This window comes from Sturnira hondurensis, unplaced genomic scaffold, assembly GCF_014824575.4.
Source record: "Sturnira hondurensis isolate 20B ecotype Veracruz unplaced genomic scaffold, ASM1482457v3 Scaffold0013515, whole genome shotgun sequence".
Lineage (NCBI taxonomy): Eukaryota > Metazoa > Chordata > Mammalia > Chiroptera > Phyllostomidae > Sturnira > Sturnira hondurensis.
Window position 1 is genome coordinate 6,332,279 of NW_028086146.1, and position 72,089 is coordinate 6,404,367.

Sequence of the window (72,089 nt, forward strand, 5' to 3'; positions counted from 1 at the left end):
TGCAATTTAGGACCTTCCCCTAAGAAAAAAATTAAATTGTGAATAAAATACTAGGTAGCAATATTAGGCAGCAAGCTTTGGAAAGCCCAGCAAGGGGCCCTGATGCTTAAAACTTAAAAGTCTTTGGCTTCCAAGGAAATTTGCTTCCAGCCTAATGCTTCCAGGCCTGTCAGTGTTTACTGTTTGCTGATCGTGGCACTGAACACATGCAGGTGATTGCAATCAGACACTCACAGAAGAGACACAGGAGATGGTGTTGAAGAGCAGATTTCTAACTTTTTAACAGCAGAACCCTGTTACGAAAGAAAATCTTACTCAAAGTCTGCTCGTGTTAAACACATGTAAGTGGGGCTTGCTCCGAATAGTGTCCCAGGCAGTTCGTCAAGTCCCATCCACTCTGTTCCTGCCTCCCACCACATCACAGCCCCCCACGGCAACTCAGGGCACGCTGGATCTTCCAGGATCCCATAGAAAAACACCTGATCTAGTTCAAGCCCATTTTCTTATAGAAGACAGAACTAAGACCCAAGAAAATTAAATAGCTCAGCCTATCTCACACACCTGGCTACTGGCACACAGGTCTTTTCACTCTACCATAGAAATCCTTCAATTCCCAGGACAGCCCTCAAATGCCTACTGCCAAACTGTCTCTCTCACTTACCCCAAATGCAGTGCTTGTTACATTGGGTTGGCCAAAAGGTTTAGTTTTTTGTTTGTTTTTTTTTTTTGGTATGATAGCTGTAGTAATACTTAGTTGTTTTTAACTTCATTCAAAAAAAACACATCAAAACTGATGAATTATTGTGCAGCTATTTTATTACTGAAGATGGAAGAAAATATGCAACACTCTAGGCTCATTATGCTCTATTATTTCATGCAAGGTGAAAATGCAACCGAAATGCAAGAAAAGATTTGTGCAGCGTATGGAGAAGGTGGTGGGACTGATCAAACATGTCAAAAGTGGTTTGCGAAGTTTCGTGCTGGAGCTGTCTTGCTGGACGATGCTCCATGGTCGGGTAGACCAGTTGCAGTTGACAGCGATCAAATCAAGGCATGAATTGAGAACAATCAACGCTGTATTACGTGTGAGATAGCCGATATACTCCAAATATCCAAATCAATAAAGTTACTGGTGAAAACGAACAATGTGTCTTTTATTTTATGGAAGAAACCATACAGACTTTTTGATCAACCCAGTACTACAGAATCGAAGCACAGGCATTACCTGCTTCTGTGGCCACTTAGAACAACCCTTCCCACCTCAGCCCTGGTGCAATGGCTGGGTACTCCTCCCACTGAATCCACTGGAGGTTATTCCCCTTGAACCGCTGGTCCTTTCTCCCTTTGGTTCACCCTGCATCTCTGGCCAAGTCCCTGGGCAAGGCGAGAGGCGGGGAATGGAACAGGTGGGCAGTGTTTGTACCTCTGAGAGGGAAAGACTGGGAGCCCCTGGAGTTATGGGGTCACGAAGTATGTTTAAAAACAGAGCATACATAGAAGCTGTCTTAATAGTATGCAAAAGAAAACACAGCCATTTAAAGACATATCACATGGAGGCACCACAGATACCTTCTTTTCCATCTTAGAACAGTAAAGTTCTTTATTCCTCTAATACACACACACACACACACACACACACATATTCCATGACAGACTACTAAAACAAGATTGCAAGTTTAGACCAAGATTGGTTAACGTTCTACAAGGCAACAGAACTGTAACCTTTGGAGATGTCTCTACTTTAGACAGAAATAGTTTGCAATTTATCGATATTCTACATATTACGACCCACCATTCCAGAGTATGGGCCCTAATTAATAGACAATGTGTCAAACAAAGTTATAGCCCCCAGAAAAGTCAAAGAGCCTGCAGCTTTGCAGATAATGCTCTAGGGTGTCTCTGAATGGAGGAAATTTTTTGCCTTAGTTCTAGGCTTTGAGTAATTTTACTTAACAGTATTTTTAAAATTTTTATCTGTGCACTGCAACCCTGTGATGTGGGAATCAGAGCACGAAATATCTGATCTGGGAAATTGCAAACGCTGGCAAAGTTTGCAAGGCTCATTCTCGTACACAATCTCACTGCTTCTAACCCCAATCCTGAGACTTTCAGGTATTATCTCTATTTTTACAGGTTGAAAAAACCAGAAGTCCAGAAAGATTGTGACTTACCTACATTCTTGGTCAGAGCCAGGGTCAAACCTCAAATCTGATCTTCTGGAAACAAATTCCAAGCACTTTTCACTGAGGTACTGCTCCGCACAGTTGTAGAGAATCTTACTGTGTAAAGTCTTTGTAAATTGAGGGAACAGGAACGAGAGAAGGCGGCTTGTTTCAGATGAAAAAACTGAGAACATAACCTGCCCAGCAAGTAGCCGAGTTCACCCAAGATCCAAGATTCCCAAACAACTCTAAGGCTCTTTCCTCTGCCGAACTATCACCTGGAGTTAGCCCAGTGTCTCCTGGGGCTGACCCATAGTCTCCCTCTGGGTGCCAAGACCACTACATAAGGTGAAACCCCCACATCTCTTAAGTACCTAAACCTACTGGCCCAGAAGAAATGACCTCAAATGACCCCTTACTTCTTCCCCAAGGACACAAACTCCCTTTTCAACTTGCCCAGCCCCCAGCATTCTACTTGAACAAGTTGATAGACTTCAAAGGAAGATGTTAATCACAGGTAACAACAGCTCAAGGTGCTGTTCCTACATGGATTGCTTGCATTTTTAAAAAGTCAATTTGGACTCAAGTCTCTTTACCCTTGTAACCTGCAGTTAGAAATTATGCAAGGAGCCTGCAAACCCTATCCTCACCCAGGTACCAGCTGCAAATAGAATGAGAGCCCGTGGGTTAAGTACTATGCAAATGGGCACAGCTGTTTCAAATTGTGAACTACGTATCTGAACGTGGTAATGAATCCACCAGTTTCTATGTGATTTCTTGGCCACTAGTATGTTCAAAAGTACAAGTGTCATTTTACATTTGGGGGCAAGAGTTCCTGAAATTTCGTTTGACGTTAAAAATCTCAAACATGGGGATTTTATTTGACTTCCAAGTCACACACAGCTTTCAAGGTTGTTCCAGAGGCCTTTTCAGTAGTCCCCCAATCTGCCGTGATTCCACCTACACGAGTGTGAGCCTGGCCCTGAGCGGGTCCCGTCTGTCCTTTATATACATAAGCTCACTTCATACAGCGACCCAGTGAAATGCGCATCATCTGCTTTGTATAAATGAGAAAACAGAAGCAGAGGGGTTGTGTATCTTGCTCAAAAATCACAACGTGGTTCTGAGCCAGTGTTCCAAGTCACTATCCTACACTGCCCCTAATTTTATCCGATTTTTAATTTCCAAAGCGGTATGACTTATATGCAAATATATAGCAGGAGACACGTAGGGATCTAGCAATGAAGAAAAGTTGTGAGGAGTAAAATCTACTACAGAAGAGCAAGCAGGCTGTGTAGGAAGGATAGGATACTGCATTCCATCAGCTATAACACGACCCGACTGTAAGACCCATTATTTCATGTCACTAAGAAGAAAAACTGCCTGTCATAAATGGCCATGCTGACGCCAACCACTGTAAGATGCATCTTTTCAGGTTTGTTAAAATATGACCAAAAGTACACTTGTGCAACTGATGGAATACCGTGATACCCGGCAGGCAGCACCAGGGAGCAGGCGAAGGGGAGCATCTTTCATGATTGACTTTGCAGAAGCCCCAGAACTCCCCATGCCCTGGGGTGTGGTCCCACGCCAGAATCGGCTTTGATGCTACTTACTAATAAGAATATACTTCACCCATAAAGTAACCCTTGTGCCAAGGAACAGTGCGGATTTGGGAGACCAGGTCACGTGCACCCCAGCGGAAGCAGGTCGTGATGGCTTCACCTCACCCAAACAGGATGACGGCAGAATGTGGGAGACAGACCACAACGTATGTCCCCCAGCTTATTACAAGTCCAACAGATCTGTATTTAGAACTAGGCTTAAATATTAAGCAAGAGAGATGGGGCAGGATAGTTGCTTTGGCAAGAAAAATAGAATCCAAGGCTTATCCATTTCCTCAAAGGCACTTCTGCTCGTACGCAGGCCTAAAAGAATCATCTGTATTTCCTCCAGCACTGCCCACTGTTGAATGCAATAGCAGCGAGTCAATGTCTTTACTGGTAGGCAAGTCAGTGAGTTTTTGTTTGTTTGTTTGTTTTTTTTTTAAATATAATTTTTATTTAATTCTTGTTCAAGTACAGGTTTCTGTCTTATATTCCCAGCCCTGCCTGCCCCCCGTCCAGTGAGTTTTAAAAATGCGAGAGAATTCTATTTAAAAGGAAAGTCTGTTTTCAAGCATCTGGAAGTCATTTAAAATATCTAAATTATTCATTTTAAATGCTTATTTATAGTCACCAAGAGCACAGAGCAAAATGATTCCCATAACCCTACCAGATTCCTATCACCTTGCACTTGAATAGTCATCACACGGCAGGCAGAACTGAGAGCTAATCACTGCTCCCCAGCACACAATGCCCCTAAGAACGGGCCGGCGTAGACCAGCGTTTCTCCCCACCATGTTTTCACAGCTTGCTCTGTCCACTCAACTGGGGCATGAGTCCATAATTAAAACTGGATAGGACATTTTGATGGTTTCCAAACACCATTCCTTCACAGGGATGGGAAGCGAAATATGGGTACCATCTTCCAAGGCCCCGTTTGGGGTACAAACATGTATACAACAGTTAGTGTCTGTCTGTACACTTTGGAATGCAGGGCAGAGTAGCCATGCACTGTTCATAAAAGATATGCCAAGGAAAGAACAAAACATATCCCCTAGTTAAGAATGTTCATTCTGGATATCAAAAAACCAAAAAAACAAAAAACCTGTTCATCTAGGGATTCAGTGTTGGTGCCGGTGTCTTTAAGTTTAGAAAGGGAAAGATGGAGAAGTTCGCTAGGACTGCCTTACAAACACCACGGACCAGTGGCTTCAACAACAGAAACTTTTCTCCTGTTTCTGGAGGCCGGAGGTCCAAGACGGAGGTGCTGGCAGGGTTGACTTCATTCGGAGGCCTCGTTCCTTGGCTTGTACCTGGTCACCTTCTGTCTCCACATGGTCTGAATCTCTTATAAGGACACCAGTCATATCGGATGAGGGCCAACCCATGAGTTCATCTTACCTTAGTTACTTTAAAGCCCTCTCTCCAAATATACTCCCATTCTGAGGTTCTGAGGGGAGAGGATTTCAACACGCAAATTTGAGGGGGACGTGATTCAGCCCATAGCAGCTGGAGGTGATTAGAAACTTGGTTTCCTTGGTGAGAAAAGAGCATGCAAGGCAGATCTTTATTTAGTTCTTCAGTTTTGGTATAGAAATAGTTTATGATTAGTAACTCAGAATTAACTGCTCCACTTTTTTAGTTCCTGTGCTCTTGTAACCATTATTCTAAATATACGTATGTCTTGTGAGTGATTAACTGCTATAATTAAGATGTAACCTTTTCAAATTTTCACTGAAAACAGACCGAAGTGCCATCTCACATATTAAAGAGCTCTGCGTTGGGGCCTGCAGGAAGCCAATCCCTTAAGAGGCCCTCATTTGGTTGGAAAACTAACATTACCCCAGGCTTACAGGGGAAAAAGGAGTTCTTCCTTCTGCAATTCGATCCCTGGGGAAAGCACAGGGCTGATGCAATCCGAAAAATACAAAAACCTCTATTTTAAAATGTGAAGACAATCCCAAACCCAGCAAGCTCTTAGGGGAAAAATAAAACCTCCATTCAGCCAGGTGTGTTGTTTTCAGTTTGGTTCAAACCATTTGCATGTAGATTTCTGCTTAGAATGGGATAAACTCCCAGGAACAAAGTGACCTGGGTGAGCCCACAGCAACCAAGGAAGCTGTGCAGAAAGTAGCAGGGCTGAGAAAGCCGACCACCCAGTCAGTGCGTGCGGAAGGGAAGGTTAACTCTGCCCAGGATGCATATAGCAAATCCCAGCAATTAGAGGTGCCAGACGCTGGGAAAAACTGGGTTAGGCCTGTAATGGAAACAGGGGCAGTGGCTAAAACTGGTAACTACCACTCCACATCTTGGCAGGAAGCCAAGGGTTTATTTTGTGGACTTAGGTTGGTTTAGTTTCTCCAGACTAGGGGGCTTTAGGTACAAAGGAGCATGAAGGAGGCACTATACTGAGAGGAGGTGGGTTCATCAAAATCTGTACACACTGAGTGTTGAGCAAACAGAACAGGGGCTGCCAGGCAGGCTTCTGCCCAGCAGCGAGGAAGGGTCCCGGGGAAAAGGCTCATGGAGCCCCACATCTGGAAGGCTCCGGCGAACCAGCGGCACCCATACCTGGTCACCTGGGCAATGAACAAGTCAACCACAAAGAACCGGATGGGCTGGCCCCCTTTCTGTCAAATTTTAGATATTAGGAGAGTCAAAGATCTCCAAGAAAGGCTCAAATGTAAAAAAAAGACCAAAATAAACAAAAAGCAGACAACAGAAAAGAGACAAAGCAAACTTAAACAAAACAAACAAACACAAAATGTAACATCCTGAGACAGAGACATTTCAACCCAGAAATGAACAAAACACTTTCGGTGGACAGACTGGCCGTGTGCGTGGAGGGAGCATCTCACCAGGAAAGCCCAACGGAAAGCCAAAGGCCTGGGAAAGAAAGCTAGAGGACCGAACCAGCATTCAGAATCTCCGCTACAGGAGTTCCAAAGAGAAAGAATCAAGAAGACGGGGGTGGGGGAGTGATCAGAGAAACAACACACACGCAGCTCCTGGAACGAATAGGCTTTGTTGTCCTGGAACAGTTCACCAAGGGCCAGCATGACGAATGACAGACACACACCAGTTCACATGCCCCTGAAATCCAGGGACCTTTCAGAAGCCTCCCGACCCCAGGGCCACAAACCAGAGACTCGGGATTAGGATGGCACTGGACTTAGACGGCAATTCTGCAAGCCAAAGTACTGAGCAATGCCTTCAAAGTTTTGAGGCCGAGTTAATTTCAAACTAGAATTCTGTACGGAGCTAAATGGGGTACCCAGGTATGAAAGGGGAGAGTAAAGACATTCTGACTTCCAAGGTCTTAATATAACTTTCTACCTCACATGCATTCTTTCTCAGGAAGCTACTAGATTGAAAAGAGGTGTTAATCTAACTAAACAACTGATCCATTCAACGACAGCGCCAACAAAAGGTGCTCAGCAAGAAAAAGAAACGTCAGGGTCCTAGCATGGGCTGTCCATAGCAGAAATGAGGGGAAGGCCCAGGATGACCTGGTGGCTGAGCAAACACTTCAGGAGCTGCTTTGTTCAGTGGTTCAACATCACCCAGTTCCAGATTCTTCCCACCTGTCGTTGCTCGGCCGTGCTCTGCATGCTTTTCACCTTCTCATGGCTCCAAGATACTGCATGCCACACCTCTAAGCACCTGCTCTGCACATGCCCAAGTTGGCCACAGGAGAGGGACCCTCTTCTTCTTCATGGCCTATAACTAAGACACCTGCCCTAGGAATACCACTTCTAAGGCTCACGGGCCAGACTCCTTCCCAATCTGTCACTGCCTGAAGGGGTGGGCCCCCGGGGTTAGTTCACATCCGTGCTCTCTTCCACTAGACATACACGGGAAATTTGTACAGCCTGACAAAATAACAGAGGCAGCGGTGAAAATCTCAGCACACACAACTGAGTGTGACATCAGAATGACATGGGAGCCTCACAGGCTGGGGGTAAAAAAGAAGAAAATGTTATCCACCAGAGAAGAATTTAAGCAATTCTGATAAAATGTTTGGGAAAGCCCTGGCCATTGTGGCTTGGTTGGTTGGAGCATTGTTGTGTGGCCAAGAGGTTGTGGGTTCAACTCCCAGTCCAAGAGTGTGCAGGGGGCAACTGGTGGATGCTTCTCTCTTGCATCAATGTTTCTCTCCCTTCCTCTCTCTCTAAAAACAATGAAGGAAAAATGTCCTCAGGGGAGGGATAACAAAAACGGTGAGGAAAAATTTATAAGAATGTAAAAAAGCAAATGAAAATAAATGACGGAATTATTCATTCCAGAGAAATTAAAATGATTTAAGAACTATGACAGTTTGCTATTTCAGTATTTAACAATTTATGTGGGTATAACCGTATAAACTCCAAACACTGGTTTATCAAAAGTGATGCAGTTCTACTGGAAACACAGAGAGAAACAAAGTGGGGGAACAGTGATGGCAAAGTCGTAATCTGTATTTTCCCATAATGGGAAGTCAAACAAAAACTCCTAACCTGCTCGATTCAGTTTTTTAAAAAACCCAAAAACTTTATCTTTAACAAATTAGCAGAGCTAAAAGAAGTGGAAGTAGTTGCTTCTGGAGAGGGGCCACGCAGGAGTGTGGGGGGGACTTTTGTTATATGTTTCACAGAACTCTAACTTTTAAAATTCTGTATACTACTTTATTATTTTCGTCTCGGGTGGAACAAACAGGAGGATCCCTCGCCACCCACCTTCTGAAGGGGCCGTTTATATGGAAAACACAAACTGACAACGTATGGCTTTCATGTTGCCCTCTCTTCAGTCACCTGGCCCCATGCTGTCCCCCAGGCACCCTGCCCCCACCTAGACCCGTTTGGTTGGCAGGGGTGGGTGACGGTGCCAACGCTCTTTTACTCTTCGGGCAGGGTTCAATGTTCCGGGCAGAAGCAGGTGGTAGCTTGTATGCTGGGAGCAGCCCTGGACCCTGCAGTCTGGTCAGGAAAGACACAGCAAGTCTCCAGCCTCCGGCAAATGTAATTACAGTGACAGAGCTCAGAGGGGGCCATGTTACAGCAGGCGAGTCAGAGAAAGCACGGAGACCTGAGGTCTGAAGTCGCCCGGGGAAGGGTTACATGAGTCTGCACGATCCACCAAACTACCCTAAGCCTTGCTACTAAAAACCAAGAGTAGTTACAAAATTCAAACATCCTACCTGGATTTAAATTCAGACTTCTGTACTGTTAACAAGTTAGCATCTCCTTCCAAACTCAAACCCTATAGGCTCCAACCACTTTAGGGACAGAGTCCCGATGAAGAAAATCTCATCCAAAGGAACTGTTTACTTGGAGGCCCTGATCCAAAGATAGGCAGATTTTCCTGGTGACCCTGACCCTAACACTGCTACCCATGCAGCCCCCTAGTTCATCTGGCACATTTCTCCCTTTTAGCCTTAATTCACTCCAGTAGCTTTCCAATAGAGCCTAACGCAGAACCCAGTCCACAAAGCAGCTAGGAACGTGGCTGCCCTGGGTGCCAGGTACAGTCCCCTCACTGCACCCGTCCAGAACCTAAGGCCTTCGGAAGTTCAGTTCAAAACCATTAAGTTCCGCTTCACTGCCCCCAACAAACACTCCCATCAGCTCTTTCCACATCCCGCTTTCCTCTGAGGTTCTCTCAAGCCCCACCGCCTCCATGAAGCCTTCTCAGACTACTGCTCACAAAGGATGTCTTCCCCTGAATCAACTCACCCACACACTTTATATGCATTTGGTTGGTCCCGCCATATGACTATTAAACCTTTTACATTGCTGTCTCACACCGTGATTTACTCACTACTCAAGATGATAAGGAAGACAGTTGAAAATTTTTTAAAAGAGCATTTTTAGAAAGCATTTTATAAATAAGTTCTTGTACAAAAAAGAAACACAAATTACAGTCAGGTGGACCCCCAGCCCTTCTTTTCCACAATGGGGAAACAGATCAGAAGAGAAAAAATAAATCCGTCTTGAAAACTGCTTCCATCTACACTGACAATTTTTCAAGTAGCATTTCTACTCCTTTGCTGGTGTTCCTCTTTTTTTCCAGTGCGGGAATCAGGCCTTTCAGTCCAGCTTTGACTTTGTCTGCAACTTCTTGATTGGGACTCTGGACAAGGCTGAAGAGAGAAAACGAAAACCAGGTTTCATAGAAATCTAGATCATTTGCAAGTGCTACCTCCATCCACATTACACACAATTTACTGACTTATGAAACAAGTCTTGTAACTAGAAATACATTTCGTTCTTCAGATAAATGATAAGGGCCAGTAGCCTAAATTCTAAAAACCACAAATAAAAACATTTCATAATCTTGCCGGTAGAGTCACTCACAAATGCAGGAGCAACTCTGTTCCATACAGAATGGGTCCTACCTTCACTCTTAGGACCACCACCCTGCCTTAAAGTGATTTACTGCAGCATTCCCTTCCCCACCTAAAACTATGGGCAGAAACTAGTGTTTTTCTCCACAGCACCACATGTACAGAACAGATGGCCAAGAAATCTCACTGAGCGTCTGAATTAACATGAACAGGTGCACAGAGAGGAGAGGTGGGGCCGTGAAAGGGAGGCAGTTACTGGCCTTCTTACTGAAAGCCAGGAGATTCAGTGAAACGGGTGCAGAGCGTCACCTCCGAGCTTCACAGCCTGTGTCTGAAACCTGCCTGGGCCACTCGGTAACTACACAACCAAGAAGAAGCCATTTAAATTTTCTAACACCCTTGATCTGTTAAGTGGGATCAACAACAGCATCCACCTTCTCCCTCACAGGGCTGTGTGTGGCTCGAATGACCACGCATGTAAGGCACCCAGCCAGAGCCTGGCTCTCAGTGAGTACTCAACTAGTGGGAGCCATTAAACAGAAAAACGTCGGGTCCGCTTTCTGAGGCCTGGCTGGAGTGCCACGCTCAGTGACGGGAGCCTGGGACGCTCAGTAAGAGGAGCCCTGGACGCCGGCTACCAGCAGGCCCTTTCTCTTCACACAGGGGCTGCAACGCAGGCACTTGACCGGAGGACACCAGGACAGAATTTCCTGTTCTTCCCCCATGTCTTCAGGACATTTAAAGGTGGACTTCTAAAACATACCCGTGGCAATTTTTTAACTGCCCGATCTGAATACCTTTCATCACACCCAGAAGGAAGAAAGTAAGCCAGCAGCCCCAGGCAGCACTACCCCACTCACAGGACACAAGCAACAAGTTCTGCTTACCACCTACACAGTCGAAAAGTTGGGTACCCTTTTAACAGATCGGTGACTCACTCGGCATTTTCATTTTATATACCTTAGCTAAGCAGTCACATGATACATAATAGCAATAAAAGTTGGTATTTATTGCATATGCATATTAGACATATACTAAGTAATTTTTATACTAAGTAATTTATATGTGTCATCTCATTTAGGTTTTTCATAACAAAATTATTATTTATTTCATTTTACAATTAAGAAAATTAAGACTCAGAAAAGCTGAATAATTTACCCAAGGCTACACAGTGAGCTGGGACTGGAGCCCAGGCAGTTTGTTCAGAGCCTGTGCTTGTAAAAGTCAGACAATTCTGCTTCCCTGAGCTGTCTATCACTCAGGCTGCTCACAAGGCGGAATTTTTTCACCCAGAATGCCTTCTCACTTACTGTAAAGAAGATAAAAAATATTGCAAGGGTTTGAAGTAAAAATGAACAAACAGAGAATTTTACTAAACAAGTCAAACAGATGGCAATATTCTAAGAACCAAACAAATATTACTGTATTCATCAACTATTAGGTTATCTATAGTTCACTTCCCTTCAGAACTCCAAATACTTCACGTGCTCCTGTTCCAATTCTAAGTAGTGATCCATAATAAACCCAGTGTCCTTCTGTTTGAAATCCACCCAAGGGCAGCTCTGATTGATGAGCAATCTCTATAAATTAATTTTTGACAATGGAACAATTTTTAGTTAATTATTAAGTGTAATGAAAGAATGTGTTAGTGGGTGCTAACATTCCAAATGCCTGGTCAAGAAATTTGTATCAAAGGAGTTCATGTTTCGGCTAATGGATTCTGAGTGTTAAACATCAACTGGAAAATTAACAAATTGTAATGGGAAAGGAACAAAATGATCTGCATTCCCTATTTTTGGAGATACTGATATTCCCGAAAAAAAAAAAAAATGAGTGTTCATATGAATGGGATGTTTCTAAGGATATGTGTACCAAACCAAGTTATATATTAAACAAACACAACATTTACAAACAATACTAATTAAACTGCACAGCATTTGCATGGGAAACAATGAGGGAAATTCAGACTAAGACTGGTATCTGTTTTCCAGTAACCAGTAAGGAAACCTCGGTAACACAGCAAGGAAAAGATCAACAGTAACTGCTTCAAAGCAACTCACAAACCTATTTTTAAATGTTCTTAAAGTTTCATCTGGGAATAGAAAGCACTGAAATTATGATAAGCTATAAGCTATAAACTCAGCATACTTTGTCCAGAGAATACTATGCAAGTTAAGTATATGCCTCAATTCAGAAATCATCAGTTTCCTATCAATTTTAATTAGAAATACACAATTCATGTGCAGAGTTCAGAAGCAAATGTTCTCAAATCCTTTTAGAATAGTTGAAAATAATAAATGAAAATTACATGTAAAGTCACAATTTAAAAAATAACTGTCATCCTGACTCGTGTAGCTCAGTGGACTGAGTGCTGGCCTGAGAACTGAAAGGTCGCCAACTGAGCCCCAGCCAGCGCACTTGCCTGAGTTGCCGGCCAGGCTCTCAGCTGGGATTGAGCGAGAGGCACACGTGCTCAATGCGCTTCTCACATGTTGTTTTTCTCCCTCTCTTTCTCCCAACCTTTTCCTCTCTAAAAATAAATAAAATCTTTAAAAAAAATTAAAAAGTAACTGTCACAGTTTTCATAGGGACAAGACTAATTCATTAAAAAGAATATACTCCAAAATACAAAAAGAACTCACACCACTCCACGTAGACAAGCAACCCAATTAAAAATGGGCAAAGGACTTAAACAGACGCTTCTCCAAGGAGGACGTACAGAGGGCCCAGAGACACATGAAAGGATGCTCAGCACCACCACCATCAGAGAGACGCAAACTAAACTTACAGTGAGACACCACTTCACACCAGTCAGAATGGCTATCAAAAACAAATCAACAAACGACAAGGGCTGGTGAGGATGCGGAGAAAAGGGAACCCTAGTGCACTGTTGGTGGGAATGCAGACTGGTGCAGCAACTCTGGAAAATAGTATGGAGTTTCCCCCCCAAAAAAACTAAAAAATGGAATCGCCTTTTGACCCAGCAATTCCACTGCTAGGAGTATATCCTAAGAACCCTGAAACACCAATCCAAAAGAACTCATGCACCCCAATGTTCACAGCAGCACAATTTACAATAGCCAAATGCTGAAAGCAACCTAAGTACCCATCAGCAAATGAGTAGATCAAAAAACTATATGGTACATGTATGCAATGCAATTATTACACAACAGGAAGAAAGAAGGAGCTCCTACCCTTCGCAACAGCATGGATGGAACTGGACAGCATTAAACTAAGGAAAATAAGCCAAGCAGTGAAAGACACATACCATATGATCTAACCTATAAGTGGAACCTAATCAAGAAAACAAACAAGCAAGCAAAACATAACCAGAGACATAGAAATTAAGAGCAAACTGACAGCAACTGGAGGGGAGGTGGGATAATTGAGGGAAACCAGGGAAGGGTTTCCAGGAGCATCTATAAAGGACACATGGACAAAACCAAAGAGGGGAAGGATCAAGGGTGGGAAGTGGGGATGGCTGGGGTTGGGGGAAAATGGAGACAAATAGAATATAAATACATTTTATTAAAACCATAATGTGGTGAGACAATCAAATGATTCCTTTTAATGGCATGATTTTATGATCCTTGACCCACAAAAGAGGGCAGATGAAAAAAACTGTAAGAACTGATTGAAAGAGTCACATTTGCTTTCTAGTATTTGGTACATCTGTCTAGACAATGAGTGACTGAGAGTGACACTGGGCTACAGGGAACGAACATCAGAGCAGAGACACAGATGTGAGAAATGAATGAGCAAGCGTTCCGCACGGGGACGCTGCACAGGGAAAGGAACACTTCGTACACACCTGGAAAGAATAATGGCGCCTCGGTTCACACTCGCCCAGGACTTCAGGTTCTTCACACCAACATGCTCTACGAGTGTTTTTGCAAAACAACCTGTAAAGTATACTGAGACTTAGTGCATATGATGTGCCAAGATTTAAACTCCCCAGCTCCCTCTCTAAGGCTCTTAAATCTGTGAATGTTTTAATAAAAAAGCTAATAACATTTCTCACCCAAACTCCCGTACCAGTAAACATTCCAGTTCAGATTTACATGGTGCATTTTTAGTATAGCCATTTCTTTCCAATCTGATCCAAACCCTAAGCTATGTTCAGCAGTAATCACTCAAGGGAAACAATGAATTCTTATAAACCGCTCACTTGGTCATGTTTGCATTTCTTTGTACTACGGAGTGATTCCACCCTGATGTGAAAGGTATTCAGGGAGTAAACGTTTGAGAGCAGCACTTTGGGTTTGATCGAAATGAAGTTTTCCCTCAAGGAACATCCTCACTCGGAAGGCTCCATGGACACGGCTAGTAGTGCTTACACCCAGCAATCACTCTCCACATTATTAGCTGTTCACCCATCAAAAATACCATCCTCGTTTTGTTATAGTACATTATCTTATTCAGTGTGCCATCTAAGTGTAGCCAATTCTTGGATAAAGGAGAAATCCTGAAGGCCAGGATTTAGGGCAAATGGAGAGAGAGCCGACCTATCTTGAAAGCAAACATCTCAGGGAGCATGTATCATTCTTTGAAACACACTCAAATGTAAGGAGTCTTTTAAAAGCCAAGAGGCATATATGTCTATACATAGTTTTTCGTGGCATATGTAAGGACCCAGAGACAAGCTAGTGAGACAGTTGATGTTTTCCAAAGGTGAACACAGTACCTCCTGTGTGCTCTCCTAGAATACTCCCCCAGCCCCCAATCTAGCAATAGAATCAAAGCCTTCTATTTTTGTATCTTGGTGGGTCTTTACGACTCACTTAACCAAGGGAGTATGATAAAAGTGATGTTAAATAATTCTGAGGCTAAATCATGAAAGAACCACACACCTACCTTCTTCTCTTAAAACTGAACCCACCACGTTGTAAGGAGGCCCCAGCAGCCCCGGGGGAGAAGCTGTGGCTGTCGGCCTCAGCCACTGCCAGCCACTGTGACGGGGGATGCTCCGAACCCGGGCTGAGCAGCACCCTGAGCAGGAAGAAACAAGCTCCACCCAACCCTGACCAAATGATCCCTGTTTTAAAAGCTAGTGTTTTGAGGTGACTTGTTATACAGCAATAGCTAGCCACACTCATTTGGGGCTACATGAAAATGACAAACACCTGAGGCCCCAGCAGGCATGTCTGAGGACCGCTGGTGCATTTTAAGAGGAAGAAAAATCACTAGAAAATTCCTGGACTTTATAAGTCAAACAACTTTTCTGATATAAACAGCTCAAATGTGCACCAAGTTTTTTAACAGTGAAAAAACAGTTCAGTACATTGTTTTTTTCCTTCAAAAATTATAAGAAGCTTTCTCTTCTACACGAAGTTTAGTGAGAGAGAGCCCCAGGTGTCTACTCTAAAGGCAGAGCGAGAAGTGACAGCTCAGCCACTATACTTACTGTCCTACTTGCCACCACCAGAACTGCGACGGGCCCAAAGACACAAATTCATGACCTGTCACTTTTTTTTCAGATACAGTAATAGTAAACCCACACTACTCGGGGGGCAGAAAATCTCTATTGTGGCTGAGATACCAGATGAAAGTGAATTTAGTGAGAGAAGGTCTGGTCAAATACCGGACTGAGAGGGGAACGGCACGCACCTTTGCAGTTGGATGAAAGATGCTGTCCCTCTCCTGAGAGCTGAGTTTCTACAGAGCAGCCATGGAGTTCAGGAAAAGCCAACAAAGGCCAAGGACTGGCTTGCCCTTTGGTCACACGTATGTCAGTGTCAAATAGGCACCAGTTCAAAATTCTCTGGTGGCAGTTTTCTTCTACTTATCCCTTCCCCAACACTAGTGATACGTATCATGTGACCACACTCACCAATGGGCCTCGCATAGTGCACTGCTCTTACCACAGTCAAGGAATAGAATGGCGTTTTAGAAAACCGGCCAAACCCAGCCAGAATTCTGAAGTAGCAGTGAAAAGAAGAGTAAGAGTGAGGGTGGGTAGGAAAGAGAAGAAATTACAGGATTCTAGGACACCAATTTCTAGCATTTACTAAAGTAATATTTGCAGCCACTAAATCATTTCTTATTCAGAGACTTTTCTGAACACTCAACAAACTAATCTGAACTTGCATGGCTGACGTAAAGTTCAGGGACGCCAGGAATGACTGAAATTCCACATAGGCTACAACCAAGGGACAACTTTAACAACCTACCTTCTCTTCCATTTTCTTTCCTCTTTTTATCTTGCTCTATCAGCCACTTCAGAACGAGGTGTCCTGCAGGATGTTCTGCAATGTGAAGCTATGAGGGGTCAAGAACACATTAATTTACAAGCTGTTTCCACCCCTGCCCCGGCCTACGATCCACTCTGTACCACCACACAGAGACAAGGCCTCGGTCAAGCTGAAGGTTCCATGAGGCTTACGAGATCTTTATCTGGAATGACCCGTACACCTGGAGGGACCAAAGGTCTGTTCTAGTCTAAAGCAAAGACAGTTATTCAAGACAGCACAGCCACTGAGGACTAGTTCAGGCCCAGCCTCATGAGTTCCAGTTCAAAAGCACCACCACGATGTCCGTCTTAAGGTCATGCTCACCACGTTTCAGATTGCCAACATGCAGTTCTGCCATACAAATACACCCGTGGGACAGAACGCTCGCTACAGCAGAAACATTAAAACCTAATGCTGAATAGTTCAGTACATGTGACTATGTATGGGTACTCTTTGATAGGAAGGCCAAGAAAGTGTCTTTTCAGCTCAATCTTACTCCTCTTTAAAGGCCATATAATTGTTCCCATTGAACCTAGGATCTGTCCTTATCAAGTGTGAAGACTAGGGGCACAATTTCTTTAAAAAGAAACTTTCATTATGCATGCATCTCCCCAAGCTGCTAATGCAGTTGGCTTTGAGGGCAGAGACCAGAGCTTCTAGGATCCACAGCCCATTTCTCTCCCCTTATCTTGTAGGTCAAAAAATAGTAGGCTCCGCATACATATCTGTTCGCCAGGAAGGCTTTCTACATAGAAAGTGAAGGGACACAGAGATGTAGAAAACACCTGAGAATGAGGGAAGATGCGTGTACAAAACAGAACTGAACAGAATATACTACAAAGACAGCTTGGGGCCAACCATGGACAACAGAAAGGCACATGAAGAGGATTTTATTTTTACTCATGGAGTCACTGCAAGCCATTTTTGCAATAGCACTGTGTTTTCAATTCTATTTTCAAATATGCTATTGGTATGTGGTGAGTTAAGATAATTATCACTGAAATCCTCTTTATGGCAATGTTCTCAATGACTGGAGTGTTTGTGGCCACTGCGGCTCTCCTGCCTGTCACATGGCAGCATGTTACCTCTCCGTCTCTGCCACCAGGATGCAGTTCTGCTGTTGCCAAGCTGGCGATGGCATTCATGGCAGGCTGAACGTCTCCAANGAGTCACTGCAAGCCATTTTTGCAATAGCACTGTGTTTTCAATTCTATTTTCAAATATGCTATTGGTGTGTGGTGAGTTCAGATAATTATCACTGAAATCCTCTTTATGGCGATGTTCTCAATGACTGGAGTGTTTGTGGCCACCGCGGCTCTCCTGCCTGTCACATGGCAGCATGTTACCTCTCCGTCTCTGCCACCAGGATGCAGTTCTGCTGTTGCCAAGCTGGCGATGGCATTCATGGCAGGCTGAACGTCTCCAACAGCAGCTCCCAGAATGTCAGACACCAACACACAAGCAGACTTATCCAGCACCACTTCTTGGGCGTGACCTTGCAGGTAGCTTAACAAGGCTGGAGAGATGGATTCTAGGAGCTCTCGACGCCGGATCTCTGGATCTTTCTTACTGTTGGAATGGGTTGAATGAGTATTAAGGTAAGATAAATGGCAAAGGAAATATGGTGATTGTATTTTCAAAAAAGCTCTAAGGTTTATAACAGTCTGTCATGTGCTACTGTTAACTGCCTATATCTTTGTTATGCATGTGCATAGTGATTTGAAGGTGGGATATGTCTTTAATGTTTGTGTCCCCAAGATGTGACTAGTGCTTGGCACAGAACAAGCACTCAATAAGTGAAGCTTGTGTTATGTAACAAAAAACCACAAACCAATCCTAAGCAAAACAACAACAAAATATCTTATAAGACAACATGTTTTCACTATTGTGGGGTCAAAAGGACATGGCCCGAATCCCCTCCCATGACTGAGAGCTGGTCTAAGGAACACCGGCCAGAAGCAATGTGTATTGTTTTGGAAATGGAGTGTAACTCCCTCCTTATCTCCTTTTGGGAGTGGCTTCTTGTCCTGTGACTGCTTCTTGCCGCACATACACATTGAGGTCATGTAGTTCAGAGTCACAGGCAGGACACGTGCCCCCTTTGTCTGGGTCCCCTCATAACAAACCTCAGACTGGAGGAGGCGCAGTCTCTCTCACACACTCCCCTGCAATGTAAGAATAAACGGCAGGTCCCCATCAGCTAACCCACCAGGTAGTTTTTTCCGGAGTATCATGAACACTTAAGCAGCTCCCTGGTGTGGGGCTCCCACACTACAACTATTTTATGGACTCTACTCTCCAGAGTACTTAATTATGTAGTACCAGTAGCTTTAAAAACAAAGCAAAACCAAAACAAACCACACACCTAAGTGCCTACTATGTGCAAAGTACTCATAGGTATTCTTTTCAAGATAAGAACAACTACAGGTTTAAAAATGGAATTCCCTTGTTGAGTTTACAGAGAGAGGGAGTGTGAGAATGGGTGTGCATGTGTGAGTGAGTTTCTGGAAGCATAAACTACTGAAAGTTAACAAATCACAGGATAAAGGGCACACACCGCTCTACCTGTTCGTACCTGTGTGCGTTTCCATCTCCTTTCTGCAGAACCTCAATGATTCCTCGCACTGTATGTGCAGGATCTCTCGGGCTTAGTAGGTACAATAAGACCTTCCTTCCATATTTGTCATTTACTATGTTATGCAAGGAACTAATAATTTCCTGTAAAATTATAAAAACATAAAATGAATGTGTAAAGGACACTTGGTGTCTGAATGGCAAAGAAGAATACATACTTAACTATTTTACCCAACATACTTAATGGAAAATGTGGAGTGAGTTGTGAAATTAAAGTACATTAAAGTACAAAGAGATCTACATTCAGAACACAACAGATTCTCTATTATAACCAGCATTACTGAAAAATGCACTTATATAACTGACAAAGCTCAAGGAGACTTTAAAAATATTTAAAGCAGTTACCTTTATCACTATGTAACTGATATTTCATAGGCCACATTACTAGGGACATGGCTTACTAGGGTTATTGAGCACAGATCAGTTAATTTGCAGCTGCACTTAAATGCAGCATCAGCATCGATGAAGAACATTCTTATCACAATTTCCTCATTGAGATGTATGTGAAGGAAGATAAAGAAACTCTGTTAAACATAACAGGTGGATAAAGGCTTTTAAAGTTAGGCTGCTTATTCACGGCAAATGAAGGCTATTTAAGTATTCCACTGAAAACAAAAAGAGGGAGAAGGGAAACAAATGTAGAAAGATTCCACAAAGCAGTTAAAAATACCTACACTCTGACAATTTCAATTAACCAAGTCCAGTACCCTCCATTTTTAGTTGTATGAATTTAGGGAACAAAGCCAACACCCCTACCCCAACTAAGCTCCTGTGTAAATTGGCTGATGTTTCCATAGGAAATTCACTGTTGAAAAATTCCTTTAATCTTTTTAATCATTCATTTTTATTGTATTTGCATTCCATTACTATTTATCCCTCCATACCCTCTCCACCCCTACCTACTTAACACTTAAGTGTTAGCTGCTGTTGTTAATTACAGGAAGCACAATATATTTTTGTGCAGAAAATGTCTATCATCATAAACATTCCACATCATGACGACGAGGGTTCTATAGCTAACTGTCATTTTACAGGTAAGAAGCCCAAGGAAAATGACTTAAAATAGATAAATAAATGTCACTCATCCAGGACATGATCACTTCTTTCCATGACTCTAAACTCCACTGTGCTCTCCTACTTTTGAAGAAGTTTAAGGCCATGTATAAAGATTTCCCCATATACAACATAAAGCTTTCCAGAGATTAAGTGCAATAAATCTAACCACCTCAAAATGGATACAAATTGCAACCATCCAAGAAAAATAAACTTAAAATTTCAGTAAAAAAGTCAAGACAAAACAAAAACAGACATATCACAGAAGAGTAACCCCTTCTGCAATTTCAAGGAAAACATGTCCCAAAGTGGACTCAACAAGTGCACACTTGATAACACAGTATTCAGTGCCAATGAAGGCTATTTAAGTATATATATAATATATATATAATATAAGGGCTAATTAAGTATATATAATATATGGGCTACCTTTATTACAGCTTTTCCTCTTTAAGCTTTTACCAACTTGTAAAGGAAGACAGGTGCTTTAATTTGTGGAAAGAAGACAGTAAGAAAAGTACATAGCTTAGGCCAATTTCTATATCATTGAAAAAAAAAACCCACAACTTTGCTGTCATTAAAATACCACTCTTGGCTATAATGCCTTTAAAACAGTTGCTTAAAAGAAAATAAATAAACAGGCCCTGATTGAATCGTTCACTTGGTTAGAGCATCATTACAATATGCCAAGGTTATGGGTTCAATCCCTGGTCGGGGCACATACAAGAATCAACCAGTGAATGCATAAATCAGTGGAATAACAGGTCAATGTTTCTCTCTCTCTCTCAAATCAGTAATTTAAAAAATAAATAAGTAAAATTCAACAACAACAACAACAAAACTCAAAACACGGGCAGTATTCAGTGAAGAAATACAAAGGCTACTATGTTTAACTCTTTTTTCTTGCTGTAAGGAGGAAAAGGGGCGGCATGCAGCCAGTCCTTAGTCCTCAATGCACTCACTTCTTCTGTGGGTTCCACACTGAAGGGCTGGGGCAGCCCACACATGACTCGGGCAGGAAAGGTTTCACCTTCACATGAGAAGCGTAATTCCATATACAAATACTACTAAATGATTAGTGCCCAAATTCATTGAATTTGACTGCCTTTAGTTCATAATTAAGGAATTGAGAATCTAAAGTTACATTTGTTTGAGTGTAAAATCACTTAATTCTCCCCATGTCACCCTTACTCCAGCTTCCCTACCGTCAAAAGCGGGTCTCTAAAACAGTATGAGTGCTACAATACGTGAGCAATAATTCATTTCTCTTTAACCTGGGTTACACACAAAGAGGAGAGAGATTCCTACAGGAGAACACTAACGAGTATAGAAATATGTAGAAATAGGTAAAAGCACCAATTAACTATTGGTGTGGTTGATTTTTTGCTGAATTCAGTCTTTCAGCGCAAGTAGTGTTGTCTTTGGCAAAAGACACTACTCTTCTACCCACTCTTCACATCAATTCCATTCTCTACAAAAGGAAACGATACACCCACCTGACTTGTGGGCCATGACCAGGAGCAAATCAGAAAATTCACATTGCAAACTGAAATCTGCTGTGAAGTAATTACTTTTATTTTCCTATTCAAACATACCTCTCAATATACAGCATCTTTATGGAGACTAAATACAGCTGGTAGAGTCATGAGTTTGGCATTCTCAACAACAAAAGTTAAATTTTACAGGTTTTCGATTTAGCTTTCCATTTATAAGAATTCATTTAGAGAAAAATCACCAGGCCCTTTTGCTGATTTCTTTTTCATATGCATTGCTCTAAAGCAGGCACGTGAACAGAAGGTGCCAGAAGAACAAAAGAATAAGACTTCCCTTCTTAAGACAGGTCTGGCCAGTCTGACCTCCTTGAGTTGGACCCTTGTCAGAGTCTTTGACACTCATTTTGACAAACCTCTGATAAAAGGGAAGGCAAAGGGCAAAATGAAGGGTGCACTCTGAACACAGAGTTAGGGTGCAAGTGCATTTTCAGCAGAGGGAAGAAATGCCAAAAGCAACACCCGTTACTGAGAACTGAGCCAACGGTACACACACTGTTGTGGCAGGCTGTGTGAGGGGACAAAAGAAAAAAATACAGACTGGCCTGCAGTTAAAAAAGCTAGGTGCAGTGTAAGGGGCAAGAAAAACTTACCCATATTTTTTGGACCATAAGACACACCTAGGTTTTAGAGGAAAATAGGAAAAAAATTTTGAAGCAAAAAATATGGTAAAATATTTAATACATAGACAACACAATGTTTCACCAATGTGAATGTAAACAGAACTGAACAGAAGCATTAAAAGCCATTATTCCTCCCAAATTTGCCAGAAGTGGGGTGCATCTTATAGTCCAAAAATAAGGTAAGAAATGCAAATACTGCACAATAACAGAAGTAGAGAAGGAGGTTAGATCACTAGGCAGTGACTGAAGCCTCCTGAGGGTTTAGTATTAAAAATATAATTAAAAAAAATTTAAAGTCCACCTTTTTGCCGCACTCAAAGAAACCGGAATATGTAGTTTAATGAACATAATTTTGATTTTGCAACATAAAAACGTTCTACAGAGTGTTCAGTATAAGTGAATATACTGAATACTAAACTGTAGATAAAAATGGTTAAGATGGTAAATTTTATGTTATGTGTATTTTACCACAATGGAAAAGGTAAAAAATCGGAGGTCTATCACCATGGAGCTCACATGGCTAGATGCTGAGGGCTACGACCCTGGGCAGGAGATAGAGAGATACGCTCTCTCCTTTCCCCATGGTCCACTCCCTACACCTGGCCTGCCTTACTTATTTGTCTGGTCAATTAATGTTTTTGATTTGTGAGCCCGGTCAGATCACGATTACTATTAAATAAAAAGATGGCAAAGATAAACTATAGGCATTGAGAGGATGGGGAGACCAGGCAAGGCTGGGAGATCAGAGAATACTACCTAGAGATTAACCTGGAGCTTGGTCTCAAAAGAGAAAAGGAGACGTGTTCAGTGGGCTCATGATTTCGCCTCGACGTTTCAGGAACTCCAGTTACTCTGAACAGAATGCTTAGCAACCGTCAGTTTTCTTGGCTATTTTTAAAAGCACTGCATAATGCAACAGGTTTTGTAGTGGCTGGGTGGGGCGGACATGTGACTCTATGTAAACATATGTGCAGCGTATCTGGCAACCCAGTGATTTTGCTAAGTAAATGCTTCAGAGAAACAAGGAGACAAACAAGAATGCTCACGGAATTATTTGGAATAGAAAAACAAAGTTTTAAATGTTTTTAAAACTATAAACAGGCTAAATGTCCATCAACAGAAAATGGAAAAATAAACTGCAGCATACAGTAAAACACTATTTGGCGTTGAAAAATAAATAATTTAGAACAGGAGTGGGCAAACGAAGGGTCATGGGTCAACTTGCAGCCTCTGTCTATACGCCCCACAAGGTGAAAATGGTGTTTACATTTTAAACACCAGGCTGTTAAAGAATAGGGAAAAAACAAACCAAGACCAGGCAGCAAAGATCATATAGATCCCACAAAGCCTAAAATACTATCTGGCCCTTTTTAAAAAAGGGCTTGCCAAACCCTGGTGATGAATTTCACAAAACTAATGCCAAGAAAAAAAAATCAAATTGCATGAATAAACACACAAGATATCATTTCCACAGAATTTGTAAACATGAAAAATAGCTTTATATACCTCTACGTATAGCAAAAGGATAAGGAAATGCATGTGAAAAATAAATACAAAATTCATCACCAGGGGTATGGGTGGGGCTGGACATGCAGTCGGGGCCGGGCACACACAGGGCTTCAGCTTTAGCTCTATCTGTCCAAGTTTGAATTATTTATCAGACACTAGGAGGCTGGCTATCTACTGTACTATCTTTATACCTTTCCTTATATTTTAAAGGTAATATATTTTAAAGTATGCATCAATCTTTAGTCACTCTCAAACAGCAGCTATACATTTCAAAGCAAGCTGCATTATACCGACAATTTCAGGGTAAACTGAATTAAATTTGATAAGCATGTTTATTTTGGAAAGTAAAGTAGATGAAAGGACGGTGTATACATTCTGAAACTTGAGGGCTCAGCTGACCAGGCAGGTTGTGATTTCAACCTGGTATTTCGGGAAGTCTGCTTACCCTGAAGAGAATTCTTAGCAACACTAAGCTTTCTCAGGAATTTTTTAAAAAGAACTGCATACTGCAACAGGTTTTCTGGGAGGGGCTGGGAAAAATGCAAGGGCAATTAGCATTCCAGAATTCTCTCACTAACTACAGAGTTTAATGATACACAGAACCTGCTGAGCATTTGTCATTTAGAGGCAAGAGATCAGTAAATCGGGCCCTTCTCGGAAAGCTGCCCTAAGTATGAGAAACTCATTAGGAATGTGAGTAAAGTAGTGGTGGGAATCAAACTGATAAGCACAAGAAATTAAAATTGTTTCAACAACAAGTTTAAGTGGGATAAATCTTTAGAAAAACACTGGCAGACAAATTATGGCAAACCCTGCATAAGTATGGTTTCTCTTGAAATCTATTTGGAACAGTCATGCAAATTTTGGTTGTCTTGAAAATATTAAACAAAAGCAAACTTTGAAAAGCCCAGTCTGTTTCCATTTCCATGAAACAACTTTATTCATTAGCAAATCTATGGCTTGACACCGGTGTCACCAGAATGAAAAATAATCATTATTGATTGGAGTCAAAGGGTAATAAAGTCACAAGGAACATGTCAAAATACTCAGTTTACGACAAGAAAGTCTTGCCAGATTTTTTCTTCCCACAATCTTATCCCCCAAAAAGTCATCACAATCTTAAAATACTCGAGGGGAAAGCTGGAAAATGGCAGCAGGGCATGAGAAATTCACACGCACTGAGATGGACAGTTGGCATCTAAGAAAAATCTCCTTCCCCCCAACAGCTGATACATTTTTTCTCCTGCAACTCAGCTCTATTGGTCCAGACAGGGTAAACAGAGGGGCCACAGCACCACCACGAGCCAACAGGTAAAGTCTTTCTGAGCAGCCATCTGCTTCCCCCTGCAGACGTTGTTGAAGTATTAGTTCTTGTCACTAAGATTTCCCCAAGGGCCCCATCCATGTGTATCAGAGATGCCTGTGTGGTTTCCAGACAATACAGATTATGTGTTTTTTTTTTCAAAATGTTTCCAAGTTTTGTCACTGCAACCAATGTTGCAATTTCTCAGCCCTACCCTTGCAACCTCTATTCCATACCCCTTTCTACCCATACACTAGAAACACAGGGAGGGAAGAGAAAAATCACAGATTCAGAAGTCAACCATTGTGGAACAAAGGAAATTATTTCAGAATGCAGTTTTTACTTTGGAGTTGTGTTTCAAGAGAACAGCTCACTTTTTCTGAAGGTAAATTCAGGGTTAAGTAAGTTACATTCAATTATTACCACTTTATGGTCAGTAAACCAGGATAGGAGGAATTGCTGAAATGTAAAAAGGAAGCTACTATTTGCTAATTTTTCATTTAGTATGCCATATGGTCTAATTTATCCTAATTTAACTAATCTTTTACATATTTTAAATAATATTAATTATTAGTATCAAGTTATAAGATTATAGCTTATACAGGAATAAAGCATTCCCCTAACACAGACTTAACTGAGTAAACTAATAAATAACAAAATACTATCAAAGTGCATAATTCAAAGTACTGACATATATGTCTGAAATAACACAAACCCACAAATGGTGTATCAATTTAACTTAAATTCAAGACTATGAGAATTACTTACTGATATGATTATCTGCTTCACAAGCTTAGTATCATCAATACAATCAAATGCCGCCAATAAAACCAAATGGGAGTACTGGCCCTGTAAGAATCAAAAGGCAGGAAAGGTAAAGAAACCCACTGTTTCCCCCTTTAATTCCACCCATGGAGCCACTGTATAAGGTTACCAATCTGACAACCTGCCCACCATAGTATAAGTAAGAGGGATAAAAACCATTTGAAGGAATTCTTATCAGGACCTAGTAAATTATATTCTAGGTTGATTAAAGAAAAAAAAGAAACACAAATAGAAAAACACATTCTTCAATTTCAAATGGCCCAGACTCATTTTTTTAAACTAATGAGGATATAATACTTTTCAAAAACAGGTATCTCTGTTAAGAAATACCTACTAAAAAATCAAACTCAAACAAAATTTCAATAGGTTAAAAAAAGAAAAACAAGAATATAAAACTATTATATAGAAATCTAATCATATAAAACATATAAACCCAGATAAAATTATACATATATAAAATATACATAATACACATATACAGAAAACCCTTGAAGAATATTATAATGTAATAGTCACCTCTGAGCTGAAAGATAAAAATGATTTTACATTTTCTTTTGTATATTATCCATTTCTTCAAAATAATCCTATATAATCAGAAGAGAATTCTGAAAATATACTAGGAGAATATACTTATCTACTGAATGGGAATAAAATAAAAATAATTCATTTTAGAAAGTATAACAGCAAGACACCATACAAACATACACTGTGACTTTCCCAATGGTCAGGTCAGTACTCGAAATGATGGAATTATCTCATGATACCGATATTGTTCCAGAGTTAAAGAACTACTTTATATAGAAAGAAAACAAAGGAAAAGAATAAAGAACCAGTGCTTTCAGAGTTCGTGGCATTATTCTTTTTGTAACCTAGATAATACGAATCTTTTTTTACTTTGAGGGGGATTTGGATTTTGATGACCCTCATCCAGAGTCAGGTCTAATGAATATGGCAGGTAATTACATTTCAATTAGAAACAAAGAGAAAAATAACAAAGGACTAACATCTTTACTACATAAAAACCAATAATCTACTAAAAATGAGCCAAGAATATGGAATCAGTTCACGGAAAAAGAGAAGTACAAACAGCTCCAACCACATGAATTAAATAATGCTCATAGGGCAATAATTAGAACAGTAAAATGCCATTTTCAACCTATTCTATAGGCAGAAGTGAAAACCCTTGATAATATACCAATTTAGCAACGGTCTAGAGAAAAGCAGACACTTTCATGTCACTGGTGAGAATGTAAAGTAGTTCAACTTTTTTGAAGGGCAACCGGCATCTAAAACAGAAAATGCAAGCACCTCCTGATCACCAATTACAGTTCTGGATTCATCTAGACACGCTCCCGCATGTGCGCAAAGGTCACGTACTGGAATATTATTCGAAGTAGCAAAAAACTAGAAGCTACTCAAGTGTCCAATGGTGGGGACTGGTTAAGTGAATTATATCAGTTGTATAAAAATATTATGAAGTCATGAAAAAAAGTGAGGCAGACAGATGTATACAAATGGAAATAAAATGGCCCCTGAGGTAAATCAGGTGAAGGAAACAAACCGAAGAACAATGTGCACACAGTGTACAAGCCCCGGTTCCTGATTTCTTAAGTCCTACACAGAGAAACACGCCTAAAGACAAAACATCCCCGCATGAATACAAAAGCAGTTGGAACAGAATTTAAATGAGAAATAGATAATTCTACAACTACAGTTAGAGATTTTAACAGGCTTCTCTCAGCAACTGATATAACTAAGCAATGATATATAAGTCAGTGAAGACTGATGATTTGAACATTATCAACCACCGTAATCTAACTGATGTTTACAGAGTACTACACTGTATAACTCCACGAAACCCATTCCTTTCAAGATACTAACATAGATCACATTAGGCGATAAAATAAGTCCTCATAAATTGAAAAGGACTGTAATAACAAAAGCATGTCAAGAAACCCCCAATATCTGGAAATTAAACACTCCTAAATAACCCATAAATCAAATCTATGGCTTATCCTAATTTATCTTCCCCCAGTGGAAGCAACTCCTTGAAATCAAAATAAATTGCACTGTTAATTTCTTGTTACCATCACAATGCTTTGCAGAGATTAGGTTCTCAGAAAAAAAAGTTACAACTAAACTATAAAATTAAAACCTAATTTTATTACTTAAAAATGTCTTTTACTCCTAAACATTTGAGAACTCTAACATTCTATTTTTACACATTTCTAATTTAAAATATTCAAATTAAAATATCATAAAAATAATTAATTAATGATGAATAATAAATCATAAAATATTCTCATACCCTAGAAATAACTCACTGGAGAATCTTATTTCATTTTGTTACAGAAAAGCTAGCTGCCTTTTAAGTGACTTTACACTCTCTTCCTGGTCTCCAACCCTACAGAAGACAGTATGTAGCAGAACTGTCTGGGAAAAGTCCAGCCATTGTTAATATAACGAGAACAGTTTGCACGACATCGATGTGACGTGGCAGCCAGAAGAGTGGACTGGAATGCACATGCATGAACAACAATGACTTCACAGTGGGGGCGTTAGACACCAACAGAGTGACCATGTGTACTGTGTGGCTGCCACATTCAAAATGACTAAGTAGGCAGAGTAATGAATCTATCAAATTTTGCATTAAGCTGAAACATTCCTCCATGGAAACTATTTGGATGATTAAGAAGGCTGCAACCATGGGCAACTGGTGATTGGCAGCGTCCTCAAGAGCGTACACTCATGCATCACATCTCATGCAGAGTTTTTTGGCAAAACATCAAGTCACCCAGATGATTCAGCCGCCCCTGTAGCCCAGATTTGGTGCCCTGCGACTTCTGCCTTTTCCCAACACTAAAAACACCTTTGAAAGGGAAGAGATCTCAGACTATCGTTGAGATTCAGGAAAATACAACAGGGCAGCTGAAGGCCTGCATCTTCTTCAACAAACGTCTCTATTTTTTGTATTACACAGCTGGATACTTTCCAGACAGCCCTTGTATGTATATGATCACACAGCAGCATGTGTCTGAATTAGCAGTTACTATATGAAGTACTTACCAGGTTGGTAGTTCTCATTAGATTTTTATAGGAAAAGTTGTTGATACCAATAATTTTAGTTCACCAGTAAATGAGAAACTATAAAACATATAAAATAACTAAAAAATTTTTATATTGTTTGCTACTACGTACACAGGGTGGGGAAAAATAGGTTTGCAGTTGTGAGTACCTGAAACAGTTCATTCTTGTATTATTACTCATTATTATATTATTTTTCATACAAACAACTGTAAACCTATTTTTGCCCTACTCTGCATCACAGAAATATTATGGAAAACTATTTAGCATTTAAATACATAAAAATACTATTTTTTGAGGTCATTTAATGCCTCAGAAAAACTCTGTGTATCCTCATATCTCACCAGGAAAGCTGCTATAGCATCTCCAAAGGATTCCAAAGAACTACAAAACTAAACTAGAATTTATTCCAAGCAGCAATTTCCATGTTTAATAATATGATTGACAAATTTATTTAAATAAGGTTGTAAATACCAGGTCTTCAAAAATATCTAATAAAAATGGACATTTTTGTCACTATACAGTGTTAAATGAATAAAGGAGCAATCTCATTTTGTGTACATATATGAAAATGCATCTACACGCACAGAAAAAGACTGTGATAGAACAATGAATACATTTCTTGGTTCTTTTCTGAATTTTTCAAATTTTCTATAATGGACATGATTTAATTTTATTAAAATAATTTTTAAAGTATGTAGTGTTTTTTATACTTACATTAGCAACTTTTTCAACATAAGTCTTCATTGTTTTCACAATCACTTTCCTGTCCTTAAAAGAGAAAAATTATCTCAACTTTTAATTATAGATTAAAGGTATTCATAGGCAAAAATTTTATATCATTTTAAATTGTCATTGGAATGGGATACTTTTCTTTGGTGAAATAGTTCCAGAACATGCAGCCCGAACAGAAAAAACCCTGCAATATACTATTAGTCCTTTTCGAGCTCTTAGAATCTTAGGCTTATACGTCCTTTTACAGTGAGAACTGAGAAATCCCCGTCCAGTGTCAGAATGATCTTCAAATATATAAAGTCTATAGCATTCAATACATGTTTGCTGAATAGAAATTAAATTTGCACTAATTTTCAAAAGTGGACAAAGTACAACTGTTCTCTAAAGGCAAAATTATACTGATCAAAGAAATGAGAATCAGTTGTTAAACGTCCGTAATTAACATGGACGTCTACCTTTTCCCACAAAGTACTTAACACCCACATGAGCAAATGTGTAACTGTTTACTATCTTTTCCCTCCTTTCCATTCCCAATTAAGATCATTAAATAAGGAATTAAAGAGCCTGATAGGTACCAAAACTTCCACAAATGTGAGCCTAACATAAATATTGTATTTTTTGCTTCACAGGTCCCTTTCCAAACAATGGCAACTCAAGGTTTTCATACTGTATTGAAAACTTCAGCAGAGAAGAAACACTAGGCCCAAAGAAGGCCAGTTCCTGTGAGGCCCTGAGATACAACTTCACAAGATAAAGCTGTTTACACACAACAGGGTTAAGACCAAGGGAGACAGAAAGTCTAAGACAAGCCAAGCCCTGACACACGTACCTTGGGCGTACCATGCCACAGGCAGTGCATGGCCACTCTGGCGCCATCGTGTGTGTGCGCCAGGTACACCACCGCCTCGCGGATGGCTTCAATCACTTCCTGGGGAACAAAGGGGACCAAGGCTTTGGTTTATTTTTCATTTTTGCCTTTTAAAAAATCTGTTTACTAGAAGCAGTTAAGGTCAGACAATGAAAGAGACTATTGGTAGCAGACAATTTAATTTTTCATTTTGTACACAAGCACAAAGATACATCTTTCTAGGAACACTCTTTTCTATCAAGAGTGGAAAATACAGCTGGCAAGCGATTTCTATTAAACTGCCTATTTTACAAAATATGTCTATATTAAAATACAATGCTTATTCAAAGAATGTACATGTATAGTGTATTGTAAAAGATTTTTTTTAAAGGCTAGGATGTGGCTGTGATAAGAAGGTAACAGAAAATCCAGATAAAATTTTTAAAAAGAGTTGTTTCCTGAAAGAGACATGTACATAAAAATAGGGAAACAAAACACTCATTTTGGCTGAAAAAGTTTCTCTTTTTAGTTTATCACTGGATTACTTCCACAAATCAAATTAATAACTCACCATTAAAACAATGAATAACATTTCCCTAATAAAACTACCCTCTATAGTAGACTAGGCCCACACTATCAATGACCCTTTAATAAAAACCCAATCATTAATTTCTCACCACCTAGTTTAGCTTACTGTTCATCTTTATTCTTCACTGTCAATGCATACAATTTCAAATTTATATTTTGGAAGTCTAGCATGAGTTCAGACAGTTAACAACTGCACGGGCCCATTCTAGTCCATTCCCAATTTTAAAATATATATTAAATAAACAAATAAGTACAAGGTCCCTTGCCAGGAGAGAAGAAGGTAGGTGCCTATTTTCATCAAAAAGGAACAAGCAATTTCACCCTTATCTATCTTACAATCCTTACCCAGGATGAATCTCAACAACACAGCTTTCAACTTAGATATGTAAACTTCAGTCTGTTCAAAGCTATCCAATTGGAGAGCTATACACATATTCCAATTGTGCTTCCACAATCCCCAAAGGTTTGTTCTAAGTCTCACGTCTGAAAACACTTGCCTCATTACTTTGTATTCACACCAGGTTCCCGATGACTTTTTTTTTGCTATTACTAAAACACACTTAACACTAAAGAGGAAGATTTCCCACCACTGAATACATTCAAATAATCATTTTTTCAATTCTGAAAATACAGTCCTGCCTCAGTAAATCTAGAACTGTGAGATACTGCGCTCTGTAACAAAGGGAGAGAATTCCCCAAAAGAGAGGCAGCAGCTGCTAGTCATGGACCCACAAGCTTAGGCAGGTGGCTATTCATGGAAAATTACTTTTTATGTCCATTATGGGAAGGTCAAAATTCCTAAGAATGTTTAGTCTAGTATATTTGTTCAGAAGTGTCTGGGGGGTGGGGTGATATAAGGGGACTAAGTGGTAATGGAAAAAGATCCAATAAAGATTAAATCGAGCCCTGGCTGGTGTAGCTCAGTGGATTGAGCATGGGCCTGTGAAACAAAGGGTCGCCAGTTCAATTCCCAGTTAGGGCACATGCCTGGGCTGCAGTCCAGGTCCCTAGTAGGGGACACATGAGAGGCAACCACACATTGATGTTTCTCTCCCATCCTTTCTCCTTCCCTTCCCCTCTCTCTAAAAATAAATAAATATTTTTAAAAAGATTAAATCGAAAAAGGAAAAAAAAAAGCTGGTGTGAAGACAAAAGGACAATGAGTTCACTGAATAAGACAGGTAAATTTCAGAGGATTAAACTCTGAATTCTCATTGGTATTCCCATCACTGACTTGAAAAGCAATGCTATTTACCTCAATCTGTTTCTTTTCCCTCTATCATATAAGGTCGAATTTTTTTAAGGTTTCATTCACTTATTTTCAGAGAGAGGGGAAGGGAGGGAGAAAGAGAGACACATCAGTGTGTGGTTGCCTCTCATGTGGCTCCCACTGGAGACCTGGCCCACAACCCAGACACACACCGACTTGGAATCGAACCGGTGATCCTTTGGTCCGCAGCCCGAGCTCAATGCACTGAGCTACACCTGCCAGGGCTAAGTTCCAATTTTTCATGGTCCATTTACTTTTACCCAAGTGTCTTCTAACCTTTCAATACCAACAGAATTTTTTTCTATTGGCACCAGTGAATTTCAAACTACCTGGATGCTGAATACCCTCTATTTGTTGGTTAATTTTTAGATTAGGTTAGCTAGAGGATACTCCGAGTTATAATTAAAATGTAAAAATTCAATGGAGTTGATAAAACTATGATCAATTCTATTGTCTTCTAGGAAAAATGTAAGGCAATTAACAGACTTGCTCAAAAGGAAGTTCAGTGTATTATGTTCTTTAAATAAATAAGTTTTAAAATTTCCAAAAGACAAGGTATATCAAAGCATGTGTTTTACATATTAACATGGCACTTTTCTTTTGGTTTAAAAACTAAAACCAAGAACTTACTGATCTTAGCTTTGGGGGTGCATAGGTGAAAAAGTCCAAGAATACTTTATGTACCAATGAGTGTTTAATCACAGCTTCCCTGAAAACAAAAAAAGGAAAAGAGTATTTCAGACCTGGTGCTACAGTAACACAGATTTGGGTAACCTCAATTGTCCTAAAATAATCAAAGCAAGTGAAATGGCTTTAGCAAATATAATTTGTGAGATGACAGACTGTATCTTTCAGCAACATTAAGATTTAAAAAATCTTTTAGATTATAAAAATATTTTAGTGCCTGCCATCTATGACCAAAACCAAGGTACAAATTTCTAGTGTTTAATCAGCAAAGATGAAACCATTCAAAATACACTCTCTTAAATAAGGACATTATATTTTGTTACCCAAACAATGAACATACGATTAGAAATCTATATGTGGACCTTTTTTTATAGCTATTTTCTTTCTGTCAAGCATCCTTCACAAAGCATCAGTTTCATAAAATAATTTTAGCAAAGTTAAAACCTGAGTAGATCAAAATAGAATCAGCAACTGCAGCACCTAATTGACCCAAACCTCCTGGTGTGACACTGGGTGAATTCAGATGTACAGTGGAGGCGGGTGCTCAGGCACCGAAGACTTCAAGTTCATCCTGAGGGTCTGTGTAGATGGCAGAAACATGTTGCCTTTATGGGCAAAGCACTAGTCTGAGTGTTTTGGAAATATCAACCCCTCGAATCTTCATAGAATTCTATGAAATACATACTGTTATCAACCCAATTTTACAGATATGGAAACTGAGGCACCGAGCAGTTAACTTACCCAAGGTCACACAGTTAATGATTGAGGGGCACCAGGGCTCATGGCCAGGCCATCTGGTCTCAGGCTACACCTTAACCACTCCGCTGTGGCCCAGTGCCAAGAAGACCACATGCCCTGATTATAAGTCTAACAGTGCAAATGAAATAATACATTATATTTGGAAAACTATCCACCCTTTCTACACAAGGTCTATATAAAACTTTCCCCTTTCAAATGCCATTTGTTAAGAAAAGCAGAAGGGGCTTTCTTACTTTTGAGCCATTGGAGTTAGAATCTGTTTCATTTCATCCATGATAAGCTCTAGTTTTTCTGGCTGTACCTCTAGTACTTTGTCCAGAGTTGGGTGATCTGCTGACTGCAGAAGAAGAAAAACCAAACACTTATTTCACCAAGTTTCTTCAGCCTCATAACAAAGAAAATCAACCACAGACAAACTTCAGTTTCAGATTTCCATATTCCTGTAACAAAAGCCCTCCCGCAGATACGCTCACTCAGGGAGTAATTTCTGATCATCTGATTCTCAGTGTACACTCGCAGCAATGCACTTAAAGAGCCAGACTAAACAACCAACCAGCTCAAACAGCCAACAGGCACTCGCCAGGTGCCTAGCATATGCCTAGTCACAAGATGAAGTAATCAGTTTGCAAATCCTTGCCGCCGTATATTTCAGACTTACCTACAAATTCATATAGTGACTGTTACAAAAGAAATAAGGCACTAAATTCAACCCAGAAACTGAGTCTGACTAGTAGAGGCAGCCCAGTTATTAACCCACAGCCCTGGAGATAAGTGTGGGCATTTATGTCCCAAGATCTGACATAGATCCTTTAAATGTCGTAGTCCTTTATCAGCCTTTTCCAGGTTCAGTCCCTGTACTATATCCAAGGTTGGTTCTCTCCACTCCCCTTCCTCTCTAGATACGACCTGGAGAAGGATAATCCACACAGGTGAAGGGACACAGGAAAAAGCAGCACAGGGAGCCCGCAGCACTCCTGTCAGAGCTGTAGGGGCGCTCACAGAGCGACACAGACCGGTAAGAGTCTTCTACCTCCGTCTGACTACAGAAACGGAAGTCTGAAGCCTCACACGCAGCACTTGGGAGAGAGTAACAACAGTAGTGCACTTTAAAGCAGATTTAAAAATAGTGCTCCGGGTGAAAGAGAAAGTATAATCACTTGCTCACTACAATGGAGAAAAAAATAATCCATGAGAAAAAAAGGGTCCTTCAAGATTAAAGGACCAGCCAAAGTAAAAAGACATTCTGAAAACAGGGTATCAAAAGGTAAGTAAGAGCACACAGAGAGAGTAAAAATGCTGGGGGGGAAAGCCTTAAAATGGTACCTTGTAAAGCTGAAATGTGTTCCCATAGAGCTCCTCTGCCAACATGTTCCTCTGCTCCAAAATGGCTTTGTCATTGTACGCGTACTCCACGATGGCCGACGCCTCTGCATGTCGGAGCATCTTCCTCACGTGGCCTTTAAAACTTCTTATTATCTCTGCAATCTGTGGTTTACTCCTAAACCCAATGTAGTGATGGGGGAAAAGTGATGCAAGGAGAAAGCTGGGAGACAACAAAACCTAACTGGACCCCAACATAACTCCCGAGACCAACTCATCCCTGGGCAGCGGCAGGGGGTCTGCCGCAGAGAAATGCTCGTAAGAAAATCGAAGTGCCCTGCATTTTCTATCTCAAATTTTGTAAGTTACTCAGTAGCTAAATCCTGGCTCGGCTTACCAGCTGCAAGACCCTCAACAAGTTATTTAACCTCTTTGAACCTCAGCTGCTTCCTTCATAAAATAGAGAGAATAAGGTTGATGCAAGATTAAACGAGTTACGTACCAAGAACTGTGACCAACCCGTAATTCAGGGTCTGGCACAAATAACACCCCCTTCTTATTACAAAATCTTTTATTACAAAATCATAAGCATGTAATTCTCTGACAACAATATCACACTCAAGCACACCACACGACATTTTAGTGGAATGTTCAAATTAAAACTATAAATTACTACACCCATATTATTACCCTATCAACCACACTCAAGCAGGCCTTCCTTCTGCTGGACCCTGTAAGTGCTCAATAAATGTCAGTTCCTATTAAATTGTTCAGCTTGGGGAAAAAGAGGGAAGGAGAAAGGAGAAGGTAAACGTCAAAGGTGCCTGGACATATGAATAAAACATATTCTAAGGATGCTTTTAAAACAGAACTTAATCACAAGTATTTATATTACAAACTAAAATCAAGCAGCGGATAATTATAGTCAGAAATAGTTTTTGAAAATTTCGTCAATTGTGCTTCTCTTGTTGTTGATCAGCATACTTGGGCACATTATTACAGTCAAAAGGAGAAACCGTGACAAGCATCGATTCCACCTGATTCAGAAAATCCTCCCATCTCCACCCTTCCTGACCCAATGACTCTGCCTGTGTCTACTCACCAACCCCTCCCAACCCACTACCCTCTAAATACTGGCAACAAACTACAAGTTAATCATCCTACTTCTCTTCTTCCAGGGCCTCAAGATATATTCCTAAGAATGGTGAAGGCAGTACCATCATTTTACATTAACTTCCACAATTGTTTTTAAAACTACATTCCCTGGAAACATTATAAGCATCTGTTGAGCGTCATTATTATGGCGACAGACTTTTAAGTAACATTTACAGACAAGCAGTATCCATACCTTTAAAAAACTAATAAAAACATTCTATAAATAAAACAACTCACCCATACATGAGAAATTTCTTAACAACATTTCTGGAATATTTAGCTTTACTTAATTCAACCCAATCATCTGAAAAACAAAATAAATTACAGTGAATAATCCTTAGAAACAAAGGAAAGAACTAAATAAATGCATAATCCCGGGAATATAAACAACTCTGTCTCAGGCAAAAAACAAAAACAAAAACAAAAACAGTTCTACAGAGGACACACTGCTTTCCCACAAAAGAACTACCCCCCAGGATAGTCTTGAGCATTTCAAGGGAAAACGAGTGACTCATTACAAATGGTTACAATTAATCTTCAAAATATAAGGAATACCTCGCAGTTCTTCAAAAGCCTGCTTTCTCTGTTCTTCGCTGCCATACTGAATGTAACACTGGATCACCCGAGTCGAATCGTGTGCAAACGCAATCTGTGGGGAAGACAGTTTGGGCCCTGAGACTAATGATGCCTGAGATCTATGCTTCTACTATATTATTTATGGCAACCTCTTTCAGAACTCCTTGTTAGAACAAGGCAGGGTCTTCATGGATAAAATTTAATCTAGGTTAGTAAGGAGCAGATATATTCATTTTAATTTTACAACATTCTTTGGTTTTGCTGCCAACATATGGTTGAGACAGGGACAGATTTTACCATTTTGCAAGATTCCTGTCATTATTAATGAAAAACAAAAATCAAACCAAACTTATCTAATGATTACACACACTGTATTTCTCATTTCTCTGAAAGTTACTTTCCTTATAAGGGGAATTTTTCAATTCAGAAATCCTATTATTGTATGATTTTTTAAATCTAAGAATTTTGGCTTTGGCAGCCAAAGATAAAGATATAAGACAGATCTAAAAAAGTTTTGCCACACAAGCAAATAAATGTATACACACACTGGATTGTGTATATATCGATCCCTCCACTTTTCACATTTTCATTATGATTCCCTGAACATATACCCAATTATATTTCTAGAAATTCGTTACATTGCATATCTGATTTCCCAATCCATCCCCTGCCCCCCACCCACAACTATTGGACGGATTACGTCCTCAGTGAAGGACTTACTGATCAATTTTCTGTAGCAATAACCACGAACAAGCAATAATACAAAATTATTTCTTAGTGTACTACAGTACAATCTACTTCAATAGTGCTTATTTGTTGCTCAGTCTATCTGTAAAATTGGAATGTGAAAGCACACACTCACCAAAGCCATAGATTTCATCAGAATTTCCTTAAGGGATATTTTTATAGACATTTATGATTAAAACTAAAAAATATTTTTAAAAAATAAGGCTGTTTCTGTGTATATATTGATTACTTATGATATAACCAATATATGTATTATAACTATATTTTTCTCATTTAAACCTCAGAGCAACTTAGAGAGTGGGCTATTGTTATTCCCACTTTACAGGTGAGAAAAGTAAGTTTATGAGAAGTTTAGGAATCTGCTATCTCTGTGAGCCTGGAGATGACAGTCAACTTGTCTGAGTTCCAGGTATATGAAATGTGTAACAGTGATAGTGACCTTTAAGGTAAAGAAGGCAACATATACCTTGGTTAGCCTAACTTCCAGCACACAGTAAATAATAGAGGTTGTCATCATGTAAAGTACACACATGTTGAGCCAGCAGAGTGATCTGAACACCAGATCTAAACACCACACTAACTCCCACATCTATGGGCATGTAGTAACAACCTCAGAGTAACTGGAAAAGGATCTTGAGTGCAAAATATTTATAAATAGAAAGTAACAGACAGCTGGAGCAGAGGAACAGTTCTATTGTAAAAAGATCTTGTTGGAGCCCTGGGAGGGTAGCTCAGTTGGTTAAAGCGTCATCCTGATACGCCAAGGCTGTGGGTTCAATCCCTGGTTAGGGCACATATGAGAATCATCCAATGAGTGCCTAAGTGGTCAACAAAAATTGATATTTTCTATTTCTCTCTCTTTCCTGTCCTCTCTCTCATTAAAATCAACTTAAACCTTTTTTTTTTAAATAGACCTTGCTGGATTTATAAGAAAGCAGCAGGTGGGGACTTGCTATTTCAAGACATTCCTCTGAACTGCACTGCGGCCTCAGTTGGACCTGAGTGTGCAGTTTGGCACACGCTGCCACTCCAGAGTCCCCAGAGCTTGTCTTCCAAGTGAACGGTCTCTTGTAAGTATCGATCCAAATACACACAAGTCACCAGAAGTTTATTATAAAGCAGGACTAAACAGCAACAATGAAAATAACTTGAGAACTCCCAAACTGATTACATTTTAAAGAGCTTTGCATGTTTATAAATGCATGGAAGAAAAGAAGTAATCTAATTATTGTGTTTGCATCTCTCTCTCTCTCTCTCTCACACACACACACACACACACACACACAAAAGCCAGCAACTGTGAACATACTAAAGTACATGTAGTTATGACCCAAGGATTTCACTTCTGGGAATTTACCCGAAAAAATCACAATACATTAATTTGAAAAAATATATATTCGCCCCTATATTCATTGCAGTGTTATTTACAATAGCCAAGATTTGGAAGCAGTCCAAGTGTCCACCAGCAGACGAATGGCTGGAACAGCTACAGTACATTCACACAACAAAATACTACTAGGCTATAAAAAAGAAAATTCTACCCTTTGCAAGAGCATGGAGGATATACCTGGAGAACACTGTGCTAAGTGAAAAAGCCAGTCAGAGAAAGACAAATACCACATGATTTCACTTGTATGTGGGATCTAATGAACAAACTGAACTAACAAGCAAAACAAAGACAGACTCACAAGAGATCGGGCTGGGTGGAGGGACTGAGCAAAAAAGAAAAAAAACGAGAAAGAACTCATGGCCACAGACAGCAATGCTGTGATTGAGGCAGCGGGGTTGGGGCCAGTGAGTAGAGGAGGAAGAGGGTGTAGGGGGAATAAATGGTGATAGGAGAAAAGTACACTGAGTCCAGAGCAAGACATTCTAACACATACTATTCAAGATAACTTAAAGAACACTGATTTATTTTAAGTAAGTTATTTAAAATTACACAGCCAAATACTTGACAGTCTTTTTACAATTTTCCAGCAATAAATGCTGTCATTATTAAACTTTTAGTCAGTATTTGAAATTTGGGGCAAAACACATTTAAAATAACAACAATTTCCCCTGTCACAAATGGTCAGCTACACTTCACTTGAGAGTAAGTCAATTTTAATTGTTAAAATTGCAACTGTACATATGCCCTACTTACAGTTTTAATTTTTCCTTGAATCAACTTCTGCAAATCATTTATCAACTTCATTCTTTTTTCTTTATCACAGTCTTTTCTATAAAAGAGGATAAAAGGAGGAGGAAACATAGCTTAAGTAAAGACACTATTTTAAACATGCAAAACTAAAACCTGTTTCAGCCTACGTTCACCCAGTTAAGTGTGCTTTTCTCTTTGGAGGAAGCCGCCCTTTGACACTAAAATTACTCTCCCAGAGCAGCCAGAGAAAGGTAATTTTCTCAAAGGCAGAAACTCATCTTACAAGGTATTATTTCATGCCTCGATCTAAACCGTAACAGCTAGAACTTCAAAAGTAAAAAAATGATGAAACAAGTACAAGACACCAAATACTTAAGTATCTCTAAACTACAATAAGAAACTGGCCTTCGTTTTTTCAGAAATCTTTCAGGAAGAACGTCAAATCCAATTTAACTCTCACATTTTCATGAACACAGCTGACGCCACCCTAATGATTCCCCACATCTGTGCAGCAAGCAAACCTCCAAACAGTGAGGCCTCCACGGGAGCACTGTAAGCGCTCCCCCCAATGACCCAGGTGCCACGTCATTTGCGTTAGGACATCTCTGTACAAAGCAACAAAGATGCCGTCTCGTCCCATTACCTTCTTACGATCTCCCAAATCTGCTTTGCCCGAACAACAACGTCATAGTTGGTTCTATCACTGAGTTGTCTGCTTTGCTTCAGTTCTTTCTTCTTCTTTTTGAAATCATCCCATTTGGGCTTCTTGGCTGCTGATTCTAGTCATTATAAAAATTATTTGCGGTTACATTTAACATTATGAGTGCCACAAACAAATACCAATCATGTACACAGAGTGATCACTGATTAGGGCTTATACATACTCAATGAGGAAACTACATATAGGAAAATATTCTCTATAAATTTATATTTTATTTCATTTTCTGAGCAGTTTATACACTTTAAATTTGGTTGAAACCAGCCATCTATTCATTAAACAGCTATTTATTGATTCTTAGGAGGGGCACCTACTAAGGAAAAAAAAAAGGAAACCAAAAAGATTATAAAAGCAATTAAAAACTTTTAAGTTTCTTTTTAAGTTCATTAGTTCTTAAGACTTTAGTTATAACCAGTTCTTAAGGCAAACAAAAATTAGTCTAAATTAGTCCAAATAAGAACAGGGAAAACAATGTAATAAAAAATTCACTATTCTGTGTGCTGTTTTATATATATATATGTGTGTGTGTGTGTGTGTGTGTGTGTGTATGTATATATATATTCTGTTATATATGTATATATTTTTAAGATTTTATTTATTTTTCTTTAGAGGGGAAGGGAAGGAGAGAGGGAGAGAAATATCAATGTATGGTTGCCTCTGGTGTGTCCCCTGCCAGGAACTAGCCTACAACCCAGGCATGTGCCGTGACTGGGAATCGAACTGCGATTGTCTGGTTCATAGGCCCACGCTCAATCCACTGAGCTACACCAGCCAGGGCTGCTGTTATATATTAAGTCGTTTACTTACAACAACTCTTCTGTAAGGTGAGCACTATTTTTTTTAACAAGATGAGTTCTGGGGTAGACATAGGAAAAAATAATGTAAAATCTTACATGCAGAATTTAAAAATGCCAAATACACTGAAGCAGAGAGTAGAACAGTGGTTACCGGGGGCAGGGAGGGAGGGAAAACGGAAAGATGCCAGTCACAGGGTACAGAGTTGCAGCCACACGGGATGAGTAAGTCTAGAGATAGCAAGATGTACACCAAGACGGCTCTCCTAAATACTGTACTGAACACTGGAAATTTGTGCCCCAGCCTGCATGGCTCAGTTGGCTGGAGTGTCGTCCCATAAACTGGGATGGTGGGTCTGGTGCCCCCACTGGGGCACATATGGAGGCAACCCAATGATGTTTCTCTTCCCCTTTTCCTTCCTTCCCTCCCTCCCTCCCTCCCTCCCTCCCTCTCTCCCTCCCTCCTTCCCTCGTCTTCTCTCTAAAATCAATTAGCATGTCCTCGGGTGAAAATAAAAAGGAAACTTCCTAGAAATTTGCTGAGGGGTAGTACTATTACTAGCCTCTCTTTCACGCTGGGGAAACAAAGGCATCAAGCAGTTAAGCTCCAAGGTCACACAACTAGTTCAGTGGAACAGCCAGGACTCACATCAGAGGCAGCCCTGAAACTTCCCGCTCTGCTGCCTCTCACGCACAATCAAAACTCCTAAGCTCTCTACAAGCAGAGTATTTCTATAAAAGTCAAGTGTCTCTCTATTGCTATTTTTTTTGTCCTCAAAATCTAAGAAACTTACCAATTGAATAAAAAAGCCTGAAGAAGGTCAAAAAACAACTAAATAAAATGCATAGTTAATCTGAGTATCCTGCATAGAACTTTTTGGAGAATTAATTTTAACTCACACAACTTAACATAAGAAAGAGAAACAATCTAATCTAAAAAATGGGCCAAGGACCTAAATAGACACTTTTCCAAGGAGGACATACAGATGGCCCATAGACACACAAAAAGAATCTCTATAGGAGACCTTTCTGTGTGGCATGGGCCCAGACAGGACCCATGCCCATGGATAGGTTCTCCCATGGGGAATCAGGCCTGCATTGTACCTAGGCCACTTTGAGACTTGCTTTTGCTAAAACTTCCTCACCCTGAATTGAGGCAGGAAACGTTTACTGCCTATCTTTAAGCTTCCTAAACTCTATGCTAAACCTTCCAAGGATGAGTGTAACCAGTTCAATCACTTTTCCCTTTGCATTTACAAATAACCTTCTTCTGTGATGTGATTAGAGGCATCATCTCCTTTGTTTTCTGTAAAAGGTAACCACCTAAAGTGAACCTGTGCACAGAAAATGAGGACCGTCGTGTAATGTGCCCAGAAAAGCACTAAAAGCTTGTCAAGGCAAGGGTCGGGGTGCTCTCCCCTTGAGAGAGTGGCCAAGGCGCGCCTAGACTTTTTCTCCTCTTGAGAGAGAAGCCGCACCATCCCTTTTTCTCCATAGGACTCAGTAGTCCATATGAATTTGTCTCATCTTATCCACAATGTCACGGACCCCATGAGCCAGGGTCCACATCAATGCTCAACATCACTAGCCATCAGAAAGAGGCAAGTCAAAACCACAATGAGATACCACTTCACACCAGTCAGAGTGGCCATCATAAACAAATCAACAAACAGCAAGTGCTGGCAAGGATGTAGAGAAAAGGGAACCTTAGTGCACTGTTGGTAGGAATGCAGATCGGTACAGCCACTGCAGAAAACAGTATAGAATTTCCTCAGAAAAACTAAAAATAGAACCGTCTTTTGACCCGGCAATTTTGCTGCTGGGAATATACCCTAAGAATCCTGGATCATCAATTCCTAAGAACCCACACACCCCTATGTTTATAGCAGAGCTATTTACAATAGCCGAGTATTAGAAACAGCCTAAATGTCCATCAGTAAATCAGTGGATCAAAAAGCTATGGTACATTTACACAACGGAATACTATGCAGCAGAAAGAAAGGAGAAATTCCTACCTTTCGGAACAGCATGGATGGAACTGGAGAACATTATGCTAAGTGAAATAAGCCAGTCGGTGAATGACAAATACCCTATGATCTCACCTGTAAGAGGAATCTAACGAACAAAATAAACTAATAGTAAAATAAAACCACAGGCATGGAAACAGAACAGACTGACGGTGACCAAAGGAGAGGTGGAAGGGGGATAATAGTGAAAAGAAGGGTAAGGGACTAGTTCAAGAGCAGGTATGAACTACCCATGGACATGGACAACGGTGTGGGAACTGACTTTGCGAATGGACAGAGGAGGGCAAAGGGGGGAAAATTGGGACAACTGTAATAAAACAACAATTAAAAAATAAAAATAAAAGCCCTGGCTGGTGTAGTTCAACAGACTGAGTGCTGGCCTGCAAACCAAAGGGTCACTGCTTTGATTCCCAGGCAGTGCACATGCCTGGGTTGGGGGCCAGGTCCCCAGTAGGGAGCAAGCAAGAGGCAACCACACACTGATGTTTCTCTCCCTCTCTTTTTCCTTCCCTTCCCCTCTCTCTAAAAATAAATAAATAAAATCATAAAAAAATTAAAATGGGCAAAAGAAAAAAAGCTACAGGAAAAGCTAAAATAATATTACTAACATTTCAAAAAAAGTATTTTTCTAAATGTTTCCCTTTCTCTGTTAGAAAATACAATTATGAATAACTTAGAAAATGCAAAAACAAAATCCTCCTATAGTCCCAAAACTTAACATTTACATTTTATTCCCTTGTCTTTTTCCTATACATGTTTTATATTACTGTTTCTAAAAATTCAGAATTTACTGTCTTCACTTAAACTTAATAACTATATTTTAAGTGTGCCTCCATGGAAATAAACATTCCTCAAAACCTTAATTTTTAATGTCTATACAATATACAACATATTTATCCCCATTACTATTTATTTATTCCTGGCCTGGTAACAGAGAGTTGTAGGTAACAGAGGGCATATTTACTACTAATGTTAGGCCATCATATACTATACAGCAAATGTCAGTAACTAACTCGGAGCTCACAACTCTGCAGACATTTGGGCAGCCGTGGCATATGCCAGGCTAGGGTGCAGCAGTATACCAATTCTGGGGATGTCCAGGATCCAATCCCCCTCAGTTGCTAGTATAAAAGTATGAGAAAATAAGATCAGAGTTCCATTTTGAGATGTCAGAAACATACCTCCCATAGCAAAAGGAGCCAGACAGGATCTTACTGTGAGAATGGAAGTGTTTAAAATGCAGGTGCCAAGAATTCCAGTAGGAAAAGGAACATTTAGGAACTATGAGAGAGGGTAGCAAAGAGGAGATAAAAAGGGGAACCCAAAAGAAAAACTATGGGGTGTGGGAGTGGAAAGAAGAGGAAGAGAAAGGGATCAAGAGACAACATCAGAAATGGAGCACAAACGGACCCGCAGGTCTCATGGGAAACAATGACAAATTTCCCTTCCTTCCCGTCCCTCAACCTCCCTGTCTTAAAGCTGCTGTCCCTCTAGCGAACAGCCCCCGATAGAGCACAAAGGAGGGACCAGGGCTGGGAAACTGGAGTGAGAAGGCCAGATGGCAGTGGTCTCAGCTGACAGCAAAGGAGCTGGGCTAGGATATGCCACGTTGGAGAAAAAGAGAATGAAAGATGCCAGAGAGATTCCCATGATACTACAGAGAAGTTTATGGCAGCACATGAAACCTGGAGACAAATCCAAGATAGCACACAAGAGGGGCCATTGTACAATAGACAGCAGAGCTCTGGGTTAGAAATGACCCCTGGGGTATCATGATGAAGAGATTAGCAGTTTGTTTCCATACACCAATAGGAGCCCTGCCACTATATCCCATCAGGGATAAGTTAGCAACTTATCCTGAACCAATGAAAGTCAAATATGCCATGTGTACACAGTGCCGTCCTTGGAACAGCCTGATGGGCTAATATATTAACATGGCCTAAGCTCTGTGAAAACAGGGTCTATATGTCTCTTGTTCACCAAGGCCTCCTTAGCCAAGGCAGATAGATATTACGGTGGACACACTAACTACTTAAGGCTGGCTTCTATGCTGATCAGACAGGGCTTGTACACTTAATGGTTGTTAATCGCCCCCATCTCCAAGGCCAGTGCAAAGAAAACACAAATATTTGGTTGTTTAATAAATGACTGTATTAACAAATAAATAAATCTTAGCCTACAAAAAGAAGAGTTTAATCGAGATTCCTCTGTACAAAGCCATTACAACCCCAAAGCTAGGGTAATAATTTATAAGGGACTAGGACCTAGGGACCCTAAGCACCAGAGGACATTTATGACCAAGGAAGGTGCTTTCCTTTGTCTACTCAATCCCATCTGCTCTTCACCCCCAGCCCAAATGTGGCCTGTCGGGGAACAAGAACGGGAGGTCTCTCACAGACTTCCAGGGTCCCTACGTGCGGCGGTTCTGGCAACAGCTCAGGCGGGGGAGGCTTCCACAAAACTACCCTGAAGGAATCAGATCTCACCATCACTTTTACCGTCCCGCTGGAATTTTCTTTTCTTGTTGATGTTATTCGCCTGCTGGAATTTGTTCTTTGGTATTTTATCCCCTGGCTGCGTGTTCTTGAATTGCTTCACACCTTTTTTCCCTGGTTTTGTGGCACTTTTCTGAAAGTTCTTTGATGTGATTTTAGGTCCACCTTCCTTAACAACTTTTCTTGGGAATGTCTTTGAAGAACTAGAATCTAGTGAAAACAATAAATAATTATTAGTTCAATGATCCTGAGCCTAGAACTCTTTTATCTACTGAGATGTATTTGTTATAGAAAATTTTATCCTCCTTATTAAAACATATTTTCTCTTACTCTCAAATATGGAGCAGAGTAAGATTTTAAATACCAAAACAAAATTTAAAAACTTCCTCTGATTATAGAATTATAATAATACAGATTCATTATAGAAAACCTACAGAGAAATACATAATAAAAACTATTTATATCCAGCGAACCAAAGAGTCACTGGTTGGATTCCCTGTCAGGGCACATGTCTGTGTTGCAGGCCAGGTTCCCAGTAGGGGGCACATGAGAGGCAAACACAATTGATGTTTCCCTCCCTCTCTTCCTCCCTTCCCCTCTCTAAAAGTAAATAAATAAAATCTTTAAAAAAGAACTATAATTCTAAAGATAGTCAGTTTGGTGTATTTCTCTATTTTAAGCATAGAATAGAAATGAGGTAGTATTTATATAGCTTTGTATTCTACTTTAAAAACTATGTCATTAAAGACTTTACATATAATTTCACAAGTCTCAATAACATCATAGGAAACTAAAAATAAAATAAACACTTAGAATTTAGGAGATACACCATATTGTCAAATTAAAGATGTTAATTTTCAAAGATAATTTCAAAAATCTTCCCTGGTTAACAAACCCAGCAAATTAAACACTTAACAAATGAAATTAAAGTGGTAACGACTATGCCCTAAGACTGTCATTAAGGAGGGGGGGAAAAAAAAGATTGCTTAGGAAACGCTTAATCATTTACACAGACTCTGACTTTTCTGTTTTGCAATACTGACACCTGATGGAATAATAAAGACACCACAATTAGAAATCTTGAAGGTAAAAGTATATGGTTTACCAGAAGTACATATTTATCAGCCACAATTTATCAAAGATTAAAATAAAATGTGGTGAATCAGTATGACTAATGACTTAACAGCATCATAGCTGACATGAGGAGTCTTTTATGAGTATAGCATCCTCCAGTCATGCTGGTAATTTCTTAAGTGTCTTGGTTTCACAGGGAACACGGACACTCTTACACAGTAACGCCAACTGTTTCTACTATTTTAATCCCAACACTAACCCACAACCCAGACTGCAATCAGCTACATACCCCTCCATCCCACAAACCCTGTCCTTCAACTATAGAAGCCGAACAAGCCACATGGAAAGCATATTTTGGTAAGGCTATCTTACCTTTATTTTTATAAAATCTGTTTTTTTCTTGGGATGTCTTTGTACCTTTTCCTGTGAACTTTTTTTTTTGTTTGACTTCCATCATGGCAACTCTGGAAAACAAAAAACCCAAAAGGATCACTGAACTGCTCTCATCTAAGAGTCATTAAGTAGCCACGGCCACATTTAGTCCTGGAGTTCATAGATGCAGGACAACTCACGTGGGCACCCACACATGTTCAGGAAGTAAACAATCACTGCTTTTAAGATTTCACAACTGAAAATAAATAAGATACCAATACGAAAAATAAGAATACACACACAATGCATACCTCGACTAATGCGTGATATGTTTGGAGGCACTACTTCAGCAATAGTCCTGGCTAAACAGAGACCAGTATTTGTGTTTGTGTTTCTTATAACCTGGGAAGACTTTGTGATGAAAAACTGACATCACCATTTGTTTTCTTGGGGCTCTACCCTAAAAAGTCAGAAACAAACAATAGGTTGCACTTACCGTATATTCAAATTTAATGAATGAAAATAAAAGATTATCTAAAAGTTCTTATGTAGCGTAATGCAGCTAAAACAACGCCTAACTTCAAATGTTTGTTATTCTTTTAGTGATTTTCAGTGATCTCCAACATAGGACTATGTTGAGACCTTTAATATTTTGAGAAATCTGCCTAACAGGTTACTTCTGGGTACAGAAACCCCATAGTACACAGAGCAGGTAACAGATAACCCCTCACTTATCCAAGGCTACCGAATGCAAGAGCAAAAGTCATTTGGCTGTTTCTCTGCCTTCCAAAGTTATACATTGAATTCATTTCTAAATTTCTAAAGTTGGCCTTCTACCACATGTTCAGGATCTTTACACAATACCATATTTCTGTGAGTTTCAGTCTCTGCTTGTTTCTCATGACTGAGACACTTGAAAACTACCGGCCAGACACTTTGTAGAATATCCTTCACTGGGGTTTGTCGGGTATTTTCTCACTACTAGACTGGCTTTATGGACTTGGGGGGGGGGGGCGGGGAGGAGAATACCAAGAGGTAAAGTGGCCATGACATCACATCACATTACGAGGAACATTGTATCAACGTGACTGGCAATGCTAACCTTGATCACCTGGTCAAGGTGCTGTGTGCCAGGTTTCTCCACCGCCAAGTTACTATGCTCCTCTTTCTATAGTCTGTTTATTAGAATTAAGTCACTGTGTTCATCCAAAATGAAGAGGAGGAAAATTAAGCTCTACTTCCTCAATGGAGAAATATGAATGAATGTTAAAATATATATATTAAACTTAGCATAGCAACTAGTAAATGTTTTGAGTGATATATTTTGCAATTATGCAATATTCTATATATCTCCCGATAATTTTAGCATTCTGCAATGAATCCTGCCTGCACCAATTACTATGGTGTTTTAATGTTGATTTTTTATTTCCCTCAACAGCTCTACCTTTATTATTGTGAATTCTTCTGTGGAGAAAATTTGTTTCTTCTTCCTCATTTAATAATTTATTTACATGAGTGGTCTCATAAATATTACTTGGGGTTATAATTTAACAGTATTGGTATTTTGCTGATCAAATTGTTCCAACATTGGCTAGTGGAAAATCTTTCAGGTTGCTGGGACAGTTTGACAAGCCCCATCTTTTTTTTTTTTTTTTTTAAAGCATGTCCTTACATCCTGGTACTTGTTCTAAATTCCCCTTGTACTTTCTTTGTGATAGCCATGAAATCGGCCATTTCTCCAAGACACCCTCATTCCTTTTACTGAGGATATTTAAAAACCAGGATATGAATGCTAGGTGTGCTTACTGTAGTGGTGGAGGGGTGGGGGGTAGGGGGAGACGGGACGGTGACACTGCTTCCAGGTCTTTTAACTAGACAGGACTAGTATATGTGTGTATGCAAACTAACCTGTGTGTATGACACAAACTTCTATTTCTGTAACTGTTAAATAAGCTCATACTAATGTCTCCAATTCTAAACAAGTGCTACAGGGTTCTCTACCCTTCCTCTCTTGATTATTTGTAACTTCTCTGACAGTGAGACACTTGCCTCTAGTATCTACAATTTGAGTATTGTTCAATACTAACACATATGTAGCTTCCAGAATTGCTAACCTTCCAGCCCTGTAAGATACCAATTTACCAACTATAGTACAGTGTTTATAAGCATAACTGAAGTATATATGAGGTGTTTGGGGAGCCACACAGCTGAAAGCCAGATTGCGCCTTTTTTTTAAAAATTTATCTTTAGAGGGGAAGGGAAGGAGAGGAGAGAGATATCAATGTATGGTTGCCTCTGGTGAGTCCCCTGCTTGGGGGCTGGCCTGCAACCCAGGCATGTGCCCTGACTGGGAATCAAACCTTGATCATGTGGTTCGCAGGCCCGCGCTCAATCCACTGAGCTACACCAGACAGGGCCCAGATTGTGTCTTGTGAAGGGAAATGGCAAAGATTTCCCAGAGATAGAGGGACATCTGGCTAATTTTTCTTTAACTCCTTTCAGCAGATTTAGCATTGTGGCTTCAAGGCAGTAAACATTCAATACCAAACCTCAAACTGTTGACATTCCTCAAGTCTTCCCCTCTCTTCCCACACTTCATCCAATCCCCTGGTTCTCTATGCTGAGGACTCTCCATTCGGAACATCTCCTTGGGCACCAAATGCCTACCTGATACCCTTATTTATGTTCCCTACACTTACTAAGTCCAAAACATAATTCTCTAACTTAATATTCTCTGCAAATGCGAAGTCCAAAACATACCTCTATCTCCACTGCAAACAACACCCAAACAATAATCCCACCCCCTTCTTCTCCACTCAGCCAATGACATCATCCACTTCACTGCTCAAGGAAAAAAAACCGTATTTACTTTTGACATTTCCTTCTCCTTTGTCTGCTACATTCAGTCCTTCAGTAAGTCTTCCTCAATCCCCTTAAAAAATACCTCTACCTTTCCAACTTTGATCTCCAATACCACCACCTCAATTCAAACCATCATCAATAATCTCCAATTATATAACCAGCAATAACACAAATCATATACATCTTTTAAAAATAATCAGGGCCTATCATGTTACTCCCTTGCTTATAAGCCTTTGCTGTTTTCTACAAATGGGAATGTATTCCCATCGTACAGAAAATCTAAACTCCCCTACCAAGGCTCCATCCCTCTAATTTTATCTTGCACCGCTGTACCTCCAGCTCACTACATTGGTTCCTTTTCTATAGCTCCCACCTCAGGGACTCAGTCCCAGTTACTACTTCTGCTTGCAGTAGTTTCCTCTGGGCTTTTAGATTTCAGGGTTGCCTCTCGTAATGCTTTAGACCGGCTTCACGATCACTTCTTCAGACTCCCCTGTCCTCCACCTCAGTACCCAGTAAGTTTCCCTCGCAGTACTCAGAACTTGCAACTGTGCATCCAGGTTGTAAACTTGGCGCCTGGCACTGATTGTGCGCAGAAAGGATGCCTGTCAAACGTATGATTAAAAAAAAAAAAAAAGCTAAACGCAACTAACGCGGGCCAGTTTAGAGCGTGAAGGTAGTCAGGATAGTCCTGCCCTCTCAGGACAAGGTGGCAGAAAGGAGTCGTGAACCCGCCTCGATCGCCAAGCTCCCATCAACCTCCAAACTCCCAGAATAAAAAAGACAGAAGACTGCCTGCAAATGACAGGTGTGAACACCTCTAGCCTCGCTGGCGGCCCCGACACCTCCCCACTCCAGCGCCGGGCATCGAGCAAATCCCTACCAGGAACAGCGGCCAAGCACGCCACACTCACCGCACACGTGTGGTTCAGTCAGAAGCTTCCTGCTCATAACACCACTTCCGCTTCCTGGACTTGCCCCGCCCCCGTGTCCACTCTTTTCTTCTTCCGCAGGGGAGATTTGGTTAAAGGGTGGAGATTAGCCGGAAAAACGGGAATTTGGCATTTCTATTGGTCCGCTCTTATTTACCTCCTCCAGACGTTTGAAGGCTGTGCCACACGGGCGTTTTGGCCCTTGGAAAGATCCGTCGGCGAGGACGTCGTTTGCGGCTCCTGAAAGTGACGTCATTAACCCTGTCGCTTCCGCGCCCGGGAAGACAGCGCCTTCTCTCGAGGGATGACCAGATTTTTGGAACCGGCTAGGTTGTCTCGGTTAATCCTTTAACCTGAACTAATACTAGAATAGTTAACGTTTTTACAGTGCGTTAATTTGTATCCCCGCTGGCAGTCTAGTGCTGAAGCTAAAAGGGATACCTCGGAAGTCAGTTTGAATTGTAATCCCGTTTTTTTCCCCTCTTGCTAGCTGTTTGGTTTTCAGCAAATTACTAAATTTTGTGAGCCTTGATTACCTGGTTAATAAAATAGACACAGCTAAGTCATCCATGGAAAGCGGTTAGTAGAGTGAATGGTCATGATAAGCCCTTAATAAATGTTGCCATTTTTAACCTCTGCCCGACTGCATTTATCCCATTTTCCACTTCAGAAAATGAGACTGTTTAGGATAGTGTCCACATTTTACAGATAAGGAAACACACCACAAACTCGTGTCAAACAACACAATTTGTTCTCTTAACAGTTACGCAAGCCAGAAGACCAAAATCAAGGCCGCTGGCAAGATTATGCACCTCCCCAAGGCTTTAGGGGAGAAACCTTTGCCCCTTGCAGCTCCTGGTAGTTCCAGGCATCTTTTGGCTTGTGGCTGCATGATTCCAATTCACGCCTCTGTCTTCATATGGCTTTCTTTTCTGTGTCTTCCATTTGTAATAGGGACACTGGTCATGGGATTTAGGGCCCACTGGAATAGCCCCGGACGATCTCATCTGGAGGTCTTCACTTAATTGCGCCTGCAGAGACCCTTTTCTCAAGTAAGGTCACTTTCACAGGTTTTGGTACTAGGACACTCACATACCTTCTGCAGGGCCACCTGGAAAGTTAAAGAATTGGAACTTGATACCAGATATGTCAAGCTCAAGTTTTACTGTTTTCCAAATGACTCCATTTACTGCCCCTTCAAGCCCTGGTAATTCTCTGAGTTTCCTGAGGGTGGGGTCATGGTTACTTTAAACACACCTGTCCCACTACTCAACACACATGTTTGGTACGTACCTATTGTCTGCCTCAGCCATTATGTTTGCATTTCAGCTCATTTAAGTCTCATAAGAACAGTTTAATTACCAGTAGGTGTTTTCCCCTCATCTTATGTAAAAAAAGGAAATAAAGTAGTTTTTTAAAAGATTTTATTCATTTATCTTTAGAGGGGAAAGGAAAGAAAGAGGGAGAGAAATACCAATGTACGGTTGCCTCTCGTGTGTCCCCTGCTGGGAACTGGCCTGCAACCCAGCCATGTGCCCTGACTGGGAATCTAACCATGATCCCTTTGTTTACATGCCCACGCTCAATCCACTGAGCTACACCAGCCAGGGATCAGAAATAAAATAGGTTTAATCTGGTGAGCCTGACTCCAAACACTGTATTACTTTCCTGAATCCATTAATTCTCTAGTAAATGCTCAAAGAAGCAAATACAATGGAATTGCAGGTCTCTCAGCAGTACCTATGAGGCAAATAGTACGGTATATACTAGCTGCCACCCCCCCCAAAAAAAAAAACAAAAACAAAAGAATACTTCACTAATATACCCTACCACACAATACCTGGAAGGGACACATTTTATTTTCAGGGCCACAGAAGACAGCACTTCACATCCTCTCAGACACATCCACATACCTGTCTTATACATCGAAACCCTACTACTCATGTGCCTTTACACTGAGAAGAAAAAAAATGATCACATACCAAAGTCCTGGATTAATAGTCATAATGTTATTTTTCAAGTCTTTTATGCTGTTAAAAAGTAGATTCACTTGAGTGTTTTGTTTGTAGTGAATTGAAAGTGTCTTGTAGTTTTGCAGAACAGCAACAGAGCTTCTCCTGTGGTTTTGCAGTTAACCAAGTTATCAGTTCTTCAAATATCTAATTATCTAAATGCTTCATATTGTAAGGTGACTGGAGTTTAAACATGTAAGAATAAATGCATACTATTGTGCACAATAAATGCACAACTTATAAATAAGTTCTATTTTTCTAGAAGTCTCCCCTCCTGCATACTCAAGAGGTTTGCATCAATGTAATTAAGAGGATTGGCATTTGAATAAAGTGAATCCAACTTCAAGTCTAAGATCTTTATGACCATGGACAAGACAGTTCATTTGTATGGGCCTCAGTTTCTGAATATGTAACATGGGAACAACAACACTTATCTTTCGGGGTTGCTCTGTGGCTCAAAAGTGAGAATGACTGTAATGTTAATGGCCAGTAGTAAATATCAAGTGATTCATACTTGACAGGGATAGAACCAACTTGTGTCTATTAGAGATGCTTTTGGCCACAAGTAATGAGACTTGAGCAAATTCGGTGGCACAGCAAAACATATATTTTTTACCAATCTGACAAAATAGGCATAATTTTGATTCATTCACACCAGGTGGCTAATATTGTGTTGGCTGTTGTCGGTTTTTTTTATTTGACCATCTAAGACAAAAGAGGTCAGTGTTCCTGGCTAAATAGTCAGGTTCTGCATATTTTAAAAATGCTTGCAGCACACCAGAGTGCTTCTCATGGCGTAACAGTTGACATTCCCTGGTCTAGTTCAAAGATTCCACAATGTCATCAGAAACTCATGTTCTTTCACAGAGTCCATGCTCCACCACACTCAACTTGTTAACTTCATTTTCACAGTTGCTGCTTTCCCACCTTCATCCACCCTCCCTGTGCACCCCACAATCTCTCTCCACTCCACCTCCAGCAACCACCACTCTGTTTTGCTTCAGTGAGTTCTGGTTTTGTAGACTCCACATTTAAGTGTGACAAATACTGTACTCATTAAGTGAGTACAGTATTTGTCTTTGTCTGGCTTATTTCATTGTTACTTTCTGATTGCAAGATGTACTTCTTGGTTTCAGGATTTATATCAGAGTTCGGAGCTAGAAGAATGGAGAAAAGAATGAAATTCACTTTCCCTCCCAGTAGATTGCTATCCTCTTCTCTCATAAGGAAAAGACCCAGCAAGGTTTCCCTTCAATTTCAGTGCCTAAAACTATGTCACAGGGGCACCACCAGGGTTGGAGGTCCATCAGACAGAATGTTAACCAGGCACTTAGATTCCACTCTTTTTCCGGCCCTGTAGGAAAATTAAAGGTCACTTGGCAAATATGCCTCCATCTAGTGGTAGAGATTTAATTTGTAATTTAAACTAATCTGGCTTAAAACTTGAAATTTAATAATAATAAGCTTAAACTTAAAATAACTGCAGCATCCATGGTGGTGAATCTCAATCTTGGCCACATATGAGAATCACCTGGGGAGTTTAAAAAGCAAAAAACCAAACCAGTAATTCTGATTTAATTAGTCTGAGTGGGGCCTGGGCATTGAAAATTTGGAAAGTTCCCCAGACCAGGCTAACGTGCAGCTGAAATTAAGAGCTACCTGTTTAAGGCATGGAGTTCAAGTTGTTGACTTGATTTTCTAGTTAAGTGAGGATTAAACCCTGCAACCTTCTGATTCCTGTTTTGCAGTCACCAGAATCAAAGAATTAAATGCAGAATATACTTGTTTCTGTAAGTAGAATGTTTTGGACATAACTGTAACCTCTCTTGTTCTTTGAGGCCTCCTGTAGTGATTTAATATCACTGGATACTGAAAACAGTTTAAATTTGAAGTACACGCTCTCCAATGTATTCTGAAAAATATTTGCATTGTTCAATTCTCCATGATTTTGTGTAATCTTCCCTTTTCCATAAAAATAAAGTGTGTTAGGTGTCAGATCCCACACATTTCTCTTCCCCCAAATCAGTTCTTTAGAGTTCTAATTAATAGATTTTTAACAAATCGGCATTGTTTCTGTGCTTCCAAAATGCATAAGCAGGGATAAAGGGCATGTTGATATAAAGCATAAAAGAGGTTTTGGCAAAGATTGGACTTGATTTTGGGGACCTACTAGAATTATAAATACATGATAATAGAGCAGTTGCCAACATTTTTTCTTTAGTAAAAAAGAATTGCTTTGAGGAGAGAGGATTATGTTTTTCAATATTATAAACTTCCTGAAAAGTGTACTAGTGTGGCCTAAACATTAACTGTGTATTCATAATATTCTGATTGCTGTCTAGTAAACACAAAACTGACCTTGCTTTAATCTACTTTCTTTGGTGAAATGCTTAGGAGCAGCAGAAAAATCATATGCCCAAAATGAAACTTTATCTGATTGTCACACAAAGTACCACGTTTACTGAAATATCATGTCAGCATGTGATGAAGAAATAAAAATGATTAGTTACTATTACTCAAAGCCCACAGATTATCGTGTATACATAGAGCACTTAAATTGTCCTATGATTTTGTAAAATTGTAACTCCTCAAGTGACATGGACCAGCTCTGGCTTTTATCTAGGATGAAAACAATGTGTTTTGGGGGATGAGGTTTAAGTTTTTGTTTAAATTTGGTCTTTAAGCTTGATCTGATGTACTTATGCATTGTTCTACACCATTTTACACATGGGACCAGAGCATCCATGGATTCTGGTATCCACTGGGATTCCCGGGAATCAATCCTCTAATCATTGGCCAGTGGCGCACACAGCTGTCAGAGGCCTGGAAGGAAAAGGACAATGGGAGACAAGGAGGTCCAAGCTAAAGGCATGTGGGTGGACATATGGAAGTGGATACGAACTGTGAACATTTTCACAACTTAATCCCCACATGTTAATACCCACCCATTGAAAGGCATTTGTCCTGAACACTGAACAACCAAGTAGGCCAAATGGCTCAGCCCCTTGACATGAGTCGGCTTTCAGCACGGGACACTCTGAAACTGGCACAATGGGCACATGAATGGAAAGGCAGGGATGGAGGCTACATATGGGCCCAACAGCATGAACTTCCACTTACAGATCTAAGTACTGCCTCCTCTGAGGTAGAACCTGCCCGCAAGGGAAACTAGCACTGAGACCCTGATATGGCACTACTTCACAAAGGGACCAACACGCCACCTGCTGGTAAGTTGATGACATTGGGCTCCTTTCATTCAGGAACAGCCAGCAGTTTCTCCTCAGGGGGACAGAGTCCTCTTCTGTGGGCTTCTGGCCACAGAGCCTGAGCCAGCACCACTGCCTAGAAGTGCATCAAGTGCCTCATGCTTAGGCATGGATGCCACATAACACAGAATCCATCAGGGGACACAGCACACAGCAAAGGAGGTCATACGAGCCACAAGTCCTATCCCATACTGCACTGCTTCTCCTGCATAAGTGGGCAGTCCTGCACACTGCCTGGCTGTCGGGGAAGTTTTCTCTCTTCACTCTCTTTCAGCCTGACCGAGGCTAAAACGATGCGGTCTAGTTTCATTTGCACCCGCAAACCAAGCCAACTCATCCAAATTCTATGCTTGGGCTTTTTCTTCCTCCCTCAGCTATTTGTGCAGCGCCCTGCTCCATGGCCCCGATGGGGGCAGAGGCAGGGAAGCTGCCCATCACGTGGGCCACATGGAGGTCTGCGCTCCCTTTCCACGCAGCTAACTCATGCCCTGCGGTCTTACTGGGGCTCAGTCCCTGATACACCACTTGCATTTTACAGTGGACTGTGGCTGGGTCCATCTGGCTTTCTGAATTGACAGGTGACTCGTAACTCAGCTCACATAGGCACGTATAGATGGATGGCCCTTGGCAGTTTATAGTCAAGCATTTGCTGTCAGGGCTCAGCAACATGCCAGGAGCTGTTTCTTGAGACGGGTGCAATTCTTCAGTCCAGATGGCATGACCTGGCTCTGGAACCCCAAGGCTTGGGGTTGTGATCCTCCTATTTGGGCTCAACTCCCTCTCTTCCCACCACTGCCACCTCCCACCCCACAGTGCCTTCCAGACATCCTGGTCTAAGTGAGGAGGCTGCTTTCACTACTGCCTGGGCCTGCTGTACGGCACCTTCCTGAGTCAGGCCCCATTTAAAGCCAGGAGCCTCCCAGGTCCTTTCGTGTACGGACGGAAGCAGAATTCCTAGCTGTGCAATATGTGGCCTCTAGAAGCTGAAGAGGCCCACCAGGCACTGTACTTCCTTCTTTGTATTAGGAATCAAGATGAGGCAATGTGCCTTTACTTTGGAGGGGATGTTGTGACACACCCCTGACCCTAAAAACAGGCACCTCGTTTTCTAGTCCCAGCTTTTAGGTTTTATGAAAGCTTCAGTGAAGTGGCCCATCCCTAAATTCCTGTAGCTTGTCTCCCACCTTCCTGAATACATGTTTCTTACCAAGGTCTCTAGCATACAAGCCATGTCTTTATTTTATTGATGTAATGGATCAAAGTTCTGCAGAAGGTCCGAATAGTCCAGATCTCTTTGAATGATATTAAGAAAAAAGGTGGGTGAGCTAACATAGCCCTGGTACAAAAGTGTACATGAACATTATTGTTCATTCCAAGGAATATGAACTGTTTCTGATCCTATTTTGTGTCTGTTTTTCATCTTATTCTACCATCTGCTATGACAACCTAGGCATCTCACTTTTGCTCTCAGGCTTCGGAAAGCCACACAGGAATGTGTTTGTCCCATCTCCCAGGGTTCTCGCTATGGTGTTAAACACTAAGTCCCAAAACACTGACCCCCCCAGTCAATGATTTTCTGTTTGTTTACTTTTACCTTTGAATCCCCTGGTCAAGCAACCTCATGATCCAGTAGCTAGGTGCTCTTCCGCTCTTGATGGCGTATACGCTGGCCAATTCTTGCAGGTCCTCTGGGGTATAGTTGCTTTCTCACTCAGCAGGACCAGCATGCCTCAGCTGGCTTATGCTGGATTTAACCCCAGTTCTTGGCCTGGCCACCAGGAGAGGCAGTGGGGGCAGTTCCTGAAGGCAGGGGCTTGGGGAAGCTGTTGTCTTGCAGGGAGAAGTCTGTGCAGTGTCTTCCTGCACCGGGAACTCCGACTCTTACAAAGGGCCTGTGGGCCATTTCTGCAAGCTCTGCAGGGCCAGGGTGGTCAGCAGAGCCCAAATCTTCACCCACATCTCAGGGTCTCAGGTTTTCTCAACCAGGCTACTGGTTTCAGTGTAACAGACTACCTTGGCTGAGCATGTAAAAGATTCAGGAGATCCATGACTTGCTCCTCAAGTTGTCCTCTTTGTAAGCTCCCAAACATGCCTCTGGGTCTACCACTTGCCTTTAACTAACTGCTTTCAGTCCTCATTACCACTGCAGGAATCCCCTACTCCACCATCCTTATGGACATTACAATGCGCCCCCCCCAGCCCCGCCCACAACATAACTTCCAGATGCCTGAACCATTGCACAGGCAAAGGCATTCTTCTTCAGTAGACGTCCTCCTGGTCATCAGTGGTGATTTTTTTTTCAGTAGTAATTGAGCGACCACCTTGTGCCAAGGACTAGCTGTGCCCCATATACCACTTGGATGGCGTGATCCTCCTTGCCAGCCCACGGTGGGTGATCCATCACAAAATCCCATCTCATTGCCAGCTTTCTGGAACCACTACAGGGGCCAATTGTGTTACTTCAGGTTTTCTGGGAAGAAAAAGCAAAGACAGAGTTAGAAATGTAAGAGATGTATGCAGGGACTTGCCTGTGGGTGATAGAGGAAACAGGCAAAGGGGTAAGTAGGAGCAGCTCTGCCCCCCAGTGTGAGAAGGGGGGGTTGTCCAAGAACAGACCTAGAGAAGGGCTCTGAGGAAGACTGCACAGGCTGGTAGGAGCCTCAGAGCAAAGACTGACCCTGCGAAGAGTCCCAAGTTGGGAAGGAAAGTCCTGGCTCTTATGCCCCAGCCACGTTCTGTTGTTGGTTTGGAGAAGCCCCAGGGGACTGTTTTTTTAACCTTTTTTTCCCATCCTCACCCAAGGACGTTTTCCCCCATTGGTGTTAGAAAGAACGGAAGGGAGAGAGACAAAAAAATTGATGCAAGTGGTTGCTTTCTCATATGCACCCCAACCAGGGACCAAACCTGCAACCTGGGTATGCGCCTGACTGAAAACTGAACCTGGGACCTTGTGGTCCGCGGGATGATGCTCCCACCAACTGAGGTGCACAGGTCAGGGCGGTGACTTGCTTTGAATGCTGTGGTGAATCCTGAGATATGAGAGCCAGAGGCTTTCAGCCAACCACACCTCTCAGGTACCCAGTAGGTTCCCTGTCGGAAGGGGTCCCGAGAGCGCTCCACCTGCCACAGTCCCAGGACTAGTTCAGCAGCAGGATCAGGACAGAAACCAAAACTATGATCAGGGTTTTAGAAGCCTAATCCTCTGCCCTTTTTCTATTTTAGGCGACAAGATTAATTTCTGCCATGTAGTCTCTATGTACTATCTACTATTAAGCAATAAGGCCTCAAAGCCACTCCTTGGACCATAAATTATATAAGCTACTGAATCAAAACATGGCGTAGCACTGGAAGCAGAAGTGAGGCTTTGGGGAGCCACACACCCAGTGTCTGTCCCAGCACAGTGCCCTGCTGAGGGTCTGTGCAAGGCAGGGAGCTCTTAGCGCCCGTTCACAAGACAGGCCACTGAAATGACAATCGCAAGTTTTTAATTTGGTGGCTGATAACTTCATGTATATTAATACACATATTTTTATAACATCATCAAATCATTTCACAAGAATGAGCTGTATGAGAGCAGGGAACCGTCTTTCGTTTGCTGCAATATCTCCAGGGCCTGAGAGATTGCCTAGCAGATAATTGGTTGTCAGTCATATTTGTTAAATGAGCGTCATCGCTAAACTATAATTCCACGAGTGCAGGGAGCATAGCCATTTTATTCACTAGCATACAGTGAGAACTCAGTCAACAAATTCAGCAACTGTATTCAGAGGTTACTCTGTCTCAGGCACTGTTCTAGGCACTTGAGATATATTAGTCAACAAAACTAAGACCCCTTGCCAATAAATAGCAAACAAAAACAACAGATACATTCATGGTACAATATGTTAGAAGTACTACAGTAAAAAAAAAGAGAGCTGGGTAAAGAGAGGATCAGGGTGGGTGGGGAAGGTATAATATTAAACTAGGTGGTCAGAGTAGGTCTTGCTGAGGAGGGATGTGAGGAAAGGCAAGAGGTGTGGCGGTCTGCCAAGTGTGTCTGGGAGAGGAGCTGTCCAGGCAGAGGAGAGAACGGGCGCGAAGGACCCAGGCCAGGAATCGGCACCCCACACGCCTAGTGGCTCTGAGGGAGAGGGAGGGGCCGGTGTGGCTGGAGTCAGCTGTGGGAGAAGAGCGACAGGCGCGGGGTCCGAAGGAGGGGAGGAGTGGTCAGGAGATAGTGGGAAGGGTTGCTAGGCCATTTTAAGGACTTTAGTTTTTACCATGAGTGAAAAGACAAGACACCTCAGGGTTCTGAGCAGGAACGAAAAATGATCTGACATCAAAAGTAAAGCTTTAGTGGAATTAATGAATATACAAGTAGATATGATTATGCTAGCTATTGCTCAGGAGTTGGTTCTATGAAACTCAATGTTATATATGTACACACACACACATACACATACATGCATATATATTTGATGACTTTTTCCTGATATTCACATTCTTTATCTCCAGGGAAAGTCTCATGTCACTTTCTGATTCCCATTTCCAGCAGCAGGTATTTGCCAACCACGTAACATGACTAATTTTTTATAGTACAGATAGATGTTAGAGAATTTTCCATATTTATTATGTCATTCAGGTCATTACCACAACTCTGTGTAGGAAGTATTATATCTATAACAAATATATCACAAGTAAGGAAGCAAGCTCAGAGAGACGGTACATACGTCACACGCAGTCACACAGTTGAATGGCAGAGTTCAGATTTTGCCTCATTATCTACTGTGTATGGAGCTGAATTCTGGGTATTGCAGAAAGTGGTTCAATTTCCCTAGGAGCATTTTACAGTCCAGATGGGAAGGCCAGGATAGGAGTAAACAAAATATGGTAAATATCAGAATTAAGAAATCGAGGCAAAGTGCCAAAGTCACGGTGTGCTCAGCAAAATGGTTCAGAGAAGGGATGATGGTTATGGAGGTTGGTAGCTTTAGATGCACTGAAGTGGGGGGAGGGGCATTCAGGTCAGGGGAGCAGTGCCAGCAGATGCTTGGGGGTCAAGATGAGCATTGTGCCCCTCGGGATGGGTGAGTGGCCCCAAAGGGCAGGAACCTCCATCATAAATGGAAGTTGCCTACAACTTCCATTGTTGTAGAGAAACTTCCAAGTTGCCCACAACTTCCATTGTCCTAGTCCTTTCCTAGTCCTTTCAAGCACATGCCGTTCAAACAGCTCCGGCCCCTTGGTCACACGCCCCCTTCTTGTTCGCATGTCCAACTCTGGTGGGAGGATGGGAAGAAACATGGAGGAAGAGGTAGGAAAAGACGGTTCTTGTTAGGTCGCTGAGAAGGTCAGCGAAAGTGTACACAGGGATGGACAAGGTGTGGGGAAAGTACAGAGGGTGGTCCCCACCATCAACTCGGCAAATATTGTTCTTTGCCTCCCATGTGTATCTCAAAACCGGGCTCCCCACCACATAATTTCAAAAAGCAAACAGAAAAACTGAAGCAAAGATAACATCTTAGCTATTCCTTCTACTGCAGGTATGAATTTCTTGCAAGAACCAACATTTTTTTCTTTTTAAATCAGATGAATTTGGCTAAGCTCCCCGCCACCAGGAAGAGTGAATATTTTCTTCTGGGTTTGTGGAAGCCACCTTCTCGCTCATGGGTCACAAAGGGTTCTACAGAAGTTCAGCCGTCCATAAAACGGAGGTGCCGGGGGCCCTTAGCTTTTACTTCAAACGGTTGCCAAGGCAATACCCATTCCCCAAGCCCCACGACCTTATGAGGCAGGTGCTTCTGCTTCACCTCATAACCCCCACATTTCAGGAGCCCCGTTTCATCTCTACTTCCATTGTAGGATGTAGAGAAAGCCCACATGGTACAGAGTCTCAGCCATAAACCAAGACCATTTGTTTATCTGCTGGAAGTTGCCAGAGATTTCTAAGTGGAGGTGGTGATGTTTCCAAAGCTTAAAAGACAAAATCTCTTTGAATGTTTAAGGAAAGTTCAAGGTGACAAGATGGTACCTCAGTGTTTTGTGGGGATAAACATGAGAGGCAGTGTCAGAGTGAGTTCCCTTGAGAAGTCAACCCTAAAACAAAGATTCAAGTAAACATGACTGATTTGGGGGTGATGCCAGGAAATACTGGTATGGGACTGAGGGAGAAAGACAGGAAGGGAAGGCAGCCGGTTCGTCATCAAACTGCTCATCTTTGTGGACCACTGGAGAGTCATCTCACCGTGGCGCTTGGGGAGCCAGTGCAGAATGCTCATCTCAGAGGCTGCCCAGTGGAGGGCTCCAGGAGCCGAGCTCTCCGTGCATGAACTCCCACCAGTCAGGGGTCAAGGGCTGTCCCTGGGGGCAGGGGCTTGTGTTCCCCAGAACTTCCAGCCTAACACATGGGCACCAGGAAGGCTTTGGTGGCACTGGAGAAACCCTCAGACAAAGGTGCACCTGCGGGTCAGTGGGGCGGAGAGTGTGAGATGCGAAGTGAGGCTGTGGGGTGTGGACAGGCCACTGGCAGGTCAGCTATAGGCAGGAATGACAGTGGACTGTTTCAGTCCCCTAGACAGAGAGCCACATGAATCCAGACCAATGCGCTGACAGCAGGGAGTGAAAGGAAGGAACAGACTGGGTTTTCTAAAGGAAAAACTGGGAGGACTGGTCTTATCATCTCTCGCCTTACAAGGCAGCAAGTGGCTCTGGCCATTTAATGACTTTGGAGTTAACCTCAGGAAGATGTGGACTTGACCCCACGTGCATTCTTTTAAATACATTAAGGAAAATAAGTATTCATAAGACTGATCTTTTATAATGCCTATATATCACACATATTAGGAAGGACCCGGGGAAAGGTAGGCAAAATGTATAAACACACTCAGAGGAGAGCAGTGCAACATCCACCCTAATTCCAGACCTGCTTGTTTCAAGCACCTTTTTTTTCATGGGAACAAAAGAAAAAAATAATGCAGAAATAATGTGCCCTGGCTGGTGTGCCTCAGTGGATTGAGTGTAGGCCTGTGAACCAAAGGGTCACTGGTTCTATTCCCAGTCAGGGCACATGCCAGTTCCCAGTAGGGGGTGCAGGGGAGGCAACCACACATTGATGCTTCCATCCCTCTCTTCCCCTCGCTAAACGGAAATAAAATCGTTTTAAAAAAGAATAGCTATAAGTGTATAACCTTAAAAAAAGAAATTATGCAAACCCAGAAACAATACCAAAAAATAACTGAGATTAAAAAAATAACGTAAAAATAACCTAACAGTTTGTTCAAGTATTTCAAGCAGGAGCTTTTGAGAAAACTCTCCAAAGTCTGAAAATCAGGAAATAGAAGTTTGGGAGAATAACTTACTGAGGCATTAATTTCACCTCATTCTCACAGCTGTTTCCCCTTTCCTCACTGTTGGGGTCCACTCTGCCTGGTTTCAGGAGTTGTAACTGCCCCCCCCCCCCATGGCTAAGGCTGAGTGAGCGACCTCTGGAATGCGAGCCACTAAGGAGACAAAGCTTGTCTCTGGCAGCAACGCTGCTTCTGCTTCATCCCCTGCCCCCAGGGCTTGGTCGGTTAGTCTATAACAGGTAAGACCCCTCAGAGGGGGGACAACCTAAGCCAGACACGAACACTTGGGAGGCCATCATGGAAGGACTCAGGGGGCTGCAACAAAGAGGGAATGATGGACCCTCGCCCCCCAGCTATTTTGACATAGCTTGAGTCCCCATTTTCGTCTGGGAGAAGTGCTTCCTGGCTCTAATCCACTTAAGCCTGAAAACCTGTGATGGGGGAGGTGGTGCAGCTCCTTGCCAGCTAGAGCAGGATCTGGGATAAATATGAAAGAGTTCCTATAACTCCTGTGAAACCTGCTCTGCTAAGAGTGTTTTCATTCATATGTTAAGGGTCCGAGCAGGAAATGAGTGTGTCTCCCAAAGTTTCTGCAACCCCTTACCTGACAGACACTGACTCAGACTAAGCCCTCAGATTTCTTTGAAATGTTATCTATTGTTTGATTCTTGCCACCCTGTATTCCTGTGTATTACAACCCAATAAAAGCCATTGAGGAAGGGGCTCCTGGCCTTTTTCCCCTGGGAAATTGGCCACCTCTCCTCCCCAAGCAGATCATGTCTTGCTAGTGTTACTTTCATCCATGGCGGACGGGGGGACTTGCAGGGAAAGTCGCCCCCACACCTCACACCCCAGCTCCTCAGCGAGACAGGGAGGGAAAACAGAAGAAGAGGAGGAGAGGAGGGACAGACGGAGGCCAAAAAGCCTTGGTCCCTGGAAGAGCGAAGCTGGAATATCCGAGGGAAAATACGTGTTAGGAGGGCAAAGTCGGGGTGGGGTGGGGAGTAGAGAGCAGGTGGGGAGGGCAGGGCTCCTGAAACGTGGTGGTTATGAGGTGAAGCAGAAGCACCTGCCTCATAAGGTCGTGGGGCTTGGGGAATGGGTATTGCCTTGGCAACCGTTTGAAGTAAAAGCTAAGGGCCCCCGGCACCTTCGTTTTATGGACGGCTGAACTTCTGTAGAACCCTTTGTGACCCATGAGCGAGAAGGTGGCTTCCACAAACCCAGAAGAAAATATTCATTCTTCCTGGTGGCGGGGAGCTTAGCCAAATTCATCTGATTTAAAAAGAAAAAAATGTTGGTTCTTGCAAGAAATTCATACCTGCAGTAGAAGGAACAGCTAAGATGTTATCTTTGCTTCAGTTTTTCTGTTTGCTTTTTGAAATTATGTGGTGGGGAGCCCGGTTTTGAGATACACATGGGAGGCAAAGAACAATATTTGCCAAGTTCATGGTGGGGACCACCCTCTGTACTTTCCCCACACTTTGTCCATCCCTGTGTACACTTTCGCTGACCTTCTCAGCGACCTAACAAGAACCGTCTTTTCCTACCTCTTCCTCCATGTTTCTTCCCATCCTCCCACCAGAGCTGGACATGTGAACAAGAAGGGGGCATGCGACCAAGGGGCCGGAGCTGTTTGAACGGCACGTGCTTGAAAGGACTAGGAAAGGAGGAAGGAGAGTGAACAAAGCCAGGAGAACAAGAAGGCAAAGCAAGAGAATGAAGCCGAAGAAGAGGAGGGAAAAAATGGGGACGGGACATGGAGAAAAAAGAGGAGAAAAGCCAAGGGTCAAGAGCGAGAAATGAGAGAGGGCACTTGGGACCCTTCTGCCCTGACACCCGCGGGACGTGCTCGAATCTGGGGGGCTCATCCCTCTGCCGGTGAGAGTCCCCCAGAGAGCCTTTGGGCCCATTGGGTTACCTAAATTTTTATAGATACAGGCAATGAGCCAAATGTCTCCTTGTGATATTTATTTAATGATGGGAACATATTTCAAGTCACATTTGAAGTGACATGCAAATTCAGAAATACTGCCTGTTCTCACGCTCACGTTTCATTTAATGAACCTTCACGTTCACTTCTGAAGGGAGCAGCTTTGCCACCAGGTCAGGCACTTTCAGAGCCACCCAGCACCCTGTTCAGGAAGGACTTAGGCGGCGAAGGTCTGCAACTCAGGAATAGTGACCATATTATTTGTCTCTGCTTTTTTTTTTTTTTTGGTAACTGGTTCTCTCAGGTGCCCTCTATAAGCATCCAAAATCTTCCTTGATTTAGCTACTTTACGGCTCATCTTCTCCAAGAAATACTCTATTTTTTGACATATCTGAAAGAGAGCCCTGTAAATGAGAGGGCTTGTAAGGACTGGACTCAAAGGTAGATCACCTACATTTCTCTTTGAAGTAAAATTCAGGCACATACAATACAGTTCTTCTAGAAGACAGGATTTTATGGCTCCAGGTGAGGGCCGGTTAGTTGAAGCTTAAACTATTCCAGAGGTCCCTGAGACCTCTGCTTTTAGGTCAGGCTTGGGACAAACTCTAACAAAATCACATGTAGAAAACACCTCCCAGGAGATAGTTTAGCTTCCGCTAGATTCCAGACTATTCTAGTTGGGTCAGCCTCTCCAAGAACTGTGCCCCGAGAGTGTGAGCCTCACCTGTGCACAGTCGTGGGTCAAACCAAGACTGTTTTGCTCCCCAGGCATCCTTGGCAATGCCTGGGGACACTCTGGGGGTGATGAGTATCAGTACTGGGGGGATTAGTCACAATTCTCTAGAGAAACAGAACCAATGAGATCTTTATACAGACAAAGAGAAAGGCAGAGTTTAAAGAATTGACTCACATGTTTGTGGAGGCTGGCAAGTCCAACACCTGCAGTTCAAGGTCACGGCCATCAGGCTAGAGACCCAGGAAGAGCTGATGTTGCAGTTCAAGTCCGAAGGCTGTCTGCTAGCAGAATTCCTTCTTGCTTCAGGGTCAGGGGGCAGTCATTTGTTCTATGTAGGCCTTAACTGGTTAGCTGAGGCCTACCCACATTGTAGGGGGCAATCTGCTTTACTCAAAGTCAACCAACTGAAATGTCAGTCTCATCCAAAACACCCTTCCAGGAACATCCAGCGTAGTGCTGGACAACACAGCTGGGCACTGTGGTCCAGGCTGGCTGACACCATCACGTCATCGTGGGGGGAGGTGGTATGTGTGTGTGCTCGTGACTGGTGTCTGTGGGTAGAGACAAGGGATGGCGCTACACGGCCCAGGACAGCCCTCTGTAATACAGAATTCCCCAGCCTCAAGGTCAACAGTGCCGAGGGGGAGAAACGCCGGGCCACAGGCTCCGGTCACAGACTCGGCGGTAGCGTGACTATCACAACACTGATGGGAGGTGATGGGATGTCCCCAGTGTTTGGGGAGCCATCAGCTTCATCTGGAAAGACATCGATTGGTGAAACAACTTAATGAAAATCATTCTTCCCTTCTCTTTGACTTGCTGGGAAAGAGAATTGTTCCACTGAGATCTACTTACGACAAAGCTGCTGCTGGCTGGGGATTTCTGAACAGACATAAATTTAATTTCTTCATGCCAATGGCTCAGTCAATCTTTCAGTTGTAGAAATGTTCTGAGGGAAAGGAAAGAAAGAAGGTTCCTGGAAGCTCCTCTGAACTGGGAAAAAGATGAGCTCAGATGTCCCTGGAGTAAAGCCAGCGTGTGGGTGTAACTTTCTCTGAGCAGTGCAGCCACGGAGGCAAGACAAGAACCACCAAAGTGACAATGAACTTGCTGAGAAGAATAGAACAGATGGGCCAATGGCACAGTGACTCTGTTCATTTGTTCGTTCATTCATTTTCATTCATTCAATAAAAAACTTGTGGAGGGCCTAAAATGTGCTAGGCTCTGAGCGAATAAGGTGACCTGGACTCTGTTCTTAAGTTTTGCATCTAATGGAGAAGACTGACAATAAAGTGCAATGAGCAATGTGCTATTAAGGAGGAACAGAGGTTGTTATACATGGGTGTGCAGCCTTGTTTAGGGATGATTTTTGCTATACTCTGGTGGGGAAAAGCCCACCCCAGTATATGGTGGATTTGGAGCCAGAATTGGATTTGGAGCTTAGCTCTTAGACTTCCTGGCTGCCAAGTAAGTTATCCTCTTGGATCTCCTGCAAAATGGGGACAAAAATATCAACCATCCCAACAGTCACATGGAGATACTGTGATAAGCGTGTGAAAAAATGCATGGAAGTGCTTCGTCGCTTGTAAAGTTATCACCTGGTAGCTCTTAAAAACACAGATGTCTGACCCTCCAGCTCAGACTGACTGGGCCAGCAATCTTTAGTGGAAAGGTCTAAGCACTGGTATTTTCAAACAGCTCTCAAGGAGAAATTTAAGCATAGGCATGCTATGCAAGCATTTGTCAATTTGCATACTGTTACTTCACCAAAGTAATCACGGTCAAGTCTTCCAATTTAGTGATCCCTGTGTCCCAAGGTTGGTCCAAATTTGACATGAAAGTAGATTTGGGCCACTGTACGCAGCAGAGAAACGTGCCATTGCTCAGAACATGAGAGAATCATCCCGAGACCTCATGGGCCTGGAGGGTCTGGGGTGGGGGTGGGACAGATCTCACTGCAGGCAGTGAAGGAAGGTCCACGCACTGGGTAGAATGGGATGGCCCAGTGGTAGGAAATAGGAGTCTTTCATACAGCAATCACTGGAATTTTTGCTCTGTAACTGGCACGTTTTTAGACGTTAGGAATGCTATAATTAACTTCAGAGACAATCACTATTTTCATGGAGGTCATATTCTAGCAGGAAGAGGAAGACAACAATCGGTACTTACAAAACAATGTTGGGGGTGATAAGTACTATGGAGACAAAATAAAATAAGGTAGGGGCGCAGGTCTCTGGTCCTGCAAAAGTGGGAGAATAAGCCATGTTGGTACCTGGAGGAACAGTGTTTTAGGCAGAGGGAACAGCAAGTGCAAATGTCCCGAGACAGAGACATGCCTGGCTTGTTTGAGGACCAGCAAAGATGCCCATATTGTCGGTGAAGGTGAAGGTAGTAGGAAATGAAATCAGAGCGTTATCTGCAGGCCTGAATACAGGGCCTTGGAGAACACTGTGAAGACTTTTATTTTACTGGGTGAGAAGGCTTTTGAACAGAGGAGTGGTACAATTTGACCTGTGTCTTTAAGGATTACTCTTCCTGCATGTGGAGAATGAGCTCAGGGGGACACGGGTGGGGAACAGGAGACGTTAGGAGGCTTCTGCTATAATCTGAGAGGAAAGGCTGGAGAGGGAGCAGCGGAAGTCATGAGAAGTGGTTGGGGAGGGGAGAAGTAGCAGAGCTCAGTGAGAAGCCAGTACTGCAACTGATGGGTCAAGGACAAGCTGAACAAAACTTGGAAGCAAATCCAGGATCAGTGTGTCAGAAACCTGGAGTCCCCTAAGATCAATGCCACCTGAAGCCTGAACACAGATGGAAACGGACTCTTCCCACAGCCTCCTGTGTCTTTCTGCACCTTGCATTTGAAACGCTCCAAGCACTATCACAGATGAAATTTTGTTGAGGGAGAGAGACCTCCACCATTATTGAAACCTTGTGAGAACTGAAATTCAAACGCTGCCAATCGCTGCCCCCTGCTGAACATTTCTATATGAGATGTAAAGCACGACTCTGCAGAACCTTGCTTGAGATCTGTGAGAAAGGAAATCACAAGACTGGACACACGCAGAGAGTGGAAAGAAGCTGGGTAGAGCTATACACACTGACCATTCTAAATGCCCACGTGTTTTGCTGTGAATGTTGCCGACCACGAGACAAATGGAAGCGTGCAGTAGAGAAAGAACATCGGCCACCAGGTGGCACTATTTCCCCTGAAATGTCTGACGGTGCCCAAACCCTCAGGATGATACACTCCCAAGTGAACTAGAAAGGAGAGTGGTGATCATTATTAATCGCCCCTAAATTGAGTGTCTGGAGCCACAGAAGCAAGGGCTGAATGTGGTCCTGTCTGTTCCTAGGCAGTTCTGCAGGCTCCCCTGGCACGAATGACTTGAACGATTCTATTCTTCCCAGTCAAGATCTTGGCAGAGTTTAACATAGGGGTTCTCAGCCATTTCGGAGTCTGCGGAGGCTTCTGAATACCTAATCAGCATCATAAATTTAAATGTGTAGACCATAATGCATAGGATAACAAAGTAATCCAATTATATTGAAATGTAGTCACTAGAATATTTATGAAAATGTGAGATGTGGTAATACATGTGCTTCTTTATTAGTGCAGTAGTAATACGAGAAGCACAGGTAGGCCTCCTGCCCATTATAATTTTGGAATAGTAATGAGCAAAATGGTATTTCAAGGTATCTGATCTCTGCAACAATTGTAATGTGGTGTTTGTGGCCTACAATCATATTCAATGAGAATATTTAATTTTAGTTAGAAGTCAGTAAAAACTAAAGATGTATTTTATGTTCTCAATATTTTTTTAAAGATTTTACTCACTTATTTTTTGAGAGGGGAGGGGAAGGAGAAAGAGAAGGAGAGAAACATCAATGTGTGGTTGACTCTCATGCCCCCTGCTGGGGACCTGGCCCACAACCCAGGCATGTGCCCTGACTGGGAGCTGAACCAGTGACCCTTTGGTTTGCAGGCTGGCACTCAATCCACTGAGCCACTCCAGCCAGGGCCACTCTCAGTATTTTGTGGTTATCTTTCCTTTCCTTGTTCCTTCCCTCCCTCTCTTCCCTCCTCACCTTTTTTTTTTTTAATGTTTAGATTCTTGAACCTTTTGTTCTCTGTTCAAAGACCATCTCTTGGAGATCAGGAGTCCCCAGGTGAATAGTCCTTGGTTCAAGTCCTCTTCAATCAGTTTATCATGCGTTTTGCCAAGTAAAGGAAGCAAACCCTCACACTAGCCAGGCTCACAGTAGAGAAGGAATGAGTGCATCACAGAGATCTCACTTCCTTCGCAGCCCTCCCTGCTGTTACCCAACCAGGCCCACAGCTCTTCCTCTCCCAGGCCCCCCTTCGGTCCTCCCCACCGCNCCTGCCCCCCCCCCCCCCCCCCCCCGCCCCAAAGCATTCAGGTTTCTTCTGTACCACCTTCTCTTCCTGGGGCCTACCCTCTCTTCTCAGGCAGCTGAAGCCAAAGCCATTTCCTGGAAGCTCTTCGCTCCTCCTCTTTCTTTAACTGAAGCCGGGATTAGTCTCACTCAGTCCCAGGAATACCACTCAGTCCTGTGTCCTTTGATCTCCCTTCTCTTTCTTCTCCCTCCAGAAGTGGAGGAGGAGGGAGGATGTAGGTATGGATGAAAGCCAGCAAAGGCCAATGTTAGAGTAACAGAAAATGGGGCGGCTTTTACATCTGCACCTCACTCTACCTAAAATACTTCCTTCCCTTTCTCCCTGCCCTGCACTCTCCTCTACCCTGCTTTTTAAAAATTGTATCACCCTGGCTGGTGTAGCTCAGAGGATTGAGCACAGGCCTGTGAACCAAAGGATCATGGTTCGATTCCCAGTCAGGGCACATGCCTGGGTTGCAGGCCAGCTACCAGCAGGGGACGCACAAGAGGCAACCATACATTGATATTTCTCTCCCTCTCCTTCCCTTCCCCTCTAAACACAAATAAATAAAATCTTTAAAAAAAATAAAAATGGTTTGTATCCTTACCTGAAATGGTTGTTTATGTGTTACTTTATTACTGTCCATTTCTCAGCTAAAATACAACTATTCGTGAGGGCAGGGTGATCTGTCCTTCACACTCCGGCCTCCCTGGTGCCCAAGATGGCTGTGCGTGTGGGAGAGGCCCAGATGGTAAGTGTTACAGGGACGAACCAGACTGCAGGACAATGCAGGTGTGTATAATTCTTGATGGTTCAAATTCATCTTTTCTTAACCATTGTATCCGAGTGACTCTACAGGTACGACAACACCCTGAGTGAGTTCCATGGAGGGATCACAACAGAGGGAAAGGCAGTCTGTAGAGAAGGAGACTTCTCAGGAGGTGGAGGAGTGAAACAGAGAGTAAGCTTTGGCTTGGTGGTTATAAATAATAAAACATGCATAGATATCTTAATTTTGTGCAGTGCCACTACACCATTGACTTTACATATAGACTAGAGAATCTTGAAGAAAACAAATATCTTCTTCTCTCTTTTTGAATTATGGACAAAGAACCCCCTCTGTATTTTACACCATCTCTCCACAAGATATGAAATAGTTTGGGTCATGAGTGACTATTAAATATGAAATAGAATACATATATTGAATAATATATTTATAATAAGAATATATTTAACAACATATTGCTAAATACTAGGGGCTGGGATAAATGATAATTTTTGTATAGAGTCTGTCTGGAGAAAGTCCACCCATCGTTAATATAATGAGAATGGTTTGCACAATGTCGATGGAACCTGGCAGCCAAGGAGAGTTGATTGGAATGGGCATGTGTGAGCAATGACTTCACTGTACCAGTCACTGGGGG

General features: G+C 41.9%; 1 protein-coding gene and 1 long non-coding RNA gene across 4 annotated transcripts; one reads left to right on the forward strand and one right to left on the reverse strand.

Moving 5' to 3' along the window:
* Positions 1-9,593: 9,593 nt before the first annotated feature.
* PUM3 (pumilio RNA binding family member 3) lies at positions 9,594-51,011 on the reverse strand. Of its 3 annotated transcripts, none has more exons than XM_037061744.1 (20): positions 50,980-51,011; positions 47,515-47,663; positions 47,204-47,295; positions 45,749-45,967; positions 40,367-40,502; positions 39,727-39,802; positions 36,816-36,909; positions 36,498-36,564; positions 35,109-35,283; positions 34,019-34,122; positions 32,970-33,048; positions 30,464-30,562; positions 29,617-29,670; positions 25,759-25,839; positions 18,894-19,036; positions 17,745-17,887; positions 17,404-17,483; positions 16,259-16,346; positions 13,900-13,990; positions 9,594-9,884 (listed from the first exon to the last, which is right to left on the reverse strand). In XM_037061744.1, exons 3-20 carry the CDS (start codon positions 47,286-47,288, stop codon positions 9,752-9,754), a joined length of 1,947 nt encoding a protein of 648 aa, XP_036917639.1. In that variant the 5' UTR covers positions 47,289-47,295; positions 47,515-47,663; positions 50,980-51,011; the 3' UTR covers positions 9,594-9,751. The 3 variants fall into 3 exon arrangements, with proteins under 3 accessions (XP_036917639.1, XP_036917641.1, XP_036917642.1); XM_037061746.1 differs by lacking the exon at positions 50,980-51,011 and adding an exon at positions 50,884-50,960; XM_037061747.1 differs by lacking the exon at positions 17,404-17,483 and having other exon boundaries at positions 17,665-17,887.
* On the forward strand, positions 19,725-41,066 carry LOC118997855 (uncharacterized). Its single transcript, XR_005068736.1, has 3 exons — positions 19,725-19,801; positions 25,341-25,342; positions 41,030-41,066. It is a non-coding gene; the product is annotated as an uncharacterized LOC118997855 (long non-coding RNA).
* Positions 51,012-72,089: the final 21,078 nt, after the last annotated feature.

What these genes read in the sequence shown, in the direction of transcription:
- PUM3 (XM_037061744.1), bottom strand. Translation starts at nt 47,288, where the DNA reads ATGATGGAAGTCAAACAAAAAAAAAAGTTCACAGGAAAAGGTACAAAG. An exon ending in GGCTTTTGAAGAACTGCGAG is followed by an intron (nt 36,565 to 36,815) that starts GTATTCCTTATA and finishes TTTGTTTTTCAG; the next exon opens with ATGATTGGGTTGAATTAAGT. An exon ending in GGCGCCATTATTCTTTCCAG is followed by an intron (nt 9,885 to 13,899) that starts GTGTGTACGAAG and finishes TTCTCTCTTCAG; the next exon opens with CCTTGTCCAGAGTCCCAATC.